This window comes from Apteryx mantelli, chromosome Z (genome assembly GCF_036417845.1).
Source record: "Apteryx mantelli isolate bAptMan1 chromosome Z, bAptMan1.hap1, whole genome shotgun sequence".
Lineage (NCBI taxonomy): Eukaryota > Metazoa > Chordata > Aves > Apterygiformes > Apterygidae > Apteryx > Apteryx mantelli.
This window is the reverse complement of record NC_090020.1, coordinates 46050826-46111455: the sequence shown is the minus strand read 5'-3', so window position 1 is coordinate 46111455 and position 60630 is coordinate 46050826. Positions and strand designations below refer to the sequence as shown.

The 60630-nt window shown below is 38.2% G+C and overlaps 1 protein-coding gene across 5 annotated transcripts; it reads right to left on the bottom strand.

Annotated features, from left to right (window-relative positions):
- Nucleotides 1-15948: 15948 nt before the first annotated feature.
- PJA2 (praja ring finger ubiquitin ligase 2) lies at nt 15949-60333 on the bottom strand. Of its 5 annotated transcripts, XM_067315464.1 has the most exons (10): nt 51756-51821; nt 46846-46904; nt 42279-42479; nt 38508-39567; nt 33904-34089; nt 32190-32375; nt 30755-30866; nt 18283-18397; nt 17849-17970; nt 15949-16654 (listed from the first exon to the last, which is right to left on the bottom strand). In XM_067315464.1, the coding sequence occupies exons 3-10, from the start codon at nt 42475-42477 to the stop codon at nt 16523-16525; spliced, it is 2112 nt and encodes a 703-aa protein (XP_067171565.1). In that variant the 5' UTR covers nt 42478-42479; nt 46846-46904; nt 51756-51821; the 3' UTR covers nt 15949-16522. The 5 variants fall into 5 exon arrangements, with proteins under 5 accessions (XP_067171565.1, XP_067171567.1, XP_067171566.1 ...); XM_067315466.1 differs by lacking the exons at nt 46846-46904; nt 51756-51821 and adding an exon at nt 60314-60333; XM_067315465.1 differs by lacking the exons at nt 46846-46904; nt 51756-51821 and adding an exon at nt 59627-59726.
- Nucleotides 60334-60630: the final 297 nt, after the last annotated feature.

Below are 60630 nucleotides of genomic sequence, written 5' to 3'. Positions count from 1 at the left end.
TGTCAGACAGTAATAGACCACTACAATAGACTACTAGCTCTCACACTGGGGAAGGTCAACTAGAATTACCACAGTATGAAATCAGATCAAGCTGCTTAACTGGGGCAGGGGGGAAGAACCAGTGTCCATGCAGATCCAATTTACAAACACTGGTTTAAACTTAACCCTGTTGTAAATCCTGTAAATTCAAAGCTAACAGGAGGTGAATTTAATCCAGACTGAGTTATGAAAGAATTGTAATATATCAGAGAAGAGATAGAAAAATCCCATCATTAGGAAGGGCTAAAAGAGAAGTAGTGCCTGTGAGCTCTTCCAAGCAAGAATGATCCTGCCAGTGGAAAAGAGACTTGGTAGGTTCAATGGGAACGCATGCTGAGGCATAAACCGCAACGTGAACACTGGAGAGCTGGGAGACTTCACTACACACAGTCACCAGTAGACCATGTTTCTGAGAGTATCTAGTTAGCAACGTCAGCAAGAGAAAAGAAAACAGTATTGCTCAGTACTGTGCAACAATCCCAGTTACCAAGCAAAGCTTTTATATTTCCATTTTTAATACCATAATCAACATGCCAGAACTGCACAGAACAAATCAGAGCTGTTAGATCATTTCTAAAATATTTCCTTCATTCAAACACAATTATAGTCTTGTTTCAAGCAAATTATAAATTCATGCTTTATCACATTTCTAATATGAACTACATTCTTCTCAATCTATTTATGCAAGAAGTTATAATATACCAGTGCCAAAGCCTTAGTAAGGAACTTTGTGGGTTTGCGTTAGTAAGTTATTGTTATCTTCATAGCAAAACAGATAATAGGAGTTTCTTTTCAAAGTTTGATGTGCAGGAGAAGGCAACTGCCCCACAGTGTTTTCATTTTCTATCATCATGTTTAAAATGCTATTTTTCATAATTTGAAGAAGTTTTCTTCTCTTTTTGATGATGCTGTGCTTTCACAAATGTTTATGAGTTATGATGATGTGGCCTGCAGCCGTTGTGTGTTCTCTGGTGCCTGTTGTTAGTTCAGTTCAGCAGTGATTTTTGTTTGCTGGCTTTGCAGTCAGTCTGTGGAAATATCTACACCAAATCTCCAGCAGATTGTAAGAGTAGCTTGTCAGAAGGTATGTTGTACATATACTTGAGGTTTTGAACCCTTTTAAAAATGGAGTTTCATGTATACTATCCATGCATAGTTACATGTTTGCTGTTACATGGTTACTGTTTGCTGACAGGCTGCAAATCACAGATGGTAATTCTTTCAGAGATTCATGAGAACTGGAAAATGATTTTGCCACTTAATTTAAATGATTTGATAAAGCATATTAATGAAAATATTTTAAACATTATGGGCCAAATCATTTCCTTTAGAGGAAAAAAAAATTCTCTGTGATCAATCCAGTCTTTGAGACACATCTAGCAGGAAATGATCCTTACTTCAGAGACAGGGGTGACCAGGCAAAACCAAGTTTGTCTGACACCCAGAGAGATGACTTGCCTATTACCAGTTTTGATATAAAGAAGAATACAAAGAAAAAAACTATCAAGCAAATAGGAAACTCAAGAGAATACCTGATTTTGCCCTCTGTCCTCCATGAGCTTTAGTTTCAAGATCCTGCTGCTCTTCACAAACGAAGAGAGCCCCATGTGAAGTGGAAGTGACAATGTAGTGGAATAAACACATGTAAAACATATTGCAGAAATACAGCAAGATGAAGATATCCCATATATATTCTAATTACCAGTTAAGTATTTACATATACAAGTTACAAGCACATTCATGTAGACTGAGACTTAGGTATATATTTTAGCCTTAAAAATTTAAACAAGCATAAAAGATTATTATATCCTGAGATTTTAGTAGAACTATCATAAATAAAATAGCTGCTATCTGAAACTGTATTGTACTAATTTTCCATTTAAAAATAAAATTTACTATACACACTGCTGAGAAAAAAGTTAAGACACTAGTCAATAAAGAAGACAGCAAATATTCTAAGGGCTATCCTATACATACACACACATATAATTAAAAATGCAAGTGTATCAAGAATATTTATTCTCCTGGAGTTGACAAGAGTACATATTTAAGTGAATGAGCCTTCTGTTTCCAGTGCTTTCTCATTTTAATGTTGATGTTTGATTGTTTTCTCATACATACATATATGCATGGATGCGCACTGTACATTAGTAATAAACAGTGCAAGCAGATACTGTGACTTACTTGCTCTTGTAAAAACTAATAGATTGTATTTAGTTATTTTGAAATTATATTGCCTATACAACCATCACAGAATTGCACCAGTTCATAAATACACAAATCTCAACACTGATCCATCTATTTAGTGACCTCTGAAACAATAGATCAGGGTTTACGGATCTCTTCCAGAGATTACAACACAGTGCTGAGAAAAAAACAACAAACAAACAATTTTTGGGGGGCTTTTAATATTTTCAAAAGAGTGCAAATGCTTTGGTCAGGAGAGTCACAAAACTGGCTGTCAGCTCAAATCCTTTTTTGAGCATCAGGAAGCAAAACCAGCTCCTTCCTTCTTTCCATTTAACTATAAGGCAAAGTACTACTGCTCCACACGAGCCCTCTCTGACTGAACTTCCAGGGTGCTGGGAGGCACAGGCAGTGCTTGGCAGAAGGTCGGCACTGGCAGAAGGGCTGCAAAGACCTCAGTGCATATCCTCCCCGTAAAACAACTTGGGGAAGTCACAGCAGGGCTGCCCCTGCAATCAGATGGTCCCCCACACTGTAGCCCATAAATCCCTTCCTGTCTCCTCAGATAAATGCTAGTTCAGTGATTCTCAAACACATTGGGGCTGTGGTTTGGACAGTATAAAAACAGTATATTGTGATTATCTGCTAGAGCATGTTATCCTGTAACAAGGCACATCAAGTTCCTGGTAGCTACAAGCAGCCATAAAGGCCACATCGGAGGCTCTTTGTCCAAGTGCACAAGCTACCTGCTTCCGGGGGATACCAGAGAAAAGATGGGACTCTTGGTTTAGTCCACGTAGTGCACAACTCAGGCAGCTCTCCTACTGACTTATAACAGTATGACATTTGAAATTAATAGAAATCTTTTACAAGGTAAAACGCAACATCAAATATGTGTAAAGCACGTAGTGTGCAGTGCCAGAGAGGCTTCTATCTCAAGAACCAAGATTTCTTCTCATCCAGTCATGCCTCTGTAAAACTGCCTGTCAAACTCCATAAAGCCTCTGCCTTGTCCTCTTATAAATCCTTTCTGAAAACTCTGCCAAAATGATGCTGGTGCTCTGTTATCGGATAATGATGAGACTGCTGGCAAGCAAAGACGACCCATTTTTATGCAAAATATGTTTATTTTACAGGCATTTCAGCCCATCTATCCTTCCTACACAGTCCTGCTGCCTAACGTGCTTTGTATAATCCTACACTAGATTATACAAGCTGTTAGGACAGGAAATGTTTTTCTTTTCTGAAAGTACTTCTCACAATGATCCCTAATTCTTTATCAAGTGTTCTAGAATTCACCAGATCAAAATAAGAATCACAATCTACAATAGTTAATTTTATGAATAATTTAAGAAAACAAACATGAAATGCCTTGGGTTAGTGGTAAATAGGTACTTTTAAATGAACAGATATACTTCTTCATCAAATAATGCTGATTTGAAGAAAAATTTAAATATATTAAATAAGATTTTAGTTCACTGACTTCCAAGTTCAAGCAGAAGTGTACAAGAATAAAAAATTCCTGTTGTTAAATAATCATCTGCTGCAAAAATTTCTCAGTAAAACTACATGAAAAAATTTTTTCAAGCTCCACAATATTAATGACTTCAAATGCAATACTGATTGTGAAAAACAAAAAGCTGACAACTGTTGCTGTTGACATTAAACGTGGCAGACAGTAATCTGCAAGTATCTTTATCTTCTACAGAAAATGCCAGTTGACTACAGACAGTGGAAACGTGGATTCCCCATTTGAGACTTAAAGCCACTCTGTAGTCTCCACATTTTGGTAGTGAGGGAAAGCCTTTAATTTCCTCCTGCTTCCCCAATCTGAACTATAAATCACTATCCAAAGTACATTAGATAAATTTTCATAGAAAAATTAACAGCTTCTAAACGATACTAAATCTAGCAACTTTTTTTTAATATTGTCGTAGTAACTGACATCATTTCAGTAGTTTTGCCTTTAGAAACATAAGTCATTCAATGACTAAATATCGCCTTTTTTGTACTTAACATTATTCATTGAGATCTTGTGAAGCAGCCAAAAAAACAAGAGTATGACAGAAGAAAGCACCCTGTCCAAGAGACAGGGGAACAAATGCATTAACAGAAGTCTGATGATGCTTCGTTCTCTACCACAATCAAAGAGAGGTTCTCTCATGAATTGGAAGTCTCCTAAAAGCAGTTAAAACAAACAAATAAAAAAGGCAATAGAAACAGAAGTTACTTGCTCTCCTGTTGCTTACAGGATCTCCCTATACTTCCATTGCACGCTGCTTTACTGTGGGAAACGACTGGCCAGACTGCATCATCATCAGGCACTGCTGGGAGCAGGTTATCTGACTGGGCATGTGAATGGGACAGTAGGGAGGCCTGGTAACACCACATTGATTTCTATGCTCTATATGTATTCTTGAAAAGATGCTCAACATATATAAATGCATACATGAAAATTACCAATATGAAAAAAGGCCACTTAACTCCTACGGAGAATGGGGCACTTAAAAGGTGACATCATATCAGTAAAGCAGTTTCTTTCACTGTTGGACATTGATATGCAAAATTAACAGAAAATCACATCTGAAAGGCTAAGATAACACATTTGCAAATAAAATACTAAAATCTCCAACAGATTAGCTTTCTTTTATGTGCTCAGGAGAACAAATTCAAGTCTGCATAAGAAATAGTGTTTATTGTGGAAAGAACTGGGGAGTGTTTTCACAGCTTCAATAAAGAATTTAATGCAAAACTGACATTTTATAGAAAAAGCTTGCACTGAAACTTTAATTCCTAATTTATTAATGTAATTTCTCAAAAGATGTGTATACATGTGTAAAAGACAATTGTGTTTAGTAATACTGATGTGTAATGTTCATAAAAAATTGAATAGACACCAATTACTTAAATGATATCTCTACTGAGACTATACTGGTTGATTTTTATTTTTTTTAATACAGAAAGTTAATAATCTGAGACATGCAAACACTGGTCATGTTTAAAAAAACCTTAATAACCCATGATCAAGACATTCTAAGGCTGGAATGCAAACACTTGAGCATGTTACACTCTCCACCCCTCATTTGGTTTTCTTGGTAGCACAGAAAAAATGCAAATGCTTGCAAGCATATAAGCCTGTTTGCAATGAATATGTTTTTTAGGATTTAAAAGTGAACTTTCACAACATCTTTCAGCAAGTTTTGCCATTTTACGTCCTCTTATGATATTCCACAAAATTAGTCATTAACTCATACGTCAATTGAGCATACATAGAAAGAACAAGAGATTTACTCTTGCTTACAAGAGATATAGACAAAGGCTCAGCAACTTTTTTGCTTTCACTGCTCCATCTCAAAAAAAAAAAAAAGTAGTTATCTAGATGAGGATCTGTGTCACTTAACAGCAATGGCCTTTTGCATTTGGGGATTGCAAATATATACTTGAATTTTATGCATGGAAAGTGTGGCAAGGATTTTGAAGAATTAGATGTTCAAAGCTTAGTTTGTGTGAAACTAAAAGAATTTTTGCTAATAATCATCAATGATAGCTCAAAGTTGCATGAGATCATTTCTAATTGCAAGGCAATCTAAATACATTTTTTTAAGAGTTCTTTTTGTTAACATCAGCTTCTTGTTAACATCAGCTGACAGTTTTTCAAAAACTTCTGCAATATTTGATGTATTTTCACTTGGATAACACAGATCCTGAAAGGTTTTATAACTCCTGATGAACCAGAAATTTCACTGTCCTTTGTAATAAGTGCAATTCTAATTTTAAAGGCAGGTTATGACTGGAAACAATTTTATTCAGATACTGTAATTTAATCTGGACCTGTGGTATTATCATATCACTTAGTAGTCAGACGATTATGTGATGAGTGTTAAAATTATGCAACATGAACTATGGAAACCTGTTAATGATCATTATTGTATTGAAGTGCTCCCCCTCCTTTTTTCTTCTCTTAGAAATAATGTCTAAAGTTTTTCTGATGAGTTGCCACCTTGCACTACAGCACCCTCCCTGAATTTGCCATCTTTGGTTACTCTAGAAGAGTTGGGACTAGCATCATCTAATATGTCAAGGCAAATAGTATTTTATTAATGCACATTAGCAGATCTCACTAACTTGTTGATAGCTTCAAAATACAGGTGGTGAGTGGGAAGGAATATAGGCATCTGCCTCAGAAGTGTAATGTCCTGCATAACAAAGGATAGAATATGCAGACTAGCTAAAAAAAAAAAAAAAAAAAAAAAAAAACCACAGAAAACCACCACAGCATACCAAGTATAAACCCAAAAAGGATGACAAAAGATTTTATAATTGTTTAGAAATTTAATTACTATTTGAATCCAGAGGCTGTCCTTGATGCTCCATGCTTGAATTACTCACACAGATATCCACCCTCAGTGATATATGAAAGGAGCAAGTATTATCTTCAGACAGTTTTGCTTTAACACACACCGAGTATAGTATTAATAATATGCCTGTGTTTATAAATACTTTAAATACTGTCATTCATCAAACCATTTTCTGTAACATAACAGAAAATAATTTTTCAACAAATGAAATGGTATTTCATTCTTTGATTAGACATACTAACTAATTCAGAGTTGGAAAGTATACAGGAAAGTAGCCTGAAGGAGCTGTGAAATTTCCAGATAGAAACCTTTCAGCAGATGACATGTGTCTCATATATGCAGTATGAGATTGCCTTCAACATCTCGCAGGGCACATAGGCATCCTTCTCTTTCCTTCCTCCCCAAATATATGCAAGTTATTCCTCTCAATCAGAAGAAGTCTCTTACAGATCAAGTAAGATTTAGACCCAAAGAGCTTTGAATGTGTCACGGGGACCAGGTGCCAGATTCCCTGGAGAGCTCAGAGCGCGCTGTGGTCCAGCTAGCAGTGCCCAGGGAGCTTGGTGTGGGACAAGATTGTAAAAAGCACAACTGTGTAGCCTGCTCCTCTTTTGGCTCCCTTCCCCCTCTCATTCACAACTCAGTTTGGTCTTCCCTGGTAAGGCAGGTTGCTGAGATTCAGTGAAAAGGCTGCATTTCCTCTGCTCCCACTTCTCTTCCCACTGTTCGCTTTCAGAAGAAAGCTGCATGAAGTGAAAGGACACGAAGGGCATTTCTTCACTGAAAGTTAAAAAAAGCAGTGAATTCAAAACTTGTAAGGAAAAGCTCCAAGCAAGAAACTTGCTGGGTTTTGTTTCTCAGGGAGAAACAGAATTGAAAATGGACTGGGGCTACCATGCTACAAACAAGTATTGATGAAGATCATCTGGGGTTTTTTGCATCACTTTTCTGTTTAAATGATGCTGTTCATTCTTATCCCAAATGCTCACAGTTCAGTAACAAGCTCTTTACTTAGCTCTTGCTTTTTATGTGTGATTTTATATTTGCTTTGGGTTGGTCTTATCTTTCATATTGTCAGAAAAAAAGGTACAGTGTTAAAAGATGCAATGAATTTGAAAAAATAATTAAAATATTACATTGGTTAGTGCATAAAGTTGAGGAAATGCCTAGAGATACTCAGTTACACAGTATAATGTTTATAAATATAGAAAGTGCACTGAGGTGAGTCTCCTGTTTTGAACTGATATGTGTTTATTTTGAATTTCTCCTCATGCATATCTAGTTTGCACTACCCTTGTACAGAGTCCAGAAAGATAGGAAGAAAAATAAAAATTTAAGAGAACAGAAAAAGATAAATGGGCTCAGACAGATATTAAGGAAAAAGAATCTGACAGAATGCAGCCATTTTCTAGAAGTATCTCAAGAAATAAAAGTAAGTAATGTTACCTAAATAAAGACAGATTTACATGCTTCACTGCAGATGCAAGAATGATATAAAACCAGCTGATCTTAGACTGAAAAATCAAAATTAAAATGGCAATAAAAACAGAGGAAGGGAAGGCCATTAATGTTAGTTTTGACACCAACACGTTATCAGTTTATGTTTTCTTTCCCCAGATTTACCTCACTTCATTTTCTTTTTTTCCGTTTAAATCTGTATTAACAGGCAGAAAGAACAATGTATCTCACTACAAGCAGAGCTAAATCTACATATAAACAGTACCAAGTCTGTTATCTGGAACTAGCTTTCCTACCAGTACTGATTTTTCTCTCTCCTATTGCTCTCAAATAAGATGCATGGCACTATAAAATATGACTTTGAATTTATGAACACTTACATATAAGCTTATATTTTGTGTGTTGTTGAGTCAGTGTATTGAAGAGCATTCTCCTCTGCAAATGTTTTCAGGATGTAGACTTAGATTTAAGCATAACACAGGAAAACTAATAACAATGCAGAAGCAAGGACTAAGGTTATGATATTGCTTTGGTGGATCACACCAAACCTTATAGATTCACATTTTTAAAACTACTTTGGTTTATGAATTTCTATCATTGCTAGAGATCACAAGAGTAGATTCAAAAAAGCAAAGTGGTGCGAGCCATAAAAGAATCTCCTTTCTTTGCCATGATTCTTCTGTTTCCATCCATATTGGTATTTTTCTACACAACTTCACTTTCTCCCAAAGCTTTCTAAGAAAAAAAAGGCTGTATTTTTAACTACTTAGCACTCAAACAATTTAAAATTCAGCATTTAGAATCCAGAGTCTACTGGGTCAAAATAACTAATATAATTAATTAGGATGAAAACACTTTGTTAAGCCTAATCTTTAAAGCAAAAATTTCTCCTTTCTTACGTACCTTGTGATTCAGGCCTGCAAAACTGTAAAGAAGATAAGGGCAGACATATCTAAAGAACTGGTTCTATACAGGCTACAATGCATTTCACTACAACAGCTTAAGAGGAGCCTATTTACTGCTAACAAGAACATCTTCCTTAACTAGCAAGTCAAAAAATAGCACCTTAAAATAACATTCACCTACTAGCAAATTGACTGGCATATGCAAACAATATTTTCGAATCTGTGTCAATGTTTCTGCAGCTAGTATCTTCCTACTGTAACATTAAAGCAACATTAGAAAAGCATTTTGTGTATTTCTATTTCAGTAAGAGGAAGGAATTCCACTCATATACAGTGAAGCTTCTCTAACCATTGACAGAGATCATCTTCCACATTAGCAGGTCACAGTTACTCCAATTACAATATAGTATTTTGTTTAAAAAATTTTTTTTTAATTCAGCAGTTTTCCTATCTCAGAGCTATCAACTACCAGCTGCTGCCTATTATTAATCAGTGTTGTCATTGTTTTCAATTAAAAAAAGAAGACACAAAAATACCCAACCTTAAAACTTTGAAAGTGTAATCCTTCCCACCATATTAAGTATAACTGACTTCCTTGAGGCCTTTTTGAAGCCTCCCATCTAGCAAGCTGAAGGCAATTTTGTTTCACAACTGAAAAAAGAGCTTGTTTTTACTTTGGTATAAAGGTTGTTAAAGAAACATTGGACTGGAATCTTTTTACATTATCACTCCTTTATGTTATCTATTAATTCTTTACATCCACTTGAAAGCCTTCCCCTATGCCTCTGGAGGGCAAAGTGACTTTGATATAAATGAAAGTCTTTACATTTTATCCCTTGCATTTCAGCCCTAAGACGCCATTAAACCCTCATACTTATTTATTAATAACTATCATTAGTTGTTTTGTCTATCATTAGTTATAATATATGCCTCACAGCTAGAGACAAAATAAATCACAACTATGTGGAATTTAAGACAAACAAAATCCATAAATATAGATTTTGTTTATTAGCCTATGAAGAATAAAAGTGTATTCTCCACATAGTGATACTCTTCTCCTGCCAAAATAATCATGCACCTTAGCTGTCTGCGTGCACCATATTGACAGTACTCAAGGACTGCACATGACCAACGTATTCTCCTTTCTCATTACGACTGTGAATGCCCTAAAGCATACATTAACACAAAACACGGCAAGGAGTGTGGATTCCAAAAACAAGCAGATAAAACAGTTTTTCAAAAACTCCAATTACTGAACTGTTTTTTCTTCTATGTTGGACATTATCCAGGATAGAATATCTATAGCAACAACACTCAAATCACAGTATCAATTCAGATGTGTGCTCACAGAGTTACTCTGTCACCACTGAGAGACTGCCCTGTTAAAAGGAGAGTGTGAAATGTATTGCTAGAGTTGCATACATTTGCTTTTTGAAAATATAAATGTAACCCTGATGCTGCTGCTTTAAAATGCATCATTTATGGCAACAGTCTTAAATTAATTCACTAAAACACAATGATCCTTTTCGGGATTGATGTCTTCACAAGTTCAAAGCAAAAGATAATACATCTGGAAATACACTTTGGGAGAGTATATGGAAATTACATCCATAAAGAATATAGTATTCTCTCAGCAAAATATCCTCCTCTCCCTCTCCCTAAAATCATCTGACAGATTTTACTTTCAAAGCCAACAAACTTTTTTTTTTTAAGCATAATTCATATGCAACTTCAGAAAGAATATGGGTGAATGAGTTGATTTTTGTATGGAAATTTCAGGTGAATTTATCTATTCGAAATACAGCGTACATGAGGAATCTGACATGAGCTCATATTGAAGCCTTATCCTCCCTTGGTTCTGAGAAGTACCAAATTTAATTTTGATTAGTTTGGACAGGATTTAAATGGCAAGGTAGCACAATTTCCAGCAACAGACAGTGGCACTTCAGGATTCCTGACCACTGATTTAATCTTTGGGATTAGAGTCATACATGGTAAGGCTGCAGGGAGATGATCATCACCCAGTTTGACCTCCTGTATAACACTGGACAATGAGTTTTATTTTTGAACACTAATATCTGCCAGCTGATCTAAAATTCCCTAAGAGAAAGCCACCCACAAACAATCATGCCTCAGTTTAAAGTAGGCTCTCTTTGGACATTCTCCATTTTCAATAAAACATCATTAAATTTGCTTCTAAAAGAAAGGAAGCGCAAAAGTAGTACTTTCAAGGTAAAAGAATAGTCATGCAACCAAAGAGGGAGACTCTTTCCAGGGTGGGTGATCTTCTTCTTGGCTTTCTGAGCAAGAATAAACCTACCAAAAATAATATCATACTCCCTTAAGTGACTATAATTGCATCTTGTTGGAGGGTGAGAGCTTAAATAAATCTTCTCCATCTTTAACAACTAAAAACCTACAAACTGTAATTCCATCCATAAGTTCTACAACTGTTTCCAATGATTCGTATGAATTGTCACTTTTGAATTCCCTATTAAAATAGTGATGAACATGTTTCCACAAAATCTGAGTTTGCCATTAAGCAAGCAAGCCATTACTGTTATATATCACTGAAAGGTTTGAACAAACTTTGTTTAGCAGAATTGTTTTCATGATCACCTAACTATTGCCTACAGTGAGCTCAAACGTAGGCAAAAGAGACAGCTTGCTTGCTCTACTCATGTCAAGGAAAGAGTTCAGTTAGAAACCTCCCTCATTTCTCCCTACAGAAAAATGTGGCTGGAATATATGAAAAGGTAATTCCTTTCTCTGAAAGCAGTCACTACACTCTTAACTCTAGCAACGCAGGAGAACTGCTATTTTCTTCCAGGACTTTTCTATGGCGTCCTCGTCCATTCCCCCACCACCAGCTTTCAGGTTTGTAACTGCAGCCCGAGGCCTTTGTCACTTTTTTGCTTCTTTCTAGCAGCTGACAGGCCACAAGAAGGCAAGGAGGGCTATTGTGGGGAAAAGAGAAAGAAGCTGCATCTGGTGGAATGATGTTATCCTGAAGAAGGAAAGGGCATCTGCTGGTACTGGAGCACAGTTGGAAGCTGGTTGAAGAGATGTGCAGAAATGGGTAGGAGGAGGAGACCTATAAAAGAAACTCCCTTTCCCCCCCTAGTTTGCAGCACCCTAGAGTTCCACTGTTCTGCTTCTGGAAAGTCTGGAAAGCTATGTCTGAACATGGCTGCGCTGGAATTGTATTTTGAGGGGGAATGACAAAGCAATATCACACACACAGAAAGCAAGTGATAGATTTACTTTAGGTGGAGAGTATGAAAATTCAAGAGAAGCGTTAGTGTCAAAGTAGCACCACACACTGAGGCTGTGATGCTCTCAAACAAGCATTGGAGCTAATAATGCACTAAGTGCCAAATGATAAGCGAAATCAGTGGCCCACAGTTCTGAAACAGCCCTGACTGGTGAACTCAAGCAGATGAAAAACTGCCTGGAGCAAAAGAGTTTCATCTCGACACTTCCAGTCCAAAGCAAGAACAAAAGAAAATTGGTGTCAGCTAGCAGAAAAAGAACATGAAGAAATAAGCTGAGGAAATAACTACTTCAGACCCAAATGGCTGCTGCTTGTCTTGGCAGAGTCAACAGAGAGCTGAATCCAACATTTAAAGACAAAACAGAAGGAACACCACACTGAGCCATGTCGGCTTACCAGTACCTCAAAAGGCTACTGGACTTGGGATCTCCCCTTTATCTCATGCAAGAAACTAAAAATCCAGACTAGAATCCAGCTAGTACTGATCTCTTTCCAGAAAACCACTTCCAGTTGCTTTGTTGCATGGACTGACCTTTTATCTGCTTCCTGAGCATTCATTTAAACATCTGCTACAAGGGACAGTGAATGCAGAAATCAAGTTACTGCATGACACTTCTGAAAGACAGTATAAAGTTTTCAAATGTTTAAGCATCCTGTTAAAAATATTCTTGGTATAAACAGCTTGTATGGCTTGTAAGTAGTTATTTTTGTAGAGATAAGTCGCATTTTACAGGTATTGCATATCAATAAAAAAAAGCAAATAATTTTTTTTCTAGGTGTTCAATCAAACACAAAATAAGGAAACATGGGGAAAAAATTGGAGCTTTCTATATTATAATCAACAAAGGAGTTGTTAGAGCTGTGAGTGTTAACAAGTAGCTTTCTGAATCTTAACATAAATCCCAAGATGTACTTGGGACGGAGAACTAACTGAACTACCCTTCTGACCTAAGGGGAGGTTCCTTTCATGTTAGCCCTACTGAAAGCAGCTAACCTAACAAAGAAAATTCACTGCCTGTGTGTCAGATAGCTAAAACAGATAATTTACCCTCTTACCCTTTCAGGCTCTCTTTCAAAACTTGCCAGAATCTCTAAATGCACCTGAGCTGAACATAGGGGTAAGGAGGAAACAAAAATTAAAAAACACTACATTTTTTCTTACAAAAAAAGAAATTGCGTTTTAGCTCTGGAATGAAAATGTTTTATTGAAATGTTAAAATGCATTCAGCTTACAGCTCGCGGTTAGTTTACCAAAAATACTTTTTGCACAATGAATTTTATATTACTGAACTATCATTCAAAGTAGGTCATTCTTCTATCCATTTTTATGATTTTTTTTATTAGACTGTTAAGTTAGAAGCCTCCAATGTACTGCTGCATGCAGAGATAACATGAACCTCTAATAAAAACAAATCTTTTTTTTCCTCCCCACTTTTACTTCTTTTTTCTTGTTGAATGTTTTGTTTTTACCTAACATGGAAGAGAAGGAATTCTCCTTGCAGCTAAAAGTTCTTTTACTGAAGAAAGTCTAGAATATTCTCTTTGAACAAAGAAAAAAATTAACTTATTTTGTTGTAGAAAAAAATAATACCTTACAGGGCCTTTTCAAGAACCAGGCCCATTTTAATCAACAATTTTAGATTCAAAGCAGGAACCACAGAACCTGCATGGCAATCTGGTATGACATCATTTACCAAAAAATTTAAATAATCACAGCAAACATGGACAGCAGTTTATCATTTGCCTCTCCCTGGGTATGATCCAGCATATGCTTTTTCAAACCCCTTGTTAGAGAGATCTTTCATCTGATATTTCCTCTGTTGAGGAGCCATGAAAGATTGGCCAACAAGACCTTCACATTCAAGTTAAACAAACAAACAAACAAAAAAACCCCCACAGAAACATGAGCCCAAACACTCTTCTTTTAGACAACTATCTACCAGCTTTTTAGAAACAGAAAGACACAAGAGCTGAGGCCAGCAACACATAGCAAAGGAAGGAAAAAGCCCAACAACAGCTGCTTCAGCTCTTGACACTGCTGGTTAAGTTTGGAATCAAAAATTAAAAAAAATAGCAAGAGTGTTTCCAAATCTTGCCACAGAGATTAAAGTAATTCTCTTTATAAAACACTGTTAAGAGACTAATGAAGGCCATCATATTGTACTGTTCCAGAGAGAAACTGTAGAGTAACGGCTGGTTAAAATATCTGTCATAGCATTTGCTGCAGATGGGAGCTACTAAAGAACACAACCGCCCTAATAGCAAGCTTAATACTACTAAGCAATGAAGACCAACCTTCTGCTGTTTTTTCCTGCAAGGGATATGAATGCCTTAATTTCTGCCTTCTCTTAAATCTACATACATCCCAGGATTCCACACAGACCTTGGATCAATTTTAAATTTAGACGGCATTCCTATTTTACTGTCTGGAGCATTTGGTAGCCACAGATCAACTACTTTATGACCCCACACCACTGGTTTGTAACAAAGATGTGGAAAAATACTGTTTCTTGGTTTAGCATGAACTTCACCAATGAGCAGATATATACCCAGAAGTATATGTTGCTTGTCACATTTCCCAAAGTCCTACTGATGCCTATTGCAGTGAAATGTGATGCAGTGTTTTCCCACAGGTAAATAAGCCTATAAGGAGCTTTGCTAACCACATGTGCCACTTCTCACTAGTATCCTACTGTTTTGGCTTTCTTATACTCCGAAGTGTGGAATTACCCAACTGAAAACCCTCAGGAGTAGACTCATGTCAACTGCTATCAATTCTTTGTTCTGCTCCAGTCCACAAGTTACACTGCAAAACAAGTCACACAATTCAATATGCCCCTCCAAAATGAGTGCTGTTTATCTTCCACTGCTGTTAAAAGAACACACTAATATCTGTAAAGGAATGAGATACTATGGTGGCAGTCATAATCATTTCTGAGTAGCTCAAGAATTGCTACAAGAAAATTTTATTAATCACTTTTCCTTTTCCAACAGCTTAATTCAACTCTTAGTTACTGGAAAAACTGGAAAAAAATGTTTTAGTAGGGTTTGGATTTGACCCCACATACATTGTTCCCATACAGCAACACTGTAGGAATTGCTTATTTATCCAAAGACCACAGAAAAGCTTTTGAGCAGCCATTAGTATGCATATACACATCCAAATCTTAAATTCCTGTCCTGCAAGATTAACTTCAGTATGTGCAAAAACTTTAAGAGACATGAAATTACTTACAGAAACATATTTTAGAAACTAGTCTTTCCTTTAAAATATTAAATGTAGCACAGACCATTACAACCAGTGGAAATACAAGAAATGTTCATTTTTATACTTCTGAAATGTTTACAATAATTATCCTAATAACCAGTTTATTCCACTGCCATTCTCCTCTGCTGGCCTTGAGGAATCTTGTGACAATGTATTTCTCAATTAAGTGCACAAAGTTCTTACTACAGTTTTCAGACTTAAGACTCCAAAAGTCTAAAAATACTTTAACTATATCTGCACTAGGAAAGCATCCCCACCCCAATATAAAAAAAGAAAAACAAAAAAGAAAAAGAATGTTAACAAGAGCTGATCAGTGGAATGGAATTTCAACAAAAACTGAAGGAACCAGGCATCCAACTCTTATGGATCCAACTTCTTGGACAGGATATATGCTTAAAAATGGTGCTAGCAATCATGAAAAGCCCGGACTGTCACGTCATCAGCAGTTTAATAGCACTCTGACATCTGGAAAAAGTTTATTATGGAATAAACTCATAAGAAATAGTGTTCCATTATGCAATTTATTTCCAGTGAAACCAAATTCTGCTACTGCTGTGATCACAGAACATCTTCACATTTGATGCAAACATGAGAGATCAATTACAAAGTCACTCAGTGGCACTAACTTTGACAAAAACAAATAGTTTTGTTATATTATGTAAAACAGGTTATAAGCATAACTTTAATAATGCTCCAACTGCACTGCAGTTGCAAGAACTTGAACACATAAAGTGCCACATTAATCATCTTTTTGGACAAATTTATCATCATACAAGGTTTAGATATTATGGTTAACAGCAACATTCTACTACAAAAAAAGGGTGCACATTTTTCCAACTTTTAGTTTGAAAATTTCAGCTATTATTGTAAACCTAAACCGTTTAGAAAGTCTTACATCCTCTTTCTAAACTAAAATATATACTATATATATAATATTTTACAGATAATATTTTATATATAACTGTTTTCACATTGTAATTAAACAGGAGAAATTTACATTTTTATTTTGGTGGCCAAGACTTCATTTCAGACACTAGTTTGGAGTTCCTGTCGCACTGTGGACAGAAGATGAGGAATCATGATCAGACAGAAAGGAGGCAGTGGCAACAGCTGCTTCAGGAAGCATGGGTGCAAGCACGTGACGACAAACAGGGCATGTTCCCGACTGCAGAAAAAGAAAAAACAGGTCATTTGCACAGTTTGCATGCAATTCTAAACACAAAAGAAAGTTTTTGATTTACAGAGTATACCAAATCTTAACAGCAGCACTACCTCAAGGTCAGATTTCGCTGGAGGAGTTCACTAGAATAGAGCTAAGAAACATAACGTCATCACAAATGAAAACTGCATTTTGCTTTTACACCACCACCATCCTCAGTTACATAAAAGAAACATCAGGCTCTCTAGAAGGAGATAGGCTCTCTTCAAAAAAGAGATTTTACAGGTTGGGGGCATTTTTTTTTAAGGATTAAATATAAACTAAATACAGCCCAAAAGTAATATGAAGTACTTCGTCCTAGTTTTCAGCAAGAGCAGTTACTATGACAGTAGAAAAATGCAAGACACAATACGTATAATACAGACATGGAAATAACACTATGAAGGTAAAAAAGTTAAAACCTCCACCAACAACCCATGCTAAAGGAAATCTAATCTTACTCCCCTGATCTGAATGAATTAATCTTTCTCCTGTACCTCTGGAAGAAATGGCACATGAAACTGTAGGCTTAGTAGTTTTCTAACAACTATTTAACAACTATCAAATCTAGACTTATACTATATGTAAAGCAGAGTGCAAGGAGGGAATTAAAAATACCAGTTGATCAATTCCAGGTCTTTTACTCTAGCTTCAGTTCGAGCCTTTGTAACACATTTTGAAGAAAACAGTAATTACAGATGATAGAAACGACGCATAACTCAATGTAGATTTCTCAAAGGTAAGCGTTCTAACTCCCCTACCAGCACTCGAGCAGGCGTGTCTGTTCTCCTGCCTGTTCCCCCCCATCAATAGGCCTGACAGGCTTTCTGGCAAAACAGATCCTTGGTTTCTCTCAGAGAAAAATCAAGTTATCGTCTTTACTTCAGATACAAGTACAGTAAAGAAAACTTTTTTTCTTAACCAATCAAATTACAACTCATTATTACTGAAGGCGGAACATGATTTTTCCCCAAATGTTTCCCCATCTCGTTCAAGGAGAATGACACAACTACTCTCCTATCTAAAACCAGGGCTTTCCTTATACAAATGAGAAGCATTTTTTTAAATAATATTTCATCCCATATTTTTAAAAAGTTATAAACCATTCTTATCAGAAAAAAACAAATGCTTAAAAAAAAAAAACAGTATAGTAGTACTTACCTTCTGTAACCAAAGAGTTACACAGGGTTTGTGAAAGAAATGATGACAGGGCAGCTCTGTTATGATTTCATCTTTTACATATTCACTGCAACAGATAGCACAACACTGGTCTTGGCCTACAGCTATGAAGAAGAAAAAGCATTTTTATTATTATTGTTATTTACATCTAAGATTAACTGAAATCAAATCAATGTATACTAACAGTATCGCTAATGATAAAATACAAATCACATCTACTCCATTAAAAATTAGTCTTCCAAACTGACCTAAAGTTATATTCACAGACTGATTCAAGATGCAAAGACTTCTGAACATACCTCTTCGAACAGCATTGTCAGCTGCACAATAAGTACACTTAAATACTTATCTATGCTATTACAGAAAGTTAAATTTGTTCTTTTAAACTTTGCAGAAATTAATTATTTTTTCCATACCGTTGTGGTCATCTGTGACAATAATCTGTGGCAGACAGTCTATGCTTTCTTTACTAGCTGGTGGATGAGCCTGTTCAACATCAACAGCCAGAGACTCCAAGTGTGCCAGAGCAGTCTGAAAAGGGAGATCAAGTTCTGTTACTCACAAATGAAATATCTCATATAAAAACAAAGAGGAAGGGGAAAAAAAAAGGAAAAGAAAAGGAAATCAGTTTGAATCCTATTACTTTCTCAAACAAAAGACTGAGGCAAGTTACACCTATCAGACTAGCCATTACGTCATTTTTATTTTTATGAGGAATGAGCTGAAACTGAAGGTCAAAACAGTAACAGTTTGTTTTTTAATCTTTCTTAAAAAAAAAAAAAAAACAGGTCAAAGTCTCAACTTATTCTCTAATGAGCAGTTGCTCATGTTATAAAGTAACTGAATGACTTGATCTGAAAAAAATATACTTAGAGAAGGCAGCAACTCACAATCCAATGAAGCTTGCAAATACTGAACTGTCATTACATTTCACTTTCTGAACATAAAAGCTTCATTAATGTGTTTTCTGGCTTCAGCTACAATATTACCTAGATACTTAATTCTTCATTAAGTACCTGAGCTACACTGTCAATATAAGTTTTCAGGAAAAAAAAAAAAAATTAGGTCCACATAGGTCATTATAGAGATGAGAAACATCTAAGACAGGCATACTGTTTTGTAAGAAGCTGTCAATTGTTTGAAATTTAAAATTCAGATCTTGATCATACAGAATCATTAAGAATCCAATGCCAGAGCAAGCAGAATTGATGTCTGGATTATATGTTTGATCATATGAAAGGACCTAAAAGTAGAAAGACCTTCAGTAGAAAATCACAACACAGCAAATGTAACCAATCTGAACTCTAAGAAATATAGGAGATGCACCTGGTTGTGTATTAGCAATACAAATTGAAACTGAAGAGCCAAAAAAACCAGAAGCACTGAGTTCATATCCTGAATGAACTATTCATACTCCTCATGAACTACTTCCCATTCTAATCAACGTGCCATTTATTTATTCTAATGGCCAAAAAGCTTTCTGGTGAGAAGTTTCAGGTAACGTGACATTTTTTGTAATCTTTGGGGAAAATAAGGGACACTCCACCACCTAATAACTAAAAAAACAAAATATGTATACTAGAGGAACATTAGATTACATGCAAACTCCTTCAGTATTTTTTCCTCTTGATTTCTGGAGAAAGTTACCCAAATGCTAGCCTGAGAATGTGTCTGCACTCCTACCATGGTGGTGCGGCAGCTCAGGCCACCATCCCACAACAGTTGTAACCCCGCAGCTCTACACCTACAGTCCAGTATTTGTGGCAGTGCAGAGATCAGCATGAGCTAACAGACAAATATTTACAGGTCTTGCTAAGCTCACTCCTAGCACAAGTATTCTCATCTATAAATCGGCTGGTTTAAAGGTAACCCAGGGACAGTTATCCATGGTGCAGTACACAACTCTACCTGCAAAATAAATACATTTCTCAAATTTAACAGCTTCAACTCATTCAAGTCTCCTACAATGGGCAATATTGCCTTAGTGACATTTAGTATTTACAATAGTATTTTCCTACAGCTGTGACGGTCTGATAATAATTTGTAGGTAAAAAATACTATGTTTAATTAGATCAGTTGCTACAGCTGGAAGTATTAGATAAGCTCCCAGGCACACAAAAGGATGCAAGATTACCTACAAACCTACAAAATATTATCTACAAACCTCTGTATCTGTATTCAGTATTAGTAGTCTAAGACAGAAAATAATTTACAAAAGCATTGTACTGCTTGCTTTTGAAAACAACATAAAAGAAACATCAGAGAAAGGAAGCCTCACAATGACTCTGAAGCTTGAAACCACATCTCTAAAACCAAAGCAGACCAAAGAAATGTCCATTTCACAACGTTGGTGTCAAGGTTTCCAAGATACCTTTACTGCCATCCTCCTATTACATGTGGTGACTGCTTATTGTTCCACGTACCATGAACTCAGCACAGGATACAACTAAAAACGGGCTTTAAGTTCCTCAAATCTGTAAATCAGCACAGGGAATATCTATAAACAAACTCACTAATGCTGCAGAGGCACCCAAACTGTTCTAGACTCCTACTGAAGTAACCAAACACTCCCAGTAAGTAATATCCTTAAAACAAATGGAAGCAGAAAAAAAGTCACACACAGATGTTATCACGTTTTTAGGACAGAAGATACTTTAAAAGAATCCCAGTGTCTTACAGAAAATAGCCACTTCTTCTCCCCTCCAAATATCACAGTTAACCATGACAAATTTGTCTGTCTGTCTGTCTCTCTCACAGAGAAAGGATATACCTGAATTTTGGAAGGACTATGTCACATCCCTTTCAAGAGTTTCACAGCTATAGCAAATTGGTCTTGAAAATTTTTTGAAAAGTTTCTGAGCTATAATAGACTTTGATAATAATTATGTTGTCATAGGTGAAAAAAATCTAGTCAATGAACCTTCTGTTTTAGATAAGAGAATTTGGGGAGACTTAAAGAGGTGAATTAAGTAAATCAGTAACATGCTGAATAAAGCCACAGTCATTAGACAGACTTTTAATGATGTTGTAATTAAACTTAACACAATCTGTTCCTCAAATCAAAATAATACTTACTAAAGCTAGTCAAAGTTTAGACTTCTACATTACCAAGCCTCTGTTGCAAAAATATTTCTCATTGCCAGGAAGCAGGCAGGTTACTTTTTAAACTTGAAGACAAAGGAGAGACTTGCTATACCCATAAAGTAGAATCAGACTAAGCAAGACTTAATACTTGCTTGTCCTAAACCCAAACCTAAATAATACCAAAACAGTGTAACTGGCAACTGCATTTGTAACACTGTAACACTAGTAATAACATAACAAGCAACAACTATTCTCTAACAGAGCCAAGCATAAATAAATAAATAATATGAAACCATAAAGGGGCAAAGAGGCTTGTGGTATGGTTATTCAAACAGGGTAAAGAAAAATGCGAAAGCAGTAAAATCTGCAAGGCAAGTACAAAAGACGTAGAACAAGCAGGAGTGATGTCTAGCGAAACCAAATAATCCTGCAGAATAAGCAACAAAAAGGCCCAAGAAAACCAGAACAAGTCCTGGTCCCCAAAATAAGATGAACTATGTCAACAGCAGATGAAATCACCCCCTTTTGGGGGGATGAGTATAAAATACTCATGGAGGGGACAGGGGACAAACAAAAACAAAAACAGGGAGGAGAAAAGATAGCCCACTTCAATTCTGGCTTCCCTCAAAGTGCTCTCAAGCCTGATCACCTGGACCTTACTGACTGAGACACTTTCCCTGCGATCTATAACTCCCTATTGAAACAGGGATACATTTTGTTGCAACGAACTACAGAACAAAAATTTTCATACTACAAACGTTTTCTACGCTCCCTATGAATGGATGATAAGAAACTGCATTTTTCTAGTAGAAAGAGACAGTATTTTCAGGAATTTGTCCCTTATCCAAACTTGAAAAGACTCAGTTTGCTCTTTGCATCCCAAAACAAAACATTTTCTTAATTTTTTTTCCTGAAATGCCACGTATCTGAGCAAGCATAGTGACCACAGTAGCGAAGATAAGGAAAAGCTTTATAACATTATGACATATTTAAGTCATTTACTGTTCCACTGAAAGATCACAGAATCACAGAATGGTTGAGGTTGGAAGGGACCTCTGGAGATCACCTAGTACAACCCCCCCCTGCTCAAGCAGGGTCACCTAGAGCATGTTGCCCACAATTGTGTCCAGACAGCTTTTGAATATCTCCAAGGAAGGAGACTCCACAACCTTCCCGGGCAGCCTCTTCCAGTGCTCTGTCACCCTCACAGTAAATAAGGTTTCCCTTACGTTCAGACAGAACTTCTTGTGTTTCAGTTTGTGCCCGTTGCCTCTTGTTCTGTCACCAGGCACCACTGAAAAGACTCTGGCTCCATCCTCTTGATACCCTCCCTTCAGATATTTGTACACATTGATAAGACCCCCTCTCAGTATTCTCTTCTCCAGGCTAAACAGGCCCAGCTCTCTCTGCCTTTCCTCATAGGAGAGATGCTCCAGTCCCTTAGTAAGTCCCCCATCTTAGTAGCCCTCTGCTGGACTCCCTCCAGTAGTGCCATGTCTCTTTTGTACGGGGGTACCCAGAACTGGACACAGTACTCCAGATGTGGCCTCAGCAGGGCTGAGTAGAGGGGCAGGACCACCTCCCTCAACCTGCTGGCAATGCTCTTCCTGATGCAGCCCACAATACCTTTGGCTTTCTTGACCACAAGGGCACATTGCCGGCTCATGGTCAACTTGTTGTCTACCAGGACCTGTCCCAGGTCCTTCTCTGCAGGGCTGCTTTCCAGCAGGTCAACCACCAGCCTGTACTGGTGCATGGGGTTATTCCTCCCCAGGTGCAGGACCCTGCACTTGCCTTTGTTGAACTTCAGGAGGTTCCTCTTCGCCCATCTCTCCAGCCTGTCAAGGTCCCTCTGAATGGCAGCACAGCCTTCTGGTGTATCGGCCACTCCTCCCAGTTTTGTATCGTCAGCAAACATGCTGAGGGTGCTCTCTGTCCCTTCATCCAGGTCATTGATGACTAAGCTGAACAAGACTGGACCCAGTACGGACCCCTGGGGGACACCACTAGCTACAGGCCTCCAACTAGACTGCGCCGCTGATCACAACTCTCTGAGCTCTGCCATTCAGCCAGTTCTCAGTCCACCTCACTGTCCACTCATCCAGCCCACACTTCCTGAGCTTGTCTATGAGGATGTTATGGGAGACAGTGTCAAAAGCCTTGCTGAAGTCCAGATAGGCAACATCCACTGCTCTCCCCTCATCTAACCAGCCAGTCATTCCATCAGAGAAGGCTATCAAATTGGTTAAGCATGATTTCCCCTTGCTGAAGCCATGCTGACTACTCCTGATCACCTTCTTTTCCTCCACATGCTTAGAGATGGCCTCCAGGATGAGCTGTTCCATCCCCTTTCCAGGGATGCAGGTGAGGCTGACTGGCCTGTAGTTCCCTGGGTCCTCCTTCTTGCCCTTTTTGAAGACTGGGGTGACATTGGCTTTCTTCCAGTCCTCAGGCACCTCTCCTGTCCTCCATGACCTTTCAAAGATGATGGAGAGTGGCTTAGCAATGACATCCGCCAGCTCCCTCAGCACTCGTGGGTGCATCGCATCAGGGCCCATGGATTTGTGGGTGTCAAGTTTGCTTAAATGATCTCTAACCCAATTCTCCTCAAAGGGAAAGTCTTCCTTTCACCAGACTTTCTCCGTGGTCTCTATGGTCTGTGATTCCTGAGGGCTGATTTTAGATTTTAGACTTTTAGGTTTGTAGAACAGACTTCTACATCTTCATCCACAATTGCCTGACAACTGGGGAAAGTTTTAGTTAAAAGCTAGTCTGAAAGCAGTTCCAGGAACACAAGCTTCTAGTCTATGTCAAACCAGCATGTGATAGGGCCACATCATATCTTATTAAAGCAGTGTTGTCATTTATATGGCATTAGCCATTCGTAATTCCTATTTTCAACAAAGTAGGACATTACATCCTGATCCTGTCTACATCTTGCTGTGGTTGTTAAAGACATGTCCTCAGGAAAAAAAAATTAAAAAGAAAATAAAAATTAATCCTGGACAGACAGATGTTACCAGGCCTCTTTTGGTCAATTCCTCTCAACTTCCATAAACACAAGATTGCCTAAAAAAAATGTTGGACAGTTTTGGGTAATCCTTGCTCTTATTTTCTGAGCAATTACAGTAGTCACCTTCAAACTGATGAAGGGTGCTCCATCTGTTCCATTTGAGATTGGACTGAAAAAGTCTGCCAACTAAGGAGTCTGCATGGACCTGCAGGGAGGGAGGAAGCGATGAGGAGGTGTTGTGGTCTTGCCTCGCTAGCAGGGTCCTTCCGAACAGACAAACAGCCCTGTTGTTATGAAACTCGCAGAAGTCAGCGAAAACAGTATTTGCCCAGAGTCACAGCCGTATAAAAAAGGATACTTGGGTACTAAAGACCGTCTCAAAATTATTATTATGAGCCCACAAATCAACAAAATTAGGGAAGTTAAGGATTGAGTAATGAGCATGGTCGGGTCAAGCTGTCTACAAGAAGATGGTGGCGAGACAAACGAGGCGAAGGAGGAAGCAATGGGAAGACATTGCAGTCCACCTCCCTGTTTCGCAAGGAGCAAAAGACCATGATCACAGGACTTAACTCTGATCCACGATAACCTTCAGCTCATTACACCCTATTTTAATATTATCTCGCACACCCCTCCTAATTAGCATATCAGGAAGGGGCGGGAAACGAATAATAAAGCAAAAAAGGGCCAATGAGAAGCGGCTCTACGAATATGCAACTATGCATGAATCAGCATGGATGACATTTGCCCAGAATCCCAGCCAGGTATAAAAAAGGGTCACCGGGCAGGAGAGTTTGAGCAGGGACGGGAACGTGACCTGACCATCCTCTCCGGCTGGACCGTGAGTATTTCCCCCCCTCCCCTTTTCCTGGGATGCTGGGTTAAGGTAACTCCTCGAGGTTGAGAGTCCTCTTGCTAAGAGAGTGAACCAAAAGGCTGGTCAGTAGTGACTCCTCAAATTTGAGAGACCTCTCGCTAGGAGAGTGAACCAAGAAAGCTTTCCAGTAGGGATACGCAGTGCTTTCAGTTACTAGCGCAGTAACTGACTATTTATCCTCTCTAAACCAATAATCGCATTGTATCAAGTTATCCTTTCCAAATCAGCAATTGCATTGTATCAGGTTATCCTTTCTAAATCAGTAATCGATGATTTCGCGCCATCCTCTTGAATCAATAATCGACGATTTCAGTCTATCCTTTCGGGCTATCCTTTCTAAATTAGTAATCGCATTATTTTAATGGATGTTACTAATCTAAGAGCTTGAGTGAGGAAGTAAACATAGTTTTTATTATATTACTGTCTCAGTCGTTACTATCAAACCGTCGTAGCGTGACAGTAAATTGGCGTAGTTGGCAGGATGCGATAGGATAGGCAGGATGCGATAGGATGAGATGGGATAGGATACAGGCTCAGTAGATACATAAGCTAGGGTAACTGGGTAGAAACGTTTTGAATTATGTCGTTGTGTGAGTTATTGAGGAGACATGGATGCGGACCCTCAAGCCCTGGAACTGACTGGGCAAATGATAACTGGGAAGATGAAGCCTTTGTCGTGTGTAGGATAGAGGAAATCAGAAGCAACAAAAGAGATGGGAAAGGAAAAGGTGGTATGTGTGCCATCTTAGGGACTTGTTTACTAGCAGCCCAACAAGCCAATCGGACCCATCGGAAAAGTAAGGAACAATTACAAGAAAAGGTGCAGGAGTGTGTAGATCTTGAAAGAGAACTGAAATTAGGGAAAGAGCGAAATCAGAAGTTACAAGATAAGTTAGAACTCGTCTGTTTGACAGCAAAAAGGCCCCCCACAGCAGCTCAGATTAGAAAGATAGTGGTGGAGGACTCGGATGAGAAGAGCTGCATAATCTAAAAAACTAGGTAGTGTGGGTCAAAAATCAGGCCAACAGACCCGAGCACTATCAACAGCGCAGTGGCCTGGAAGTTTAGAGCCCTGGATTGTGATTCCGGTAGGACATAAAAAACCACAAAGTTTCTTTTTTAATTGATACTTGTGCACAGAGAAGTGTTTTGAACAAACACATGGCCAATAGATTAAATATTAAACCGTCTGAAAGATCAATTTTTATAAAGGGAGTTATAGGAATTGCCGAATCTTGTCCTTTAGCAAAACTTTGTGCCTGGCTCCCAGGAGACAAACGTCTTACCAGACTTGAGGTAGCAATAAACCCAAAGGGGAATGACAATATTTTAGGAGTTGATGTATTACAAGGAAGAAATTGGGTACTCTCAAACGGCACCCAGTGGAGCTTTGGAACAGCTAACATCAAGCTTTTGCAAACCTCCCCTGCGCTGCCGCCTAGTAAGATAACTAATGTTAAACAATATCCTTTAGCATCTGCTGCATTATCTGGAACAGGTAAAGTCATTAGAGACCTAGAAAAGCAAGGTATTATAGAGAGTACCCATTCCCCCTATAATTCTCCAGTGTGGCCTGTCAAAAAACCAAATGGAGAATGGCGATTAACAGTAGATTATTGCCAACTAAATGCTAATACCGCTCCTCTTGTGGCTGCGGTCCCCAATATAGCAGAACTGGTGAGCCAGCTTAGAACTGCGGCTCACCCCTGGATGGCCACACTAGATGTAAAAGACATGTTCTTTATGGTCCCGATAATAAAAGAGGATAAAGACAAATTTGCTTTCACCTGGGACGGCATTCAATATACCTTCACTCGGCTGCCCCAGGGATACAAACACTCCCCCACCATCGCTCACAATGCATTAGCAAAAGTTTTAGATTCACTCGGTACAACCCCTGGAGTAAAAGTCTATCAATACATAGATGATATACTAATAGGGTGGCTGGACAAGGAGGCAGTGTGACAAAAAGCCCACTTAATTTGGGAAAAACTGACTGAGATAGGGCTAAAGATACCTCAAGAGAAATGTCAAGGACCTGCCCAAACAGCGACCTTCCTAGGCGCCAAATGGATAGCAGGAGCAGAAGCAATCCCTGAAAGGGTGCTCAAGACTTTAGAAAAACTCAAAAACCCAACTTGTAAAAAGGAATTGCAACAGATTATGGGTACGTTGGGATATTGGAAAAAGCATGTCCCAGGATTCTCGATAATCGCCAGACCTCTTTATAACCTTATGCGAAAGAATAGCAAATGGAATGGGACAACACCCACGAACAGGCATTAATGCAAATAATGCAAGCAATGAATCAATATCAAGGGCTAGGTCCCGTGCATCCTAGTAACCCTTTTGATGTAGAATGGGGGTTTAGCACACATGCAACTTATTGTGCCATCTTTCAATCACCAACCGATGAACCTAAACGGCCAATTTTATTTGAATCCACTGCCTTCAAAAGAGGCAGAACAAAGATATAGTGAATGGGAAAAAGGAATCTTAGCCATGGTAAGGGCTGTAAAGGCCACCAAAAAAATAGCGACCCAACAGAAAGTAGTCCTAAGGGGACCCTTTCACATTTTAAGTGCTGTGAAACGAGGAACACCACCCCCTGAAGGCATAGCCCAGAGACAAACAGTTCATAAATGGTTTGTGTATTTATCAGGAATCCAAGATAGCCTGGAAATAGAGGAGGGACCAGTAAAAATAACCAAATACCAATTACCCCTAACTAGCCTTGTACCAGAAACAACCCCGGGCTACCCAAAATCTCCCACTGCAGTAGCTGAACCACTCACTGAAAGGTCCGACTTAAATGGGGTATGGTTCACTGATGCCTCCTCATACAGAACAGCCACGGGGTGGCAATATAAAATAGTTGCCTTAGAAATAAGCACAGGCCGTACGATAATAGAAGAAGGCAATGGCAGTGCCCAGGTAGAACTCAAGGCTGTCCGACTTGCCATAAGAAATGGAGCAACAGCTGTGTATACCGATTCGCATGCAGTATTCAAGGGGGCCACAGATTGGATAGGATTCTGGGAGTGTAATAAGTGGCAAATAAATAAGTGCCCGGTATGGTAGCAAGCAGACTGGGAAGAGTTGCTGAAGGAAGGAAGGAAACGGTCTATTGCGATAGGGTGGGTGAAAGCCCACAATCCAGACGGAAGTCTGACAGCTAAATGGAATGGGATAGTTGACAAGTTGTCGAAGGTAAGAGGAGTGACAGTGAACGGAGTAGAGTGGGACCGAATAGGAGAATGGCTACGTATACAGCGAGGACATTCAGGGGAGAAGGATTTAGTAAAAGAAGGTATAGTCCGAGGATGGCCCATAAATATAACAACTGCACGACAAATCATAACACACAGGCAAACTAAAATGGACATCAGTATACCTAAAAGGTAAAGCATAGGAACATATAATATCCAACAAGCACCAGAGAATAACTTTCTCTTGATGCATTTGGTGAGTAAACTTAACAAAACCCAATCTTTTGGACAACAAGACAGTAGGTAATAACCCTTAATAGAAAGGACTTTAATTCAGCTCAATCAAATTGACAAAGAGCACAGCACTGATAAATACAAATTAAAATGATACCTTATATGGCTATGTTCTAGAGGAGCAGGGAGCAAATGTATAAATCAGCTATCATATTTGACATCTAGCTGTTACTGGCAGCACTGATGTTTTGGAATGTCTTACTGGATATTTATTTACTGTTAACAATATAGAAATTAACAGACAGATAGCATCAATGCTCTTTCAGAAAGAAAGAGATGGGAACGAAGTACCTCTGGATCAAACTGCAGAACTCAGGAAGTTTCTGTGGAAGCAAGACATTGCTGGATCTCCCCTTAAGAACTAGCAGGTTTTGAAACTGCTTATGAAGAAGCTCTCTACTGCTGACTAATTCCAATTATGCCAGACTTCCTTGCCCACCATAAAGTTTCAGACATCCAAGTGCAAATTTCAAGCACTAATACTGGTTAAGAGAATTGGCTTTCCCTCTTGTCTGATATCCATAGTGACTGGATGTAACCTGTACTATACTCAGAGAATAACTAACACCTTTGTAGCCCTCTATCTGCTTTCTAAGTGGTTCAATGACACTCAGTTCCTGGTGACACTAATGTAATTACAGCGGCTTCTCTGTCAGCCATGCGTATAGTCACCTAGGACTGCTTCTACAGGTCAAATTGACAGGAGTCCACACATTTCATCTGACAGAATAACTAGAGTTTTGTTACACAGTAGTGAGAAAGAAAAACTCAGAGCCTTAACACCCTCAGTCTCCTGTTCGTGTGTTAATATATAGATTAAAAAAGAAAAGATGGGATTAGATTCCTCTCTCTACACAGAACCTCATGTTCTGGTCCTAAGGAGAAGGTCAACTGCTTCTGTAGTTCTGTCCCTTCTGATAGGGTGAGAGAAACTGTAGCTATGAAAAGGACATGGAATTTCCCTATACAACTTCAAAATACTGTTTCTGTAATAGGGTATCAATAGATCTCTTCCACACAGTTCTGAAGTGTCTCCAGATGAGCAATGATAAGATCTTACATAGCTGGAAAAGACCCTTGGGACTTGCTCTTAAATAATGCTGACTTCCTGTATACCCTGGAAGAACTAGGAGAGCTGGAAACTGAGTCACTACCAACTTTAGGGGACCCTTTGGTCCCTTTCCCCCTTGGAAATCCCCCATAAAGTTTATTCACGATTTTCCTTCAAATCATTAACCTCCCAGATAGCCATGAGAAAAACAAAAAAGATCTATGACTGTTTCACTGCTTTAGAAAAAATCTTTAAGATGTCCTTAGTATTGTGCCTGCAAGCACACTAGGACACAGTCTGCTCTGCTCACCCCTTTAACTAAGAGCTAGTAGTCAAGCAGTGCTGCCCCTCAACTTATGTCATATATGAAACACTCAGTATAAGGTAACTGTTGCAACACCATATTATATGCCTACACACCATTTAACTCTTATTTTGGTAAATACTCTGCAGGGGAAGTTTCTGGCAATGCAATAACTGTCAAGTTTCATCAAACTGAGTTTCACCTAGCTCCATATTCAGTCTGACAGTGGCCAACACCAGGCAATTCACACACACACAAAAAAAAAAAAAAAAAAAAAAAAAAAAAAAAAAAAATCAAAACCTGTGGTAGTTCTTAATAACAAAAGCTGACAGATAAAATGAGGTATATCAGAACAAGGCTAAGTTAAAAGGGAATGCTTAAAAAAAAAAAAAGAGAGAGGGAGAGGCAGAAGGTCAAGACAATCAAATCCAAACCAGTCTTGTATCACGGAATAAAAAGATGAAACTTCTGTTCTATTTACATTTTTACAAAAAGAAGTTGGGATAATCTCTGGACACAGATCCAGGTACAAATGAACATTCTTTTGTTATGCAGGGAATTTAGCAACATTAAATGGCATGTGTTTATACTGGTAGAAATGAATATCTCCTCTCTTTTTAAGAGAAAATAAATATTGTATTCTAAAAACATTAGTGCTGATCCATGACATCTTGCACTACATCATTTAAAAGAATTTTAACATTTATTTTCAAGTTTGCAAACCTGAAAGTTCAAGCTGAAATGGCAAAGTCAATTTTTTCTGATTCTCAGTCAACTCCTGAAGAAGGATTCAGTAATGAAAGCCTATGGCACAATACCATTGATATAATACCACTGAGAATATGTAGACCATTCTTACATACTGTTGCAAAGCTGACTGGAATAAGACCTAAGCTCTTATGTATTTAAGGTTAACATATAAAAGATTACCTGCTAAATTAAAAAAGAGTCAATCTGAAGTTCACAATGACTTGAATATTTCGTTATTAAAAAAAAATAAATCTTAGTGTGCTTTGGTTTTATTTTACACAGAAGTCAATTACTATATTTTAATACCTCCATAGCTTGTGCTAAGCGTTCCTCTAATGCCATATACGTGAGAAATTGAGGGTCCACATATGAAATGGCTTGAGCGACTCCTAGGCCATCCCCAAATTCATCAAGTAGTCTGAAAAACATGAATTAGGTAACACAGTCTTCATTTCAAAGTTAACAGTAGCAACACAAGGGCTGGGTACATTAATTATTGTGTATCATCTAACACCACCAGTTGTACGTGTACTCTTAGAGGTGATATACTCACAATGAGTTTTTACTGTTAACTGCTTCAGAATAAAGGTGCATGCAGTTACAGGAGTTCAGCCAATAAGTTTCACATACATGTTACTAAGCTACTTCTAAAATTATCTTCAGATTTTAATTATGGTTTACAGCTCTTAGCTTAGCAGAAGCTGCAAATCCTGTCTTCAACATTCAGAGATCAAATCTTAAAACGGGCACAAGCAAAATCATGTACGTATCTGTATATGCTGAACAGACAAAACTTAACAGCCTGTTAGAGAAGTTTCTTCCCTTCTATTCTGATCACTTAAGGAAGCTTGCTGAGCCTTGCCTCCAGAACTGAAGGCCAGCATTTGTCCATACCCTGCTAATTTCCTTGGTAGCTTGTTGCAATAGTTAATTGCCTTGCACTACAAGAACATGTACCTTTCTTCCAGCTTAAGCTTCCATGCATTACTCCCTGTTATGCTCTTTGTAAATATACCAGAGAGACTGGAATATTCTCCTCATTGAGGTACTTCTACACTGTAATTTAATTATTTTTTAATAAGCATAAGATTTAAGTCTCTCACTGGAAAGCATTCTCTCAAGCTCACTTTAACATTCACTTTAAAATAAACACACTATACTATTCTAGGATTAGGCTCAATAATGCTGTGCAAGTGGCTCTGCAATCCTCCAGCTACTTGCAGGAATTTTTTAATAATTATATTACAATATTCTTCGATAATTAATAACAGAAAATCAAGTGAAATATTCAAAATTATGGTAATATTAGGTTTCCACTTGGCATTACAAAGAGAGATAAAATGGGTTTTATATGGTCTAACTTGCAACATTTGCAATGGAGGAAAAGTTACAAAATAACACCAACTTAAATTCTGATTACATTCATGTTGCTATACTTTTATTATACTTCTACTATATTTAGCAGCCTGAAAATGAATTGAAAAATACACCTAACATCTCTGAAGTAACCATTCAGTATACCAGAATCTCCTCTGATCACAGCTGATTTAGTGAATCTACGTCCTTTTTCTCCCGTTAGGAGAGACACAGCACTTTAAGTTAAACCTTAAAATGCAGGATTACCAGCTCTTGAAGCAAGTGCATACTGACGAACATGCATATTCCATTATGTAACATAAAAAGCAAAACGATAAATAACTCAGCCCTCTGAAACTAAAACAGGAAACCATCACAGGCATACCTCCACTCCACATCCAGGTCCTCACTCATGCTGGAGTCATCCTCAAGGTTGTTGTTCCCATCCAACATAAAGAAGCCAGGATGCACAAAATGACTAACTGGATCATCCTCCTCATCACTGCTACTTTCTATTTCCTCATGGTACTGTAACCAAGGAACCTCTCCTTCCTCCAAAGATGTCTGTTCCCTTCAGATAAATAAATGAAAAGCTGAAACTAAAAATTTGGAAGAATTTACAGATACATGCAAAGAACAGAAGCTATACATATTACAACAAGGGGTGAAGCTGTATGTTTAGATTCTCAACTCAGCATCTGCTGTAAAAAACAAGACATTTGTAGTTGCATCAGCTGACCCATCCAGACCCATCCAGAATCTTGCAATACCCATGATTCTGTCGCAAAAGTGTTTGTCTAATGCTCAGGACCAGCAGTACAGTAAACAGCTTTCTTTGCATTTCCCTTAGCATGTCTGCCAGGGCTGGAAACGTTGGTAATAAAGATTATCTTACTCATCTACAAGTTCCTGAAGCTGTTAAAAAGAAAGGCTCCCCTTCCAAAGGGAAACCTGGCCTCAATGCAAAGAGATATGATTACTAAAAAAGGCTGCACACATGAGAAAAAAGGATTCTTTTCATTCCTGGATTTTCTAGAGCAGCACAAGTCACCTGGATGCTTCGAACCACAGGGCTGAGACCCACTTTCCGTAATGGAGGGCAAATAAACAGGAACCATGTCAGAGATAGGTATATTTGCAGCCTGTTCAAATCAAAGAATGCTTAAGAGCGGACAGCTCTCCTGCTGTTGTTCTGAAGCAGATGAGTTTTTATAATGTTTTCATAAAGCCGTGCTAATTCTTCAAAACTCAAGGAGCCAGTGATACGAATAAGGTAACGACACAGATTTGGACTGCTTGGTGTTAGCTACTGTCTGCCTTAGGACGAAAGAAGAGAACATATAGGCATGACTTATTGCTAAATAAAGCCCCCAACTAAGAACACAAGTTCGATAATAGATGTTCAGAAAAAAAACACTTTAACTTATCCTTAGCTGCTTCTATTTACAAATCTTGCTTTGCAACAAAGGCAGAAGCTTTTTTTAAATTAAAACAATGAACAACTGGAAAAATGAAATGAAATTAAAAAAAAATTAAAACAACGAAAAACTGGGAAAAAAAGCTTTCAGCAAGGAACTCCTTCAAGTTTACTATACTCACTGATAGAGCTGCAGAAATACCTAAATAAAGAGCAGCAGTTCCATTCACTGGAATATGAGGAGCAATGAAGCAAAGAGAAAAACAATAGCTTTGCACAGAGTACAAAGCAGTATCAGAAGATGATTAGTGTATGTCTGTGGTTTAAAAAAGGACAGCTCTTTACAATTAGCCTGTATGTAAACAATACCATACCTAATCTTGCTTTTAAAAGTATACCCAGCCTATTAACCTGCTGCTTTTTCTTATTATTAGAATGCCAACACTCTCCTAGTAGTTCTACTTCTGTCCTAGAATAGTCAGCAATATTTGCATGACATAACATTTTTTTCCTATTCTAAATATAGGAAACTAGTGTGATTGTTCTGATGTAGGCGAATGATTATTGCTGGTATAATAACTATTTTTAGAAGTGGTATTATTCTCTATAGTATTGTGCTGACACCATGCTACTGCTGATGTTACTACTTAATAGGAAGTAATTGAATGAAATAAAACCATACCCTCCTTGGAAACAGAAGTCTGTGTTCTCCTCTTCTAGGCCACTGCTGTTGCTCTGCACTTCAGGCTCATGTTCCTCCCTGCCTGGGAGAGTCTCCCAGCTCTCATCGCTTGAGGACTGGTCTTTATCTGTAGCAGCAAAATACGCAGGAAGAGATGCAGACCATTCTCCATCACTGCATTCCGAGCTGCAATTTGGACAAGGCAATGCAGTGTGAATTCAAATACCACTTCAAGGGGAGAAAAGAAACTAAAAACCAAAAAAAAAAAAATTACAAGAAAACACATGTGATTTGCTACTTTTCTGTGAACATTGCTCTCAATATGACTAGGATAAATTCATTTTTTACTACTCATAAATTTTTTACAGGGTAAGTATATAATAAAGAGTTAATTCAAGATCCATTATTAAAAAAGAACCATGCCCATCCTACTTAGCAAAAAGGTTTTGCTCTCCTCCCTCCACATTAGCAGAGTACATGAAACATCTCAGGAGTACAAGCCAAGACCAACTATACACACCTCTTTCTCCCAGCACCCTGCAAAAAGAAAATAATAGCAGTGACTCCAAGAAGCGCTTGACAATCATGGCAAATTTTGGTCTTCCCTCCTGGACAAACAAAACTTTGTAAGCAACAGCCCTGAAAACCTCTAAGCTATATACAACACCATTTTTTTTAAACCATACAAAGATACACAGAAGACCTACTGAAAAACAACTTAACTAGTCCAAAAAAAAAAAAAAAGAATAGCAAAAGGGTTTTCAGAAAGAATTTGTTTTTTCAGCTCCATCACCATGTAGAAAAGAGCAGTAAATAAACTGGGGGCAGCTTTAAAACAACAGCAATGCTAGCAGAATCTCCAGAAGAAGGACAGACTTACCAATCGCTACCTTTGGTAATACGCTTAGAAGGTTCATTCAATACTAGCAGTGACAGAAGACACCTACCGAAATCAAAGTAGAGTCAACCAGCTATGTCCCTTCAAAAAGTTTCAGGAAAATGTAATGGATAAGCAAACAGAAAGTTTGCTTGATAGAGCACATCTTACTAATAACACAGCAATCCAGGACGCCTGCAGCTCAGAATTTTTAATTTCATAAACCCAATAAGTCAGTGTGCATCAATGTTCTCATCTCCCCACTTTCAAATTCACTTTAAGGAAAAATTTCTCTTCTTCCTGTGTAATATTACAAGCACATGCCAATAGAACTTGCTGTTTAATGATCTATCAGTACTTTTGAAAAACTGCACACTATACACTTCAAGTTTTATATGAATAAAGAAGATGAAGGACAAAGATTACATGGAAATATTTTAATTTGAAGCAGGAATATATTTTTCCTCTTACAATTTTGAGAACTAGGGAAGGTGAAGGAAATGAGAATATTCATTGTCCTTGGGCCATTTCAAAGGATTACTTTTCAACAGAAACAATACCTGTTAAAAAAGAAATTCTGATATTTTAATAGATGAGACAGCCAGTACTGTCTAGGATATATGCAATCCAATGCATCCTGTATGTCACCAGCTAAAGCTGAATCACTACCATTTTAGTATTTTTTTTTAACTTTTTTTTAAAGGCTATTCGAATATGCTGTAAGGTTAGCTCAGAGATTCACATCCCTCATTTTAGTTTTCCCTATCTTACAGTCCACTTATGATTTCCTAATGCAGATTTTAATATAAATAATACTCCTAAGTTGATCGTCAAATTTGTTCCAATATTCTGCCTTTAAAGTTCTGGTAATAAAGTTTATATACATACAATGATTCAAAACAGAAAAGAGAATATGCATTAAGTTATTAATACTGTATAAAGCAAGAACACTGAAGGTACCTATTTCAAAATGTAGGATTTAATGGGGTCCAGCTCTGCAGAGATGCAGAACTTCATGTAATGGTTAGCGAGTTACAGACTTCTCACTTGCCAAAAGCACACCGCATTTCCTGAGCATCTGCACATGGATTTTCTGGGAATGGTCCCTCCCCAGCTGAATCAGCCTGTACTCAGCTCCTTCAATTTAGCATTAGATCATTCAGTAACAGACGTGTTCCTCATCCCATCAGCCTATGCTGGGGAGCAACCACAATCCCACCACCTCAGAGCAAACGTGGTTCTAACAGCCGTATAAGACTTCTCACAGACCTCCTTATTCCATGCCAGCATCATAAGAGCTGGGCATTTCTTCAGAGCAAAAAACGTGTGGTGGAGGCCCATGCTGCAACAACCAGCAAAGTGAATTTTTCTCTGGGTTGGAAATAGGAGCAAGCAGAGTCACAGGATGCAGCATATGACACCTATGTCAATTCTGTTCTTCATGCAGCAATATATATATATTTTTAAATGTGCAAATAATGACTAAACATTCAAACATACAACTTTACCTTTTGAGAGAAGAAAAGCATATATTAGTCCTTTTTATAGAGTAAACATTGACAATTTACTTCATAGGGATATATCTTTCAAAGATTTAGAACATGAATTACATTTTTTAAAGCTAAACCTGCAGGTGATGAACATTTAATGCTTCCTGTTTAGATGTTCATTTATTTCTATCATGAAGAACATAGTCACTTTCAGATGTGTAAGCTATATTTCTCTTTTTTATCGTTTGACAACAACCCATCACTTTGCACCATGGGAGCCAATGCTCTGGTTGCAAACTATAGTATGTTTCCTCCACTGCATTTTAAAATTCTAGCACAGCACTTCAGTAGAAAAAATAAGTTATACAGTAACAAAAACTTTTTGAAATAAAACACTATGAGGAAGAAAAGGATTCTTGTAAAGTCCACTTACATCTTTAATAAGAAAAAAGAAAAAAGGAAAAAAAAAAGGGTCTACTAACCCATTTTACAAGGCCTTGAGGATTTTGTTCTCTCATAATTGGGACTCTGCAATATTTTAATGACAAGATTTTATGCAGATTAATTTTCATGCTGTACACCCCACAAAAGCAGTGGAAACAGTCTAATAAGCACGTTAAATTATGAAGCATAATAGCAAAAAAAAAAAAAAAAAAAAAAAGGCACGTGGACATCCAGAAGATGAGTTCTGTAAAGAATGCAGTGGAAACACAGTCAAAGATGATGAAAGGAAAAGAGAAGAAAAATTGCAGAAATTCAAACTAAAGCAACCACAAAAACTACTGCATTTGCCACAAATTAACAGAAAGTTAAGAAATAATTTTTCCCCTCTAACAGCTCAGTTATTTAACCCTAACTCACACGGACAAGCACTTAACCAGCATTAAGCGAATAAAACTGTTCATCAACACAAGGTTCATACAAATTAGTTTATCTTTCAGATAGAGAGCCCAAAACAGGACAAGCCTGAACGCTGCCCCAGGGATCCACACTGTAGCCACAGCCCGTAGATCTGAAACTGTTTTCATTCACATTTACTTTGGAAACATCTACTATTCTAAAGAACTGCCATTAAAAACAGGATTATAGGTAATCCAATCAAATTATTCTTCAGAGATGATGAAGAAGAATTTCTTTCACAAAGTTTGGAGGCAAGAATATATGTAAGCTGACATGCATAATATTGAGATCTGATGGCAAATAAGAAATTCTGAAAATAACAGTTCTTGAGGGGAACCTGTAATTTGCCAAAAAAAAAAAAAAAAAATCAGCCTGAGCCAGTCTTCCCTCTCTTCTGCATCTTCTCAGTAAAAATAAACAAATGAAAATCCTAACGAGTGTTAGTGTGTTCTAACCCTAAACAAAACGAAAGATTTTTTAGCAGTTGGGTAGCAGACTCCCAGCGTATTAGGTTTTCACTGTATTTTTAAAAAGCTGCTTTGGCATCCCCAGCTCAGAAGCATTACAGACCACGAGTATTCTACTAGTGCAACATTTGAAAATATCACAGCGAAAAAAGCCTGGCAACAAATGGTGATCTAAAAATGCTTACTTTTCTTCCCCTCTCAGGTATTACACCTACATCTTTGTTTCGCTTCAGAAAACACTTCTATGAACTCCTGTATTTTTTTAATGCTCATTAAAATGTCTAAGGCAGTGAAATCAGACATAAATATTTTTATATAAATATATTTTAAAATTTCACTCATGGTCTAAGGCATTTCTCTACAATGAATTCTCTTGAAAACCAGATGCCATATATTAACTACCAGGGGATTGCATCATGCAAAACAGACTCCAGAGTGAAAGCTAAGGTTCAAGATGACAACGAGGTACGCTCACATGACTACCCCTGTACACAGTAATACTGCAAAGACAGCAACATTACATCTATATGGAAGTATTAACAATCAGCATTCCAGTAACAACCCAATCCTTCCCTTATCTAATTCCTACGAACCAAATTTCAGTGGTTTTGTACAGAGAAGACAGACATCAAAATCATGACAGTGGATCAGAAGAATGTTAAGTACAGTTTCTTTTGATTGACTTGGGAAGGGATGGAGAAGAATTGAGAGAAAAAGTTGGCATCTTGTTATATGATCATATTGTGAAATTGCTTAATTTTTTACTATGTCCCATACCATTTGCCAACAAATTATTCAGATCAGCATATCATTTTACACATAGAATGTGTAATAGAGACAAAATACACAGACAAAAAAGTCAAATCTTACCTGTCTTCACCTTTGTGGGACATTGAGAAATGTCTGCTGCAGTCTTCAAACTCATCCCAGAAAGTGTTATCATCTAACATAATTTTTCTTTCCTGAGCAGTTGCATTTTTCCTTAGGTCTATTTTTGCGTTCTTCTGTGTACCTTCATAGTCTCTTGGGTCAAAGAACATACTGGAACTCATTTTTTCTTTGCCATTCCTCAAGGCACACTCTGCATGGCCATGCTGGACTTCAGCAATTTCGCTTCGCCTCCTAGAACTGCTCTTCTCTTCATCATCATTAGGGAGAAGTTTCTTTCTATCCAACTGGTTTGCAGGATTTTGTTTTCTAATTTTGGGTCTCACTACCAGTTCAGGTGAATTCTCTTGGTCAGTCTTTCCATCACTGACATTTAATTCGTTACAAATAGGGGTCCCGATTCCAACATCCACTACATCTTTTGTCTGTTGTGTTTCACAGCTGGCAATACTCAGGTTATTTTTCAGTATAGCTTGATCTTCAGCAGAAGATTTTTTAAATGTCCTGTTGTTTTCATGGGCCAAGTCTGAATCTCTGTTAGAAGATCTCATTAAAGGCACTGGTCCCACTTCTTCACAACGTTCCCTAGAAACACTGTGGTTAAGACTGGATAACTGGGACTGTAAGTCAGAAAAAGACTCTACACCTTTTTCTAACTCAGAAAGCATGTTATCTAGTGTTTCCTGAAATACACCTGCTTTTTCTTTTGCCAAAGAAAGATTACCTTGGCCATCATCCTCTCCATCACTGCTATCTGGCTCATAAGAGTCAATGTTTACAAAAGCAATTCCATTTTGGCCATTCAAATCATTACACTCTCCCGAAGCATATTCTGCAAGGTCCTTGGAAATTTTGTCAGGATTCATAATGCTCCCTGAGATTTGGTTGCCTTCCAGACTGTAAGAGACTAGAGAAAATGGTGAAGTGTTTGTCTCAAAAGCTTGGCTCGATACAGTTTGACAAACAGGTGCTCCAGTTCCAACATTTTCTAACAAAGGCTCATCCGATAAACCAGAACAAACTTGAACCAATGGACTGGAACCTTTACAGAAAGTTGTAAGAAAGAATACATTGGAATAATCAAACACAATAGCAATGTTCTCATTTACAACATCTGCTCATGGAAAAAAAAGGGTAGTTTATTGGGACTGCAGTGTAATTTGATAGACACAGACATTTGGCAGAGATGCATTGATTCTTTGCTAATATATTATGTTTTCATTTTTATAAACTAAGCCCATACAGACAGATTAAATCATTCAGCTCAGCCTGTGATAGCAGCAGCAAAAAATATTAAAGAAGGAACATGTTCAAGACCAGCATCTCTAAGTTGTTTATATGACAAGGAATTCTAAGACAAGAACAGGAAACTTGAAAAAAAATGCTAAAAGATTAAAAAAGCAGCAACATTTCTTTCCACAACATAAAAATCAGACTACCCATTCATTAACTAGCTGAACTGTGCCTCCTGCTACAGTCAGATAAAGCCATTTATTAATACTATAAATTACATACTAATAGCACTATATTTTGTACCTGCTGCTATGAATGCAGCTCCTTATTTGGAGAAAATAATAGCAGAGATGAATGCAGAATTTACAGTTGGCAGTTACTATCACTGCAAATTCAGTTTGCTTATTTTAAAGCTGAACCTCTTGCATAAAGGCACAATAAACATCAAATCCAGCAACAAGAGTTAAAGTTAAAAATGTATACATTGCACAAAATTAATGCTTAGTGCAAGTCACCCGTAAACTCCTAAGCAACGTACATCCAAAATCTTTCTGAAAACACAATGGCTTGCATAACTTGATGCAAGTCCTTATAAACTGTAGGCTGCTATTAATACATTTGGGAAACTTTTAATCACCAGAGAAAAAAAGTTCTGAGCAGAGAAAAATCGAGACATGCATGGTAGGCGAAGGCATTCCATAACACGTATTTTAAAGAACAGCCAGAGGTAGGGAACCGTATAAAATGAGCGTTCTGCGTTTAAAAACAACAATACCACCACAATAAAACAAACAACAGTTTGCTAAGTGAACATCCCAAACAGATTCTTCAAACACACCTGGAAAACACTGGTTGCATGGAGGACACATACATCAGGACTCTGACAACTGCTATACAGATACTTGTAACTACTGCAAACCAAACATTTGCTTCAAATTCAGCTTTTACTCTCATCTAAATGGCTAATCCATGTCTAGGCTGGTAAACTGATGGCACTGAATTTCATAAATAAAAAACATGAGCTGTGCCTTTCCACACTAGGAGTCTGGCTTGTAGGAAACAACACTGTAACATTACAAACACTTTATCTGATAAAACGTTGAGATGAAGTTTCTTCTACCTATGTTCTGTGGTTGCTTACACGTACAAAAGATGTCAGGTCAATTAGGAGGGAAATATGCAGAATATTTTGGTCACTACCCACCAGCAGAAAATAAGAATCAACTTGGGGGGGGGGAGAAAATCTAGTTGAGGGAGGAGGAATAATCAATCCAAAACATTTCTCAAAATCTGGAAAGCTGTGATGCCAAAAAAAAAAAAAAAAAAAAAAGACCAAATATAAAGAGAAAGGCATTCTGTTATTAGACCTAATATCAAAAAGAAATCAACACTCTTTTAGATTTTCCATACAGAAAAAAACCAACAACTCATATTACAGAACAAGGAGCTAACAGTCTGTAACCTGTACATTTCTTATGACTCCCTTAAATACAGTATGTTCAGTTCTGATTCACTGACATAGAAAAGGTGGTAGCATCAGAGGGAGACCATAGGAAAATCTGTACAAGAGTAAGCACCAATTTACAGGAAACATACCTTTAAGATGCAAACGTAGTAAATATATGAAGCATAGATAACCACAAAAATGGTCAAGTCACCAATTGAAATAAAACCACCAAAAAAGCATCTACATCACATAATAGCCTCCAAGAACAATGGTATACGAGAAAGTTAAATTTACACTACATTATCATCAAAAAAGAAGGAGAAAAGGAAAAAGTTGTTTTAAAATAGTTTATAAGGGAAGGAGGAAAAAATGCTACTTTGGAACATCTAAGGCTGTATCAACAACCATTTACTTCTTAATATAAAACAACCTCATACAAAGAGATTGGATTGTTTATAATCCAACAGGCCATTTTGTGGCTCTTTATGAAATCATTCTTTGAAAGCTAAAGTCTCAAAAGACAGTTGAAATCAAATTTTAATGTTCAACATTCACAAAAAAAACAGGGAAATGGTCCAACAGGTATAAACCAAAAAGAGGGAATCTTTAAGAGGTTTTACAGGATTAAAGTAATTCCTGCTCTAGCTATACTAAGGTCGACAAAGGCACCTCAGAGAAAAACCTGGTCCATGATATGTAAAATACTTAGTAGCTTAGTTCTATTAGCATGTTAGAATAGGTATTTTCTTCCAAATGTGATTCTTTCATAATCATCTGATTTGAAGACAAAATAAAAAGAAATCTACAGTGTTACAATTGTCTAGTTGGTTAGGACATATTAACTATTTCAGGAATCTACTTCTTCAAGCAAAATTAAACAGCCTAAGATATTTACTACTTTAATTTGCCTTCATGTTGAGTTTCTTTTTATGAAACCATCTGAAATGCAGTTTGCACATACTAACTTATGTGGCTAGTCTCTCTTCCCTTCTACACCATTTTCTACGCACCTCCCACTCCCAAGCATCTCAGTTTGCAATTATATGGCACATAATACAAAGATATGCACGTACACAGAGACTTCTCTTTCTGAACATCGTCCAGTTCTAATCCTTCACATTCTCCACTGAGATGGTGTCCATTCCTGTCTTGGCTGGTCAAAGATGGTCTAAAACTGACATAAGCATGTCTTCTTCCATATCTTCTACCCGTAATAGTCTGATAGCCTCCTGCTGGTTTGGGCCAGGCAGGTTTGCCAGCTTCTTGACCCATTGCTACATGAGATGATAAAAACAAAACAAAACAAACAAACAAAAAACTTGTATTAGACAACAATATCCCTTTACAATTCCCCTCCCCCCAAAAATTTGACACAACTTTTTAAAGCAAGGAATTTCCCAACTCTCTTCAGAAAGGTTTTGAGATTCACTGACATACAGTTACTAAGAATCTGAAGTGCTCTGGGCTTATATGGTATGAAAGTACATAATAACTGAAACTTTCCTCTATACTAATTAATATTGACAACCACTGATCTTGTCTTCATCCTAACATGTTTGTAGTAAGTAACAAGAAGGTTTTATAAAATAAAATATTTTTAAGATTAAATATGGACACCACACAACCATTCTTTTTTGAATGCAACACCCTTCTGCATGTGGGTCTGACATGCTACATATGGCAGCTTGCAATAAGCTTCTGAAACATTATAATGGGAAAGCTTCAAGGTAACGCGACCCAAGTCAGCTGGCCCTAGCTAGCTTATCTCTGTGACAGGAAAAAAGTCCAATTAATCAAACATATGTTCCCAAACAAAGAATCCCAAGTCCCAAGGACCAATGTTTTAGTCTGCCTTTGGGAATATCCTCAGGCATGGCCATACAAGGTAATAACCCATGTATTGCTCCTATTACTGTAATAACATTCCATGTTAATGGATCTTAATGCTTTTATTAAGAAAACACCAGGTAAAAACTACAGGAAAATTTGAAACACAGTGGGGGAAAGCTGCCAATACCATATTGAAGAAAGATTCAAATCCAGCATTAATATCTGCTATAAATAAGCTAATACAAGAGTTCATGTCCAAAGGCTGTTGCTTGTGCAAAAGCAATTAGAAGTTCAATATTTCAAATGTTCAGTGACTTTTCTGTGTTCCTCTAAGCCACTTTTAAGCTTTACTAGATATGGAATTAACATAGTAGCTTTATTGCTCTTGAAAGACACTACACTGAAAAGGACAACCTAAAGCCAAGGGAAGTAAAGTCTGCAACTATCAACCCACAGCTTTCTGAATTTCAGAAAAATGAAAGGAAAGCTTTATTTTTCCTGGCTGTTAAACTGATCTTTCCACTACTTTTTAAGAGTGAATATTTATATACAAAGATGCCACTGATCAACAGTTTCTTTATGCAACTTTGAATAGCATATCCACTAGCAAAGCTAGTGCTTATAGTACACGGACTGTCAAGAAAGGCACAACTGAATATGTACCAACTCTAAAAGTTTTTAAGTTCTTTTTTGAAAACAAGCATCACTGCTGAAGTTGTCATTTTGCTAGGACTGACATACGGGAAACTAACTTTGTTGCTTCCTGTCTAACACAAACCATTAAAAAAAAAAAAAGGAAGGAAAAATTAAATGAAGGTTTTTTTTCCTCAGGGCTGTGCTCAACAAAAATTGCATGATCTCTTAAAGCTTTAACTAAAGAAGCAAATAAAAAAACCACCTATTATAAGACTATAGCTTCTAGTAGAAGCTATAGTTTAACAGCTTCAGGCACAAAACAGCCTCCTACAAGAAAGCTTACAGAACCTGGCACAGCAATTTTGAAGATGTTTGGTAGAAATCTGCATTTTAGTGGAAGTTCTACAGGGAAAGTCTCAATACCTTCTGCTTGATCTTCCCTAAGGAAGAATTGTTAATGTAAGCAAGTCTCAAACCCTAAAGTGAGCAAAGGGTGCTCAGAAGGGGGTGAGAAGAAACAGATAAATTATTGCCTCTCTTCCCAACACCAGAACATGGTATAAAGAAGCATGAACAGTGGAACGAGAAATAGTGGAAAACGTAGGGCCACAAAAAGAATACAGGCTTCCAGGAAAAGTATTAAAAAAAAATCACTTGTTTTTTGGCCTGATATAGAAAAAAATTAAGTTTGGAGTAAACCAAACAAAACTATGCGTAAAATAAAATAATTGCAAAAGAGTCTAAAACATTACTATTTCATTCCCAGGTGAATTGACAGCAGCAATGAAGACACTTGCTGTGTTTAAAAGCAAAAAATCTTTCAAACATTTACAATTCAATTACTTAAAACTGTAATGTTTAAGTACAGTAGAACACGAGTAGTCTTTTAGCTAACATTGCCAGATTCACTTCTGTGACCATTAGCCAAATTATAATAAACTGCTTGTTACACATATGTTGTCTTACATCTCATCACCTTATATGTATTACTCTAAATCTCCCCTAAAATGTGTAATTCCAGTCATCTCTCATTTCCACTGCTCTTCCCACACAGGGAATCTCTGCAAGCAGAGCCCAGTTCCATGAACCCTTCAGGAGTCCAAACACATCCTTAACTAGCTGTGGCTTGGTTATACTGTCTATTTTCAGAGACTTGGGGCACAGCTCAATAGAACCTTTCAGAAAAAAAAAATAAATAAAAATTAGGTATCAGGGACTTTCTTCTCTCATGAAGTTTGACATCATTTACGTATAACCTTCATTTAATATCTTGTCACATATTTGTCCATACCTGCCCAGTCCACATCAAACGACAGAAGCTAAAATGGGCAATTCACTTTTAACTATATTATTCTTGCAATCTTTTTCAAGTGCTGCTCCTTAAAAATGTGAAGATTCCCCATCATCTTTGCCAAGAAACAGTCTCTGCAATTAATGCAAAAAAAAAAAAAAAAAAAAGTGGGGGGATAAAGGGGAGAAATTTTGACAACCAATTTTCTTAGTCACCCAGTTAATATTCTTACTAAATCAACCAATAAGTCATGTTTTTTCAAGTAAACTCTGAAAATTCTTTATTTTTCACTGATTATCACACGGCTGGTTAGCAGACTGCCAGCGGCAGCTGACAAATAAAGCTGACAACAAAGCAATCACATCCAAACAACTCGCAGAGTGGAATCCAACGGTTCAGATTAGTCAATCAGCACAGCAATAGAGCAATTTGCCCTCAAAGATGCTGATACAACTGGTTGAAACAAAAACAGGTAAAAATACAACTGCTTAATCCTTAATTTCAGTTTGTTCTCCAAACATGAGTATTGTTCACAAACAAATACTGTATAATAGATGTCCACTCAAGAGAGTCAAACTCACTAAATCTGAATGTTTTACTTTTCAAATTGAGGTTCACTGTATGCAAAGACTTTAAGGTGGGTGCAATTCACTACAGCTTTTTGTTCCAAATAGTTCTTTCACATATAGACTACCTCATCTTGTATTTAATTGTTTTAAAAAGATATCTTATGCAGCTATGAGCACTAAGAAAGCTCTGAATTTCTCTGCTCTGAGAGGGATTTATTAGATTAAAAAAAAAAAATCATCTTTTACTAAAAGTTTAAATAGCACATTTGGATTAACGGAGACTTGAATTTCTATCTAGATACAAATCTCAATAAGGGAAGAAGCCACAAATCTATTTGCCTACATGCCCTAAGTGACAAAGTTTTGGCTCCTAGATCCAGAGGCCAACCTCCATGCAACCCTTCAGGCAATCAAGTTCCCGCAGCGTACAGTATCCTCTCCGAGTTCTTCCTCCCTGGCTAACGCAGCCTGAGGAGTGGGCATTGCTCTACCTGACAATCAGTTCAGGAGCCCTGTTCAAAATATGCTCAATACCTACTGAGAGGATACAGCTCTGTAAAAAGAGACCAGTCTTTAGAGACACCTTTATTAAAAGCAAGGCCAACACAAAAGGACGTGCTTCCCTTCTGATGCAACACACCAGTGATTAAGTAAGGAAGGTATGGGAAACCGGTTATTTATCCACTTTACAGGCTAATTTAGACCCACACCTCCCTCCTCCTAGAAGGATACCACAGTCACTTGAGTTTATCCAGACCCAGATTTAAAAAAAGAAAAAAAAAAAGAAGAAAGGAGAGGGAGTGGCTCCTAAAAGGCACAAAGCTTAAGCCATAGGTTAAGCAGAGACGGACCTAGGTCTGGCCTTTCTGAGGCAATGCCGTAATCGCTGATGCACAGCACCATACTTCCTCTTTAGCTCTATGAATATTGCACTATGGATTCCACTCCCTAGAGCCAGCCGCCTATAGGCTGTAACGTTTAAAGCCGGGGAATTTAGACTCAAATCCATTTGACCTGCATAACCAACTTGTCCCCTCAGCCCCCAAAAAACTGTTTTTCTAGAAGTAGCACATTAACATTAAAGGTTAACTGCAGATGTACATATACATATGTTCACAGTCCGGTGCTATAGCATAGGCATTCATAAATGATTCATTAACTCAATCACAATCCTACATATAAATCTCAAATCCCTTTAATTTACAGACCCAGATTTTGGACCACTACAGTCTCCTGGGCAGGTAGTTGGTAAGTCCTCTGACAGGACTCCAGTCCTCAAACAGCATCCATCTAAATCCTGACACCTGCACTTACTCTTTTCTTCATTATTTTTGATTCTCCTCTGTCCTCTCAATTCCTTCACATTCCGGAAACTGGAAAGAAGAGAAGCAGCTTTCTGGGATCAAGAAATGTACACTTTACATCTATGATACTACTCAAATGACTAACCACCACCTGCATCAATGTAAGATACCATTACAACCTCCACCTAACTTTTGAATGGGGCAATCTGACTGCAACAGGTTTGTCATATCGGTGGTTCTCAGAACTGCTGTGAGCTACTGGGATAGCATCATTTGTTTGAGTCACACAGAGTCCAGTCCATAGAAGCAATGGTGAAAATAACATTGGAAGAGAGGAATCTGGGAAAAGAGACATCAGAAGGGCTAACTACTAGTTTTCTCTATGATATAACAATATCCTGGCCACAGAATCCCTTAGCAACTTATGGACCTACCAAACTTTAATTAAGAAAATGAATGCATACTAACTACACAGACGGCCTGTTATACACACTGTTCTCTCTGCAATTACAAAATATAATTGTGGATAGTAGCATAGAAGACTTGTGAGGGGGGAGGCACAACAACCTTTTATACCTCACAGGTTCAAGTCTGCAAATAATTAGTATTCATATTACAGGCTAGATTTTGAAAATACTCAAGGGTTCCATATAGATACCTAACTAATGTACAAGAGATTGGCAAAGATCTCTTTGTAACACTTCTGGCCAGATGTAATATTAAAGATTGGGCACTCGCTAATTTTGATTTTAAAAAAATAAAATCCCAGTTTATCTAAACAGTTCTGAACACCTTTAATAAAATCTTGTCTTTTTCATAAGAACCGAAATACTGAAAGTCTTCCCTTATACATTTAGCAATTTTTTTCAGTTTAAACAGAAGACAACTAAGTTTCATAACTTCCACTGAAAAAAATATCCCATAACCCTAGAAACCTCACAGGAAACATTTTCTGTTAAGCATTCTGTCTGATTTACCTGCATCTTATTTTCACCCTATTATGTCCAGTTTAGTTTCTTGTTATCATTCACACATACATTTACCTCCTAGGGCCATTATATAACTAATGGGGGATAGGGGGTAGAGAGAGAAGGAGAGAGTAAGAGCTGCAACCCTGTATAAGGGAAAGGGAAGAAGCAGTGCGAAGTGTTTCCCATTCAAATTCATGCCTCAGTTGAAGGTGCCCAGGTGGGACTGCCCTGCAACACCAGCCCCTCCCTTATCCAGTCTCTTCATTTCCCAACTCGGGCTTTTCTCTATTTGAACTCTAAGGCTTTAATCAGAGGAAGAGCAGAACAAGCTTGTGTAGCACCTTATCTGATCCAAATCAACTGCCCACATACATAACCTTGGCTCAGGGCACATGTGATATCCTATGAATTAGATTAACACTCACTTATTGAAGCCCACAATGGTCAGCATTTTCTTTCCCGTAAGTGTTTAAAGGCTAAACAAGTCATCCCATATCTTCTCACTGAAGAGCCCTTCCACTGAGGATTAAATGGAAAGAGCAACTAAGAATCCAGACGTGCTAAATTTGAGCCTGAACTCTATAATCACTAAACTATGTGGCTTCACCTAATTTCTCTTACTACACCTCACCCATTGCCTCTACCAATGCAACAGTTTATTTCCATTAATCTTTGTTTGCTGTAGCTTCCAGCTTTTCAAGGCATGTAACAGCACTGACCAAAAGAATCTAAATCAATTTTTTTGTTTAGGCTATATAGTATGTCGCACAGATGTGCGGTAAGAATATAAATTCTTACAAGAATTGGTTCAATGTACTTAGCTTAACTCTTCTAATGGGCTGATAAAAATAAAATATATGTTTAAACAAATCTATGTTTGAATTGCTACAGATTTCTACTTCAGAGGTGTAATTTCCTTGCCGCTGGCCTTTAATATTTACCTTCCAGTTACTGACATCATTGAGCAACAGTACGAAAACCTGTATCTTTTATTTATAAAAAACTGCACAAAAATGTAGAACTGTTAAAGATATTAAAGCATATTTTCAGCTCAGAATTGTGGACTGCTTGATGTCAGCTGCATGTTCAGAACACAAAACATGTTTGCAGATTGGTGACCATGCAATACTGAAAGAGACATTCTATGGTTGGTTCATTTTTAGGGGAAAATTTTGGCTCCATTAATAATTGGGAAGATATTGCAAGACTCTCCAAAAGCATTCCATAAGAAAAATAAATAAAGAGGAGAGTTTTTTGACTAAGTGAGCCAGGGAGGAAACTATATCACAAAGGAACTATAGCTGTTTTTTCTATTTAAAGAAAAAAAGTAAAGCCCTGCTACACTGATAGTTTTATCATATTAAAGGCAGGCAGAGAAGAAATCTTTGTCACTTTTCACTGGCTTTTTCCTATTCCCAGTCTTCTTACTTCATGTCAAATTCCCTGAGCATTTGTTGCTGTGACAACTCCCAGAAGCGACCATCATGATACACCACATCGCCTCCAAGAGCAGAAAGCCAAATTTATATGGCATCAAAAAGGGTAATTACACAATTTTTCATTGATTCGCAGCACTTCATAATTAAAGAAACTACTGAAGTATCTAACCTAAATATCATCCACTCTTTACATCACAATTCAACTATGTTACCTCTAAATTAAGCATAGTAATTGAGGTTAAAAAAACAAACAAAAAACCCCCCACCTAACTTGTGTTTTTGTCTTACTAAAATTACAAAACTAAAACCTAGTATTAGCTAGCTTTAACTTGAGGACATGTAAAGATGGAATAACTGGCATTTCCTCAATAGTTTTTTCTGACAGTTAATCTCACTCTATTAAAACAACAAGAAAACAAAACAAAAACAAAACACACCCTAAATCCAGGCCTAGTTTTACATTCAAATTTGCCTGTTCCCAGATTCCAGCTATTCAATCTAGTAGAAAATGCAATAACAAAATCAAGAGCATTTTAATGGCCACTATTTTCCGCTACAAAAGGTATTTAATTTTTTTTTTTTAAGATAGGCAAAGTGACCTTCAAATATGTCTCTATGAAAGTATTTTCTTCAATCCTTTAATAATTTGTGTCTTTGCCACATTTTCTCAAATTTTTCCAACATCCCTTAAAACACATATGCATATTCTGGTCTCAATCTCACCAACACTTGAGGAAGTAGTAAAAACAATCTCCCCTTTCCTACACAGTGCTCTTTCTTCTTTCACACCTATTAATTACAGAAGCCATTTTCTGCCACAACGTAAGAACAGGCACTCATGCTCAAGATTTTAAAAAGGAACACATGTAATACTGACACCGTTACTGTTTTCCACCTTACAGTCTGAAAAGGTTTACTTATGTTCTGAGAAGTATAACTATGTATTTGTACTAGAAAGTATTTTGTTCAAATTGGTGAAACAAAAACAATTCAGGCTCTTGATACCCTCTCCTTTACCCAGCTAGTTCTGAGTCATCATTAAAGCATACCCCAAAATGTCCAGGTAAAAGCAGGTAAAAGAATCTTCATATCATCTTTTAAACTATACTAACCAATACTCTGCATCTGTAACCAATATTCCAAATCTATTTCTTTCCTGGAGGTATTTTTGGAGGCCTCCAAGAGCAGATGAATTAAAAAGAAATTTGAATTAGCATGGAGAACTTCCAGTTCTGTAAGCACCAGTGTTCAGGAGGGTGGAGAGATTCCCTATTTTGTTTGACAGGAGAAAGGTGTGAAATAAGAGAAGTATTTCAATAATTTAAGACAACATACCTTTGCCATCACTTCCCTCCTCCTCCCACTATGGGCAGATAAACACCAAAATTCTTGATATGTTTTATTATGTTCACAAACTTCAAAATACATGCCCTGGCAGATTTGCACCAAGAACAATGACTCTTCAGTTGGAAGTTACCTTCATTGACTGGGATTTACCTAAACCTTGGAGAACCATACTGTAAGTAAATTAAATATTTTTCTAAGGAATCTGATTTATTGATTTGAAAGTTCCTTCTTCAAAGTCTCTGACTGAGCAGTGACTTTAGATCACTCACTGGGTTATCTGAGAACCAAATATTGGTTCTTTCCATAAGCAGTATCAGCTGAGATGTACATTAACAAATGGCATATGCTTCACGGACTTATTTTTCAGGCTTTATTTACTGCCTTTTTGTTAACCTTCCAGGTTATTCTGTACTCTCCTTTAAGCATATGGATGCTTAAGGTCAGTGTTTTTACTACAGCTCCTTATCTTTGCTCCAGGCTGAAAGTAGCTTGTAGTCCAAGTTTAATAAGCTGGCAGGCTGGCCTTCCATTGAATTCACTTTAAGTGAAAATAATCCCCTTTTTTTGGTTCACCTGCCAGGCTACAGGAACTGACTACTTCATTATGACTGAAACAGCAGCTGGTTGCACCTTAGAACAGAGCAACTAACCTCGGAACCTGGAATCTCAGTAGCTCTGTGGACCCTTTTGGCAAACACAAATCATGTATTTTCCATTGAAGGCCTAGCTTCAGAAGCACAGTATAGACAATTTAAGATATTTGAATGTCTTTGCGAAGAAACAGGATGCTTGTTATCACCTTGCCCACTTGAACTACAAGGATAATTCTGTATTTAACATTATCTAGAGACCTAATAAAAATACTAATCATCAAATTTATACTTTATGAACTTGAAAAACATTGTTGGGCTCTTCACACTTGGTTAAGTCACTCCAAACTAAACTCATAATTTAAAATTATACGTACGCATTTGGTGTCAGCACGTTTATACTTATCACACGCTATGGGCCTGATCCTATCAATTTTGAAATAACCAGAGTCAATGCTAGTGACAATAAAAGCAATGATACCAGGTGGTCATCTGCCCTTGCATGCATCCCCCTTCCCATGCGCCTTCCAGACTTGTCCCCTAGAGTAAGGGCACACTATCTGCACTATCTACCTTCCAGCTCCAGTAGTGGGAAGGTGAAGAAGTTAAAATCAGACCGTGCTTGTCCCTCTCTCTCCAGTCAGGCTGGAAACCATAGTTGCAGCACACAGTCAGACAGCTGGAAACAGGGGAAAAGAAGGCGGTTGTGTATTTCTGGGGTTGAGGGGGAGGTGAGGGATTTGGTTCCAGCACACCCTCCCACTGCAATTTTGATCATGGGCCAAAGTCCCAGTCTCCAAAGAATATCAAACCCCAGATGAGTAGTGAGAGATTGCTCTTTGGGAGGAGAGAGGAAGAGATGAAACCAAGATGAGACCTCCAAACAGATCCCATCTCCCAGAAATTTAACAGCATTTTAATGCCTGGTTATGGTGTTTGAAGCCATATTTATTTATTTACTCACTAGTTGCAACTTAAAATGAAAATAGTTAACAGTCAACACTTTAGAGGATAGAAATTCTAACATGCTGCTTCAGAAAAAAAAAAAAAAGTTTCCTATTCCATCAGAAGAGGTCTGAAGATAAATTTGAAGCAGGTTTGTTGTTTCTGTTTTTTCTTACTCATGAATACAATTTGTCTTACACAGCTCAAGGCTGTAAACACACTGAAGTGCCAGACTCTATGTTAACTTAGCAGACATCCTTGATCTGCCTGAAAAGGTAATAAACAAATATAAACAAAAATACTATTAACAAACAAAAAGGTTCTCCACCTCCACACATGTATATTTTAAGACAGAACTCCCTCACCCCCAAAATCAAGATCTCTAGAAAATTTCTGATACAGATCTGAATCTCTTCCCAAATACTAGAAAAGAGGGTACAAACACCCATGGGATGTTTAAACTGATACTAGCTTCCTTTCACTTCAATACTAAACACAGTTTCCATTTTGGATTTATGTAGGTGTTTCTCCCACAGTTTTGTAGTTGTGTGTGCATTTTGTGCCATAAACATAAAACTTAACTTCTAAGAAATAGGAGAAGAAAGAACTGAAATATTTCAGTCTATTAAGGCACAAACATAAAAAGCTAAATTTTCACATTTATTAGTGCATTAGTCAATGTGCAGGTTAGAAAGAAGTAAGACCACTAATATTTTGGGCACTGTTTGCATATCTCAATCTCAATTAACGACTTACTATAATCAGCATATATAGTCACAACTGTCCAAATCATGAGAGATTTTAGCAAAGACTTCAAAGGGAACAGGTGCTGGCACTACACAAATGATTGTCAGTTGAAGCATATGCAGGAAAGAACTTAAACACTTGCCTTGAATGAAATACGTAAGAAAAAAACCACACAGAGCAATTAATATTTAGTAACGTCCTTAAGAAAAGGAGAAACAGATTTCCTTCAACCCCAGAACTTCTTACGAGTTGAGCTCAGGCAGCATCTCTCATGTAAAGGTATCTGATCAGATGAGTTGCACAAACCACCATCCTGACACAGTCCCTTTCTATCCTTGAACGTCCCTCTACAGTTCAAGACCCCACACGGTTCCTTGTTCTTCATTCAGTCTCCTCTCACCAACATGGGTTCACAGAAAACACCTACATTGCTATCTGCCACCTGTCCAATTCAGCCAAAGAGCGAGCGTTAGGTGTGCTTGCTCTGATGCCGCTTCAGCTGTGGTTACAACAGTCGGCAGTCAAGCTGTAAACTGGACTGAATGAACTTACTCCACTTTACCAAACTGCCTTCTCTGAGGGGCTACCCCTATTTTTGTTTTCTAAAGCTAGATCAGCTCAATGGATAGCTGCATTAGCACAACCAAGGCAGTGGAACAGAGCCAGAAGCGAGCAGCCAGAGGCAGGAGTCGCTAAGCAAACTCTGCTGACAAAGCCCCTGCATCCCTGACCCACAGACTTGTTCTTCATTGAGCACTGACCTGTAATTATTCTGGTGCTGATTTTTCACCATCCTCCTATTACTTAGCTGCTCCAACCTCATATTAAGCTTCTGCATTATTTCTGCACTGACTTAATCTGATTTTAGCCTTTTCTTCCCAGCTCTCTTTACTTTCTTTCACAAAACTGAAAATTGTTTAAATGCATCACTTTCCTCTACCTTGACTTTGACAGGACGTGAAAATCTGTCCTATGAACTGCCAGCTCTGGCTTACCATAATAATTGCTCTTCCAGCTTTTATTCTGAGGAATACCTATGGCAGAAATTCTACAATAAATCTCAGTTCAAGACAGAGGGAAGATTAAATAACTGAAGTACTAAAAGCCTTTAATGTATTGTGTATATGTCACATGTATTAACCAGTTAAGAACAAAACCCATCCTCCCTCACTCTCTCTCAGAAAACAAGCCTTACAGCTTTAAAAATAAAAAGCTTAACATAATTTTGCCAGTGGCCCTTATAGCAATGTGTTCTGTTAATACAGAACACTACTAAGGGTTGACAATCATCAACTGAAACTTACTATCTTTCTCCTTTCCCAACAACAGATTTTTTCAGTCTAAATATTTGTACTAAATTAAGGGCATGGAAGTAGTAATTTTTAATCAACTGCTTTTCAAAAGACATTCAGAAATTTCATCCTTATTTTCAGTAAAAGGTACGCTTGTAGACTGTCTACCTCCTTTCTCCCTCCCACTCAGACTACTACTCCACCAAAGAAACAAAAACAAAAAAAATCCCCAAATCTTTGTTTGCTCTTTTCCCCTTGCCTATTATCTTCATATTCTGATTTTCATTTTCAATTCCAATTACTTTCTAGAGGATGATACATATCTTTTTAAAGCCTAAAGATGGCAAATAGAAGCTGGTACTATAGAAAAGTTCAGTCACTTTATTTAGTTTGGTATACAAGGTTTCATTCTATTTCTGCCAGTGCAAATGACCTCAACCTACTTCAAGATGTTAGAACAGTCACTTCCTTACCCTTGATAAATTCAGCAAATACTAGATGACAACATAATTCCAAAGTGGAAGTTCAGGTACTTGAAACTCCTACATGATAAAGAGATACAATGAAGCAAAAGATCATGTCCAAGGACTTATCTTTGTAATTCATTCTCTCTCTCATCTTAACACATTAACCCAAAACATGTAATTAACCCTCCACCCCAAACAAACAGTATGCTTTTTAAGATCTCCTTTTTTTCCTGAAGAACAGTGAAAACTCACTGCTTTAAACACTTTTTTTCCCTTTACAAATATTATTCTTTATACTGAATACAACGATAACAAAAGCCCTGTCTCTGATCCAAGCGACAGACCGGAGGACATACCTATCATATTTAAGGACAAAGTCAGCTAGGCCTCCAAGAATTTTAAAGCTTAGGAACAGAAAGCAAAGTGATTTTAACACACCTGGGAAGAAAATGAGACAACTCTCAAAAGAGACATGCAAGATATTATTATGGGTAGGAATAAACAACTGAGCAAATTACCAAAGGGAGAATAACCGGCTATGGTTGCTCTGCAGAAGGGCAGTTTAGGATTATAGTGGATCATAAACTGAATGCAAGTCAATACTTCCACTCTGTTGTGTCAAAATGCAACATGGTGAGTTGTATTAGAGGGAAACCTGCAGGATATGAAAGGCAACCCTTTTACTCCATCTGAGATTGTTAAAACTGGATCTAGAATACTGAATACAGTTCCGAGTACCTTACTTCAGAAAAGATCAATCTTAAATGGCAGCAGGGAAGATTTCCTTGGCATTTGGAAATGACATTAGGGAGATGTTTCTACCTGCAAGAACACTGTAACATTTAAACAGATTGCCCAGACAGGTTGAAGAATCTCAATCAGTGAAGCATCCAGCAAAATGGGATTCAAACAAATGTCTAGTGGGACAGTCATTGTGACTCTAGGCTGGTAGGAGGGAAAAGCTGGATAACTTTATGAGGGCCTTCCCAGCCCTATTTTTGATGATTTAATTGTTCCCAAAACTAGCCCAACAGAATTTCAGTTATTTACTTCAGTACCATGGCCTGGAATCACAAGCTTATAGTAATGGGGTTCACAACATTCTCAGCTATGCTGGGGGGGGGGGGGGGGGGGAGGGGAGGCAGGGGGATTCCAACCACTATTTGCTTGCTTTCAAATAACTTGGAAAATAAATTGCAATTCTTCTATTGATCAACTTCTGTATTTATTATTCTTATGCATTTTCTAATATTATTTCTTCTAAATTTCTAAGAGATTAATGATCTAAATGCTATTTGAAATCACACCAATTTTTACTAGATGCAGCACAAATACTTGAATTTTTGTCATCTCCTTTTACAAACTACAATCTTTCATTTAAAACCTCTTATTCCAATCTTGGAAATGCCGTACAGATCTATTACCTAGCAGTCTAAATTACTCCTGTAGATCTCTGACTCAAATAACTGGTTAGTGTGTTTAGCTGTTTCAACATGTTTCAAAGAAAAAGGTGCTTTGATTTGTATTGTATATGTTTACCTACCATTTCAAGTGGATGATGAAGTATTTTCACTTCTTCAACTTTTTAACAATAGACCCTAGCAAAGGCAGTGCTACAGCTAGCTGAACACACTAAGAAACCTAAGTTAATTTATTTCTATTTTCTGTGGTGTTTTCTTACTGCACATCAACATGAGACAATTTTTAAACCAAGTACCTTTCTAAATTTTCCAAAAAAATTACAGTATCACATCTTCTAAAACCAGTTGCCCAACTTTTTTTGAAGCTATGTTACCTAGCTACAAATACCTCGTTTACCAAATATGTGATGCAGACTCACTTATTTAAGATGCTGTGTTGATTACAAAGCTACTAACAAAGCAGGCCTGTTTGGTGTTTTGCTAATTTTTTAAAATCATTTGAGTTATGGAAACTTATCCCTTGATTATTTCAGAACTTCCACCTCTGACACCTGGCTGGCAGGGAAGAATATTTTGGTGTAACTGATTACCAATTAATCTCCTGAGCAAAATTCAAGACTACTGTCTACCACCCGGATCAGTACCATTTCACCATACTCTGCTTTTCTACAGTATCAACCAGCTGTCCCATTCCATACCCAATACAATTATCACTGTATTTTCTTCTTCTGCACAATATCTAGCACAGATGGATTGCAGATGTTAGAACAAAACTCAGGAGGGGTTTTAGCATCTAGAAAACTTTGGGGCCGTGTTTCAATAATTACACACAAATATGAAAAGAACACGCATGTATGTGCAAACCGGAATTCTTTTTGCTTCATAGCCACACATTTAGTTACCTTAAACACTGTATAAAGGTCTAGTATCAAAACACCATGCTTGAAGTTTATCAAATTTGAAAAGCTATTATAAAACTACTTAGAATGATTAACACCATTGGCAGCAGGGCCACTAAATGCTTCCCTCCACCGCAACACGTAAGCATTTAGCAATTCATTCAGCCACATGCTCCATCATCTTTGCAGTGCATTCAACTCATTACTAAAAGCTTGTTAGCGATTACCTCAATGTCCAATATAAACAAGTAACAATGTGTTTCGCAAATACCACAAAAACAACCAACCAGATGTGGCCTTTAAGGGAACAAAGGTTCTTGCAAGAGCTACTGCATTTCACACTTCAGCAGCTCAAGTAAGTGCCCATATATTAAATGGGTAAGCCATTACTCCAAACACTTCAGGATATTCCTGTGATAAACAGCATGAAGTGCGTTTCATTCAAGTTAAGGCTATCAAAAAACACAGAAGCCAAAGTTTCAAACTTCATCTGGAACTTTCCGACTGTGCTCAGGTTAATGTGTCGCGTCAGGATATTTGAAGTACCGCGTGCCTGCTGACATTCTGCACAGACCGCCAGGGCTAGCTAGCTTCCCCTTCCTACTACGTTTTGGGCTTACCTATTTTTATCACTTATTCAGACAAAGTTGTTTCTATAATGCCTTGAAACAACTTTCAAGTTAACTAAAGCTTTTAAATACATTTGCAAACTGAAGTAGATGCAAAGAAGATCTTTGGTATCTGTTCAAGTATGCTACTAAACATTTAGATAGAAGGTTGGCTCAAGCTTCATTATAATACTGTGGTGGACTGTATCAGACTTTCAGCCTTATCCACTAAAGAGCAGAGGGACTCATTAACATATCAGTGAATAAACAAATTAGAACAAATTTATTTCTGATACTTTTGGTTTGTTCAAAATATTATTCAGAAACACTATGATAAGCCTTTATTGAAGTGTAAATCTTGTGCTCACAACTTCAATTACATTTGCAGTTCCAGTTATCTCAGATGCCAAACAAACACTACTTACACTGCAAACTATAAGCCAGAGATTGTCTTTCTTTTAAATGTATTGTGCTTTGTACAATGGGACTGTGGCCTCTACTGCTGTAGAGCACAGTAACAATTTTTGTTTCATTCAAGCCTGCAAAGGCATAAGAGACAAAGAACCAAACCAAACACAAGCCAGCAAGTACTACGGATTACATATAAGAGAAAGTACTTCATAAAAATGGTAACAATGCCAGCTTAACTTTTTGCTGCTAATATCCATCACAGTACTTGCTGAACTAATCTAGTACATCATATCAGTATTTTTCATTCACTACACTAAACTCCTTTTTACAGAAGTAAACATTTTCAGGGGATCAGCCAACTAACCAGGGCAATAATTCATAAACATGTCTTATCTTGATGAATATTTGATCTATCAAGAACTTCTGCACACTACTTTCATTGTCTTGTAATTCACTAAATTAGCAATGGAAATAAGAAAAAATAGACAGAGATCACAAAAAGTGAAGCAAGTCTATGCTTACAGAAAGTTAAGTTTGATATGTAAGGCTTCCAAGATTATTTCCAGAGAAAAATTCTGAGGAAATATAAAAGTTTCCTGATCTTATGTTTCAATGCAATTTCAAACTCATGACTTTCTAAGCAATTTTTCCAGACACTTTCCTTTCTTTAGTAGATGAGAAAGACTGGGAAATCAATTCTGTGCAGGTCTGACTCAGCTACAAATAAATACTTATTACATACATATGCTTCAGGATGCCAGATACAGATGTAAATACGCACACTTCTCTTAAAGGAAAGTCACCTCTATAAAGTACATATTCTTCATGACTTGTGTATTAGCAGAGAACAATAACAGAATCTGAAAGCTCTTTATTGCTGTAGGACATCATTTATTTTTCCCAGACATAGTGTAACATATTTTTTTCAAAAACTGTTCCCTTAAATCATGTAAGGATGTATACACATATGAGTGCATATCCAGAACCACACTGAAACAAGTGTCTGAACATACTTAAGAGTATAGACAAAGGCCCTAAATACACAAGTCTCTAAGCATCCAAGATGTCCTATAAAGTACTCAGTATCACAGTTATGATACCAACTAGGCTTTTTATATCTTCCTGCACTGTGAAGATTCACACGCTATGTAACAGATATATATTCTTCATAACAAAATGTTAATTCACTTTCAGTATCCAGTCTAGTGTCTTGAACATATCTGCAGTGCACAATATCTTAAAAGATCTCAGTTGCACTGCAGTCAGCTCAACTGGACTGTGCCTAGCTGGAAACAATCAGTTCAAGCGAGCCTACAGAAAGTGCAACGTTAAAGTGCAAAAACTAAACACCCTCAGGGAGAGTCTCATCAATGTGTAAAACCCATTCTGAGGGGGTATAACTGCAGTTTAACACATTTTCACTTCTAAGTCCAAATTGCACGTTTTTGGTGACATATCTTAACACAGCTCTGGAGGAAAAAACAGATTCCTGTGGCCAAAGACAGATTCATTCCGTCCCCGAGCATGGGGGCGATTCTGCTCCCAGCTCTTTTCGACCACCTCTCCTCCAGCAAAGGGGCTGCATGAGGGCTTCCGAATCTAGTTCAAGCAAGGCCAACTGGCTTACTTGAAATGTGGGTGTAGTCACACCCACCTCATTTTGCCTGAAGCACTATAACAACAACGCAATCCGTTCCGCTGACCGGGCAGCTCTCAAAGGATAATCAGGAGCGCAGGACTAGGGAAGCGCGGTCCTCCCATACACTAGTCACTCTCCGCCCCGCGCAGCACGCAGCGAGCTTCCCCCCCCCCTTCCCCCGGGAAACCGAGTCACCTCCCCGTGGCTGCGGCAAATAAAAGACCCCTCTGAATTTCCAGTCTAACACCGCCTCGTGCCCGCTCCGTACCGGCGCGCCCGCCGCCCGCCTCCGCTGCCCGCTCCAGCCTCACCCCAGGCCTCTCCCCTCCTCCGCACACCCCACCGCGGCCCGGCTGCGCAGGACGGAGGGGCCGCTACGGCGGGCCGAGGCCGTCACCCCGCGGCGGCGCCCCCGGCCCGCAGGGGCCCGGCCCGCGCCCCGCCGCCGCGCCGCGCCAGCCCGCCCCTGAGGGCAGCCCCCAGCCCCGCGGCCCGCGCCGCCGCCCCACGCCCGCTCGCAGCCGGGGCCGCGGCTCGGGCCGGCCGCGGCGAGACGAGGCCCTGCCTGGCTCCGGCTGCTGCCCCCTTCCCCCCGCGGCCGGAGGCGGCGCGCGGGCCCGGGTAGAGCCCGGCCCCCCGCCCCCCGCCGCGCCGCGCCGCGCCGCGGCGGCCGGGCGCCCCCCGCGCGGGCCCCGCACTCACCCCGCCCGAGCCCGTCTCGCCCGCCTCCCCGCGGCCCCAGCCCGGCTCCCCGCAACCGCCCCGCGGACGCCGGCCGAGCCAATCCCGTCACACTACGACGCCTGGCGGCAGCCAATGCTCGGCCACGGTGAAAGCGGAGCAACCAATGGCGGCTGGCCGGGGGCGGGATCATGGCAAGGGGCGCGCCCTCCCGCCCACGGAGGGGCGCCGCGGCCGTGCCGCCGTAGCTGTGCCGCCGCGGGGCGCCTCTCTCCCCGCTCGCGGGGGCGGTTGCCCCCCGCACCGCGCGGCCCAGCCCTGCGTGCAGGCGCTCTGCG

What these genes read in the sequence shown, in the direction of transcription:
- PJA2 (XM_067315466.1), bottom strand. Translation starts at nt 42,477, where the DNA reads ATGGGTCAAGAAGCTGGCAAACCTGCCTGGCCCAAACCAGCAGGAGGC. An exon ending in TCAGAAAGAGAAGTCTCTGT is followed by an intron (nt 39,568 to 42,278) that starts GTACGTGCATAT and finishes CTTTCTGTAAAG; the next exon opens with GTTCCAGTCCATTGGTTCAA. An exon ending in TCCCACAAAGGTGAAGACAG is followed by an intron (nt 34,090 to 38,507) that starts GTAAGATTTGAC and finishes TCCAAATTGCAG; the next exon opens with CTCGGAATGCAGTGATGGAG.